The sequence below is a fragment of the Diceros bicornis genome, chromosome 18, assembly GCF_020826845.1.
Source record: "Diceros bicornis minor isolate mBicDic1 chromosome 18, mDicBic1.mat.cur, whole genome shotgun sequence".
Taxonomy (NCBI): Eukaryota; Metazoa; Chordata; class Mammalia; order Perissodactyla; family Rhinocerotidae; genus Diceros; species Diceros bicornis.
This window is the reverse complement of record NC_080757.1, coordinates 36,379,431-36,450,534: the sequence shown is the minus strand read 5'-3', so window position 1 is coordinate 36,450,534 and position 71,104 is coordinate 36,379,431. Positions and strand designations below refer to the sequence as shown.

Sequence of the window (71,104 nt, the reverse complement as noted above, 5' to 3'; positions counted from 1 at the left end):
TAAAACAGAAAATAAGATGACGCAGATGCACAGTGTCTCTTTCCGACCTACCTCCTTTCCTCAGCCTCTGTCTGAAATGTCAGGCCCGGCTCCTCGGGGAACGAGATCCTGAGGAAATGGGGTCAGAACTGAAGGAGCAGAGCAGCCTGAGAGGGATTGGGAAGGAGGGTTGAGGGAATGAATGAGGTTATGGGAACAGAGTAGGGAGGGGGTCCTCGCCCTCAACACCTCTCCCACCCTAGTGTCCTTCCTCTCCCTATATCCCTTCCCTCTTACTCCCATGTAACCAGATGGCCTGGATTTTGACCTTCGGTACTTTGTCTGACACATTTTGTCCCTTGCTACAGCCCACCACTTTCTGTCTTCTGACTTAGTTATCTCACTTGTTTGTTCTTCATTCAGACTGGATGACGTTCACACCTTAACTCTTCTTTTCCTCTCAGTGGGAACTGAATTTTCTTGCTAAACTGAAGCCTTTTTAAAATGAAGATTCCTCATCCTTAACAATAAAGGATATGGTAGGAAGCAGCTTGGCCTTGCTCCTTCCATGCTACTCTGATAATATCACACAAGTTGGCACTTTCCCTGGAAGTGTCATCCAGAAGCTCCATCCAATTCTCTGACCTCCTGGGTGTCAAGCCAGGGTTTAGATACCAACTCTGTCAATTTCTTGATCCTATACACCCAATTCTGAATTCTTCCCAAAACAGATTAGAAATCCTGGGATCCCTGAACTGGTAGTGAGTCTGCATTCCTCACAATGCCCAAGAAGCCTGCACCACCTGTGGAGACAGTAACATCAGGGCCCTGGGAAGGAAGTAACATAATCAGGATGCTACATGCTGTGTGTCCCTGCTACACAGCATAGAAGAAAACTTCCACTTACTGGGTGCTTACTGTAGGCTAAGCAGTTTGCATACATAATCTCATTTAATCCTCAGTCATAGTTATTTTACCCTATACAGAGGGTAGAATTATCCCCATTTCACAGGTAAGAAAACTGAGGCTCGGAGAGGTCAGGAAACATGTTGAAGTTTATAGAGCTAGAGGCGACAGGTTCACCTGCTTTCAAAGACTATGTGTATAACCACTGCTGGGGGGCTCAGTGGACTAGGTCAGAGGGATGCAGACCTACAGGTGCACTCCTTACCCAGAGGTTGAAGGTCAGGGTTAAGAATACAGGCCAGACCAGACATGCCATAACCCACTCCTCTGCCTCCCTGTCACCTCCCCCAGCCCTACACTCTCTAGAACTCTGACTTTGTTTATATTGCAGGGAAGCAGTGCTCAGAAATTATGGAGGTGAGTCTGGCAGGTTCCAGCTGTTCCTGGTGTGGGAGTTGAACAATTTTTGGAACTTGTCCTTGGCAAAAGCATGTCTCTCCTTCAGTGGACTAGCCTAGGACCAAATCCATTCCCTTTCTCCAAGCTTCCTACCTTGGGGGAGGACAGAGAGATGGGGAAGCTAGGGGATTTCCATTAAGAAGAAACTAGAGAAGATTCGAGGAGGCAGAAGGGTGGTGCTGCCCTTTAAGGAAGCCTGCCAGAGCTCCGGAGCTGCGACTCTTAAGACACTTCTGTAGAGTGCCAGGTAAAGTGAGAAACCTCTTCGTGGGGTCAAAAGAGAAGTTACAAGAGGAGGCCCTTGGGAAGACTTGGCAGAAGAAGGTGGGTAGGAGGTAAGAATCTATCCAGGACCAAAAGTATGTTTTAATTCTGAAACCACCAAAATCAAAAAATGAAGGGACTCACCCCTAGACTCTGTCTCCCCACCTCTGGGGTAGGGCAGCTAAATAAGGGGAACTCTTGCTGGACTGTGCTCTCCACTGCCAGAAAACACTGGCTGCACTGCCTGCCCAGCCTGTGAGAGTACGACTGGAAAGTGACCGCTGCGTTTGGTTGATAAATAATGGGCACCCCTGCCTGCTGCCCATTCTCTCTTTTCTCCCTGCTTAGTTTGCAGCCTTCTCACTGGCAGGGAGCCCCAGAGTAGGGGTTGGGGGAGAAGGGTCCTCCAGACAGTGTTTAATACTCAGTGATTTACAGGCTGCTGGAAGGGGAGGGGGAAGCCAGAGAGGGGAAGCCTCTGGGACTAGTTTCCATGACGTGTCAGCACACCATTGACAAAAGTCAAAGTATTTTCTTGATGTCTGTGCCTTCAGGCGCAGCTTTGGGACAAGATATCGCCCTCACCCCTCCTGGGGCCCAAGACTGCGAGACCATCTGGGATGAGACCAGTGGAGCTGGCTGGAATGAGGCTAGTGGACACACATCCCAATCCTCACCCTTTTCTTTAAGCACCACACTGCTGGGAGAGGGAAGAAATAAGTGAGGTTGAGCAGCTCCATAGCTGTTTTTGGAGGATTTATTTTTTTAATGTACAAGAATTCTTTTGAACGCTCCATGGCTCCAAGAAAAACTATTTGAAATGTCCCTGCTTAAGGGGCCAGGGGGTTAAGTGCCAGGGATGGAAGGCTAAATGCCAGGGATGCTGGTTGCAGGGATTCTTGGGACAGGGGCTAATGGCCTCCCTGCTGTGGGCTCAGGAATACCAGGTCCAGGCTCTGGTTGCCCTGAGAGATGCAGCCATTTTTACTTCTGATTGAAGGGCACCACCTTCTGGGATTTTCCCTTCTCTGGTAAAAACCAGAGTAGAATATGCCCAGGGGACCAACAGGGCATGTGCCCAAGAGTCTGGAGGGCGCTGAAGGAGATAACACTGTGAGTTAGTGTGAGACCAATGCTTTATATACGTCATTTAGAATTTGATCCCTGCTGGTAGAAAGAAGATGCACTTCGTGAGAGTGTGTGATAATTGCCCCTCATAAGGATGGTCTCAAAAGGTCAAGGGATGGGCCTTGAATAGCCCTAATGTCCCTGAAACAGTCTATTGTATAGCTATTGTCTCTACACGTAAGTAAAGGAACCCTCCTGGACTGATTCATACTTTTCTTTTTTTTGCCTCTGGGGTTTCCCAAGTGAATAATTACATACTATCGCATCCCCAGACCCAAGTCTACCTCCTTTAAGCTTCAACAACAAAAGAGTTCAACACACATTTCTTGAGCTCCTACTGTGTGCCAGGCATCAGGATAGGTGCTGGGGATACAGAGGTGAATAACACACGGTCTTTTCTCTGGGGAGTCCACAGTCTAGTTTTCAAAAGATTTTCCTTCACGCTGACCTTCTGGGATTTGATAAACAAATCTGCATCTCTCCTCTTGATATTTTCATATGCATGGATCGTATCCTCAGCCTCCATCTTTCCACAATCTTTTAAATTTTGCCTCATCTGGTAACCACCGCTTTTCCCTTGACCAATTTAGATGACTTTCTCTGGACTCTGATACGTCTTCTTTGGGAGCCGAGTGGCCAGAATGAGGCACTGTATTTCATATACAAATGCTGTATGAATGTGTGTACAAGAGTAACACTATGTTTTCTAACTTCATTTATTTGCTTGCCCTTCATTCATACATCCAGTAGTTACCAAGTAGTGCCTACTGACCACATGTATCATGCCAGGTGCTGAGGATACAGTGGTAAGTAAAATGGACACTTCTTTACAGAAGGTAAAGAATCCAAATAAATGTCACACAAATAAATGTATAGTTACAAACGGAGACAAGTGCTACGAAGAAAAGTACAGAGGTGCTATAAGAGTGTAGGAATGAGGGCCTTGATCTAGTCTAGAAGCCTCAGGGAACAGTTCCCTGAGGAAATGACATTTGACCTGAGATCTGAAGGATTACTGGAAATAAGTGAAGAAGAGTACAGGGGAAGGACATTCCAGGCAGAGTAAAGAGTACGTGCAAAGGTCTTGAGGCGGAAAGAACCAGTGCACTCCTGAGGAATTGCAGGAAGGCCAATGAGGCTGCAGCACAGAGAATGAGGTTGTGTGGGACAGGCTGGAGAGTTAGCCAGAGGACAGATCATGAAGGACACTGCAGGCCAGGTGAGGATTTCAGTCTTTATCCTACAGAAGCACATGGAATGAAAGTCTTTACAGAAGAGACAACAATGACTCTTTTTCCCAGATTACTAATGTTGCTTATACTTGTCTTGAAGGAGAACAGTAACAATGGTCTGAACTGCTAGGAACTTTCCCAGTGTCCTGGCGTGGTGTGGCTGTCTGGCTGGCACTGAGGAGGCCCCAAACTGATAAGCCAGCCCCAGCGTGGCAGCCCTCAGGTGAGGGACGGCCCCTGCCAGCATGGACAGAGGGGCAGGGGTGGAGGGTGGGTGGGGTGCTTTGCCTGAGGTATCAGTGCCACAGTGACGTTTGGAACAGCCCCAAGACGATGGCTCTTGTTCCTAGATAACTCTATCACGTGTACCCCTATTTAAATGGTCTACTCACCCTGCCGCCCTTCCTACAGCAGCTGTGCTCCCCACCCAATCTGGGGAAGGCCCCTGGATAAGAACTCTGACTCTGCCCAGAACCTGGGGTCTTGACCTGCTGAGTTGAGGCCTCAGTACTGCCTGGAACCATGTATATTTACATATCCTTGATAGTTTTCCAGGGGTATTAATGGAAGCCATGGGACAAGAGGGTCATGATGGTCAGACTCAGCCTTTCTGAAGCCCTCTCCTTCCTTCCAGGCCTATCTTTGGAGAATGTGGTTTGGTGCAGTGACATCTACTGGCAAGGCTAGGCAGGTAAGAAAATGACCAGATGCCCACTCATCCTCATGTAATTTCCAGTAAGAAAATCATCCTTAAGCCCTGAGACTGGGTTGGGGTCAGTAACCTCAAGTGGTTAGAGCAAGACTATGAAGTCCAAGGTTGTGGGTTTAGACCATGTATGTGCTGGTTTGCCTTAAACAGAGAAAGGTTTTTGCTGGTTGTAGCTTGCATCCTCCCCACCCCTCCGCCCTTGGTCAGTTGATTCACATTTGGGTACAGATAGTCACAAGGGAGATTGGGTCAACACATGTAAATGACTCAGAAAGACCTATTCCTAGCCCCCATTCCTGGGAAAGCATCTCCCCAAAAATAAAGTGACACACAGTTTACAAATGGCAGAATGCAGCACCATTTTTCATCCTCTTGAAGTTGATTTGGAAAACTTTTTTTCTGGAACTCAGTTTCTCCTACGTCACTAGGAAAATAGTGTCTACAGAACCATCTCAAGGTTTCTATAGTGGCAAGAGTGACTACAGCTTTTAAAGTGGCCCCTCAACTCTTGCTGAGGTAAGATACAACCTGTTCCCTCTCTGCTTTCATCCTTGTCATCTACACATTCTAGTCACAATCTCATTCTCTTTCTCAACAGCACGTATACTTGACAGTTTACCACTAGATCTAATTGGGAAGCCGGAGCGAAAGAGTGAGGAGAAAATACTAGAGAATAATTATGAAGCAAATATTCTGCCTTCTTAATAACACTGACTCTATAACTGAATGTGGCTCAGACAAAGCATCTATCTCTCACTTAAAAGAAAATCATCAAGACTCCAGTAGAGAAATGAGTAATGAACAGGATTTCACAGAAGAGGAAACAGAACTAGTAAATAAACACATGGAAGATTGAAGTATGTCCTAACTAGAAATAAAATCAAAAGCACATGTGAGGTATAGTTTTCATTTTTACTAAAATTGCAACATTTTATGAAGTGGTAATACTCAGTCCTGGGAACAATGTTTTAAAATTGGCACCATCATACAATGATGGTGACACTTTAAATTTGGTCAAGTCTCTTGGGGCCAGCCCGGTGGCATAGTGGTTAAGCGCACGTGCTCCACTTCTGCGGCCCGGAAGGTTCGGATCCCGGGCGTGGACGGATGCACCGCTTGTTGAGCCATGCTGTGGCGGCATCCCATATAAAGTAGAGGAAAATGGGCACAGATGTTAGCCGAGGGCCAATCGTCCTCAGCAAAAAGAGGAGGATTGGCAACAGATGTTCGCTCTGGGCTAATCTTCCTCACCAAAAAATAAATAAATAAATGAATAAATAAATAAATAAATAAATAAATTTGGTCAAGTCTTTGGGGAAAGAAATAAAGCAATATAGAAGCGGTAGAAATAAAGACAGGAGAGAGCTATGGATGCAGGCACTCAGTGCAGTATCATCTGACAAAAAAGACCCTCAATGATCCCACATAGGGGAATGAGAGCTCATTATGTCAGAGTACCACAATGCAATGTCACAGAGCGGTTATAATTATAATTATGAAGACTATAGAGAAACAGAGGAAATGTTGAGACTGTGAAAAATATGAAATTTCATGTCAACAATGACTGCATCTATACAAAATTGTACACATATAATAAAATGTATGCATGTGGAGAAAAATTGGAAGGCAATATGCAAAAAATAAAAATAGCTTTGCGGCAGCAGTGAGATTAAGGATGTCTCTTATTTTCTCAAAAACTTATTTAGTGTTATTACACTGGGTTAATAATTTTTGAAAAGGTGGAAGGGGTTGGGGCAGGTGAAAGTTACACTCCTTCAGCCCCCTCCGGTACACACTTATCCTAAATCATCAGCTCTAGGAAGGAAAGGACCACATCTGTTTACTCATAGTGTGCACTCGGCTCCCAGCCCGATGCCTAGCACTTATCAGATGCTCAATAAATATTTGTTGAATGAATAAATGAAAATGCCTGCAGTCTAAAAAGTCTCAACCCATGATCACTGGGTACATTCCATCCTGGGGAATAAAGAGGAATTTGGTTTTGCTGGAATAAAAAAATGAAAGCCCATCCATAATGGCAATTCCCTGGTCTTCTTGATAAGTGAATTTGGGCATGGAGAACCCAGGGAGACAGTCTGTTAAAGCAAACCCGATTACCACCCAGGAACATATGTTGCCCTGAGGCCTTTGCTGCCATAACAACATCGTGTAACTATAACTACAGCCCTGGAGGGCTTAGGCCCTGTCAAATATGGAAAAGGATGTCTTCATCATACGATGGCTTTGTGCTCAGATTGACTTCCCTAGGGAGCTTGGATCAGCGAGGGGAGGTAGATAAGGGGAGGAAGGGAGGAGATGAAGGGCAGGAGTGGGAGAAGAACTGCTATTAAATCAAGATCAGAGTAATTTTTTTTAGCAATTTTCAAAATGTGGTTATTTGTTTAGTTTTTGTGGTTATTTATAACCCCAGCTGCAGAGGCAGGGAGCTGTGCCTGAGCCTGCTGGGATCTGTCCAATACCTTCCCCCAATACCCTTCCTGCTGGGGGTGGGTGGTGGATAAGGGTGATACAAGAACCAAATTAACAAGTGGCTAAGGGCCGGCCCCGCGGCTTAGTGGTTAAGTGTGCGCGCTCCGCTGCTGGCGGCCCGGGTTCGGATCCCAGGCGTGCACCGACGCACCGCCTCTCCAGTCATGCTGAGGCTGCGTCCCAGATACAGCAACTAGAAGGATGTGCAGCTATGACATACAACTATCTACTGGGGCTTTGGGGGGAAAGTATATAAATAAATAAGATTTAAAAAAAAAAAAGTGGCTAAGAAGGTAAGAGAAGATCCAGGCTATCTCAGGCAAGAGTAAGAAAGGAGGGACCATTAGTGACTGTGCTGACTCTATATTTAAGGCGGATGTAAATGAAAAGATTTTAATACGAATTATGGTCTTATCAGCAACCTCTGAGATTCTCCCACAGGGATAGAGACTAGGCCTAAGCTTTTACCCGGAAGTTATGAGATTGGCCTGGCTACACTAGCATTGTTTTAAAAAGGTCAAGGCACACTTCCCCACCTTACAGGACAGGTATCTGGACACAGAGGAAACTGCTGTCCCTAATCCCTCCTAGGGACATCACTGGTCAAAAAGAGGCTTAGAGGAGAGAGGATGGCAGGTTCTGTGCACGTCTTTCCTAACTGAGCCAACACCTGGCGGTGGCCATCCCATTTACTGAGCCCCCCCCCCTTTTTTTTGAGGAAGCTTAGCCCTGAGCTAACATCTGTTGCAAATCTTCCCCTCTCTCTCTCTTTTTAAATCCCCCAACGCCCCAGTACATAGTTGTATATCCTAGTTGTAGGTCCTGCTAGTTCTTCTATGTGGGATGCCGCCTCAGCAAGGCTTGATGAGCGGTGAGTAGGTCCGCGCCCAGGATCCAAACTGGTGAACTCCGGGCCGCCAAAGTGGAACACGCGAACTAACTGCTGAGCCACCAGGCTGCCCCGCTACTGAGCCCTTTTAGATGCTAGGCAGCAAGGGAGAAGCTGGAGATGGTGTGGTCAGCCAGGCAAGGCTCCCAACCTCTAGGAGCTCTCAGGTCTTTGAAGCAAACAACAAAAAACTACACTTTGTATTTGAATATCTATCATTTTGCTGGCAAGGGGAGCATTTTAAAGGAAATGGAGGCATCTTTTAGTGAGCTTACAAATGTAACTGAGAAGACAAGATACAAATACAAGAAAGAAAATGCACAAGGACACACACAAAAGATTGCTCCCACTACCCCTCCCCTGTTCAGTTCCTCCTCAGCTCTGGGTGAGGTTATTACTGCAGTGTTCTAACCCATCTCCCTGCCACTCTGATCAGTCCCCCTCACAGCTTCCAGAAAGAAATCTCTAAAGTGCAAGTCCGATCATGGGACTCCTCTGCTTAAAGTCCCTCAGAGATTCCTCATCACCTCCAGCCCAGGCTCCTTAGCAGGGTATTCAAGTCTCAGCATGAACTGGTTCCCTAAACCATTCCTGTCTCTTCTTTTGGCAACCACCCGAACTCCACCATGCCATTAGTCACCCCCCATACACGATGCCGCTCCACATCTGTATGTGCTGTTCCCTTTGCGTGGAAAGCCCCTATCCTCCTTGTCCACCAGCAAACTTATTTGTCCTATGAAATTCCACTCTTATTTCACCTCTTCTATGAATCCTTCCCTAAACCTTCCAGACAAAACACTCCACTTCCTCCTCTGTATCACTTCTGAACCTTGCTCTTCCTTCTGTTTTCCCATTAATACTTTACAGCGTTTTACAACAACAAGCTTACTGGCCTGGGGAAACACGATGTTTTGTGCATACTAGTGTCACTCGATGCCTGGTATATAAGGCCTGGCTAATCACTCTGTGTCTCTTGAGCTGAAGTGAGGTTGAACACACAAAAGCAAACCACCATTGAGACTATGTAAAGATATATTCACAAACATTAAGATGTTATAGCCATGGCCAGGGGGATTGAAATTATAAATATCAATAACAACGGCCATTTACTGAACATTTACTCTGTCAGGAACTGTGCTAAGCGCTTTACAATGATCATCGCCTTTAATCCTGACAACAACACTGTGAGGGGGCTATTAGTGTCTCCACTTCACATATGAGAAAACTGAGGCCCAGATAAATTGAAAAACACATCCAAGAGCAATGCAGATAAAAAGTGGCAGAGCTGAAATTCAAATCGAGATCTGACATCAAAGCCCTGTACTTGACACTATTAGAGCTGATGAGTGAAATAAATAAGAGTTACGTTCCTATTATTCATTTGGGAAGGAGAGAGGGGAGCAGAACATCTACCAAATTATACAAGGAAAAGTATAAATACGGCAGGAAGTACAAAATAACATATCATTATGCCCTACTACCTTAGAAAGAATAAATCAGGAAAGATTTTCTGAAGAAAGTAAATTTTAACGAAGGTTGGGAGATGCACCCAGGCAGGAAGAAAAGCCTGTGTGAAAGCGTCAAGGCGGGAAGAACAGCGGAGCTACCTATGTGAAGTCTGGCGGGTGAGGATGGGCAGGGGGGCAACTGGTCAAAGGCTTTGACACCAACATCAATTTCTGCTTCCAGAGCTAATTGTGTTACGATGAATATGACACCCAAAGTAAAGGTTATGTTTGGTTCAAAAAAGAGAAAGGAATGGGGCCGGCCCGGTGGCATAGCAGTTAAATTCATGTGTTGTGCTTCAGCGGCCTGGGGTTTGCGGGTTCTGATCCCAGGCACAGACCTACTCACCGCTCAACTAAACCATGCTGAGGCAGCATCCCACATAGAAAAACTAGAAGGACCTACAACTACGTAGTGGGGCTTTGGGGAGAAAAAAAAAGGAGGAAGACTGGCAACAGATGTTAGCTCAGGGCCAATCTTGCTCAAAAAAAAGAAGAAAGAAAAAAGCTTTTAGGATTCCTCCTTCCCCATTCTAAATATACCTAGCTGTTTTACTTTCATCTTAAGTACACATTTTCCTTATGATCATATTTCTTTCCTATTGGTGTTAGTTTTTTCATCTTTCCGCCAGAGTGTACACTTTCCAAGGATAAGAACCACGTCTAAAAGAAACTGTAAACTCTTTTAGTGTTAGCTGCAGTGTTTGAAAATCCAATGTAAGAGATTAACCAATGTTGAACATTTGTAATGCTGGTATGTGTATGATGAATGGTTAAGTCAGGATAAGATCTTATTCTAAAATACTAATTTCCAGGGAGGGATACTTCACCATCTTTGAGTACTATACATTCAGAGACTGTGAACCCGTAAACATATTCTGATTAACAAGCAAGCATTTACTGTGGTTAGGGCATGGTCTGAGCACTATTAAGGATGGTATGAAAGAACTCATGTATGCTCTTAACACAAGAGCTCCTTCCCACTAGTCAGGGGGCCAGAACATCCAAGAGTGACCTCAGGAATACACCAGTAAGTGCAAAATAACAGTAATAGTGTGAAATTAAATGCTTAAGTGCTGAACGAATACAAAAGAAGAAATGTGAGCCCTTGTCAAATAAGTTCTTATGTGCAGTTCTACCTGAGTAGGTTATTCGAAGCTATTTATACTAAACACTAAAAGCTAAATACTAAATACTAAAAGCTGCTTGTGTTAACACCGGCCCAGAATATCCCCAAGGAGAGTGCTGGCGATGAGTCTGGAACTTTAACTCTTCAGAGTCCTCTGTTTAGCATATCAATCAGATGTTTACCTTCTGCTGCTTTGTTCTTTAGTTCTGCTCCAGGGGGAAATCTCCATCTTAGCGGGCCTCAGGTGAATCTGGGGTCCAGGATCCTAACTTAATGACTGGATCCTAACTTAATGACTGAGCTTGCCTGGATTCCACCCAGTCACTTTTGGCCAAGCTTTGGTCCTCTCAAGGCTTTTCCTGCAGCGAGACAAAATCCTCAACGCCTGCTCTCCACTTCCCAGCTTTTGCTTATGGCTCTTCTTCCAGTCTTGTTTCCTTGACCAACTTCTCCTTCCTAGGTCCTCTCAAAGCAGGCCCTATCCATGCCTGTTTTTTTTTTTTTTTTTTTTTTTTAGCTCCAGCTTCACTAAAAATACTCCTTCCTCTTCTTCCCTCCCCCAACTCCTAGTTCAAGCATCTGGATTTCCCGAGGTCACTTGGGCTAAACGGAGTTCAATGCTTCTCTAACTCTGGTACAACACCCACCCCCACCCCCGCGGGCCACCCAGGGCTCTCAAACCCATACCGCTTCTGGAGAAGGATCTTGCCTCCTCCTGCAACGTGAAAGACTAACTTACTCGCTGTTCGCTAATGGCAAGGACAATGTCTCCTCTACCAGGCAAGAAACTTCCTGATGATGGACGCTACCCCTTCGTTCCTTTTACGAGCCCCCATTCCCACCACTTTGAGACACAGGCCAGCTCTTAAAATACAGTTTCTTGAGCAAAGTATCCCTTCCCAAGTTTGAGTTTATATGCTAAACGGAGACGTCCTTTAGCCAATTAGGCAACGAATGGGTTAAATCTCAGCAACCTGATGGATTCTGGGGGTTTCCTTTCTCGACTTCAGAATTAAAACGACCGGGAAGGGGACTTTTGCCCAAGATAAAGATGAGAACCGTTAGCTTCAACTATCAGGCTTCTGCCCCAAACAAGAACGGCTACCCACGCCCACAAAGAGAGCCATTCCCCTAACTAAAAATGGCTGGCCCGGGTTTCTTCTATCGGTGCCACTTTTTGCCCCATTCCAAAATGGCGCTCACTGGCCTCAATGGAAGGAACTAAACCTCCCAGCACCCTCTCTAGCCAGTAACGTCAGGTGACGCGAGCCCCAACCGGAAGTGAAGGAAAAAGCGCCTCAGCCCGCGGCGCCTGCGCGGAAGGGTTTAGACGCTGTGAAGCAGGAGGCACTTGGGATCGTCCGCAGGATTGGGACTGCTACAGAGGCCGCCACGGAGCCCGCCGGAGCCACCGTTCCTACTGCTGCTGCCGCCGCTGCCCGAATCGGAACCGTCGGGCCGCAGCCGCCGGCAATGCCGCGAAGGAAGGTGAGAGGAACAGGACGGGAGGGATGGCGGGTTTCTAAGGACGGTCGATTGAGCAACGTGACGCAGTTAGCCACGCCTCACACTGGCTGGGCTCCAACTTCCCGCTCCCCGGAACCTAGCTCAGCAACCCTCTTTTCTGTCGGTACCCAACGGAAAAATGTGGGCCCGACCCTGGCCTCGGCCTATGCCTGCAACTATTCCCGCCCTCTGCTTGCCTGGCTCGGAGGCGTTCTTCTTGTTAATTGGTCGCTGCAACGTGTGGAAGAACATTGATTGGCTGATGACACCGCCCATTTGGGCCCAACGGTCACCTCCCCGCGTGCGGGGGCAGTGTCTGGCCCGGCCCTACCGCGCTCGGATTGGCTGTGGAGAACGATCCCTCCTCTCTTAATTGGCTGCCCTTGGCAATCTGTCCCGTGGGGGCGCGGTTTAGCGGGACCCCGATTGGTGGCGCGAATCCCGGCCCTTCCGGCTGGTGAAGCTAATCGGTGGAGAGGCGGGGTTTCGGAGCATCCTTCCTTTCCGGGCGGGGGGTACAACAAAGCGGAGGAGTGGGTGGTAGAGAACCAGCGCCCACTCCCAGGGGATCCCACTCTGGCCTGTTGCCTTTAAGCCATAATTTTTCCTTATTTGCCTAGTTGGACAGCGCCTAGAAAATGCAGTTCGTAAAATCAGAAACTTTCTAGAATTAGATGAGACTTACGAGATCACCTAGGGACACCCCCATCCCTTCTCTTTGCAGCTGAACAGAGGCCTAATGGATTACCTCAAGCCGCTCAATTAGGCAATGGCAGAGCCAGGACTACAGAACAAATCTAATTCAGTTCGACGAATGTTTATTGACTACTTGCTACGTGCTGGTTGCTGGGGATTCAAAAATTAATTCGATTTGATCCCTGGCTTAAGGAAATCACAGTCTGATGGAGAAAACAGACATATAAATGGCTGTAGAAGGATCTAGTAAATTTTCTATTTGGAAGTATATATACAAAGCGTTATGGGAGGGAAGTGAGGGAGCAATTGTCTGCTCTGGAGTAAGATGGGAAGTAGATTGGTGAAAGCCTGAGAGAAGAGCTGAGTTCCAGAGTCAGGCCTGGAAGGGATGGTCAGAGATGATCAGGGATTCAAATGTCTGGGTAATTGGACTAGACCACCTTTAAGACGTCTCCTTCATCCTATCAACTATCTGTGACTTTTTCTGGGGCCTCCACTCATTTCTGGGCAGATTACTCTTGCCATTTGGAAAGCTGGGTGGTATTCTCGCTCATTTTTGCAGAAATCTTTCTCTTCCCAGAGGTTTTCAAAAAAAATATTTACACTTTTTAATGTTTCTTAAAATGACTGCATCAGTAGGTGGTATTTATATTAAGGCTTACCAAATGCAGGAATAGTATTGGTGCCTTGGAATAGGTCCATAGTCCCCTTTCTGCAATTCCCAAATACAAAGAGCTCTTGAAGATGTAAGTTTTTTTAGTAATTTATTTGGTGGCAAAACCTGTTCTAAACTGTCCTGAGGCTACTTATAATTTTTGTGTGTCTCATTTAGTGTGATTGCTTTTATATCTTGCTGCAGAAATGTTAATAAGCTTGAGTTAATAAGTTAAGTAAGGGGGTGTTATTTGAAGGCTATATGCAAAGTGTTCCCTTTGAAAAATCTAAAAAATTATGAATTCTAAACACAACTGGCCCTAAGTGTTTTTGGATAAAGAATAGGGGACTTGTAGTTTGAAGCTTTGTATTGTTTTTTTAGCAAATACTCTTCCTATTCTGGTTTAGTAAAGAGTATAGTGTTAATGCTCAATTGATAAAAGTTATCTTTATGGCTAAATATGTCTCAGGAGGCTAATAATTAACAAATAATTATTAATTAAAAAGATAATAAAAGAACCCTCTGTTTTTGAATACCTATGAGTCTTCATGTGTAAGCTGCCTTTTTTTTTTTTTAAAGCATTCATATGGAGAAACTTAAAGGTAGATAACATAAGAAAGAATTTTACTCTTTTTCTGCTTAAGTTCTTTTGTGATCAGAATTGTGGACCGTGATATTTTGAGTTAGTGTATGGTTTTTTAAAATGTGATAGCTGTTTATGGAGATTTTGAACAAAAGCTACCCTAAAGTTAAATGGAGTCTAGCATTAACATTTGTGTCACTACCTTGGACTTTCTCTAAGTGCATGGTTATGCCAGCCAGACTATTTTGAGTTAGATAATTTTATTTCCAGTTTGTGGTACTGACCTTCAAATGGACTTGTTTCAGAGTTAGTGATAATATAGTAAGAATTAATTCTCTTTCTTCTAGTGATAATATAGTAAGAATTAATTCTCTTTCTTCATTTATTCAATAAAGGGGCATTATTTGTAGGTTTCTCCATTTAAGTGCTCTCAATAAAGGGAAGTTGGCTGTGGAGTCCTTTCTTAGGTTTGAACTTGGTGTTTTCAGCATCATGGTTGGTTTTATTTCCAGTGTTAATACAAACCCACAGAGTAAATGCTTCTGTGCTAATGTCTGGATCTATGGTGTTACAGAGGAATGCAGGCAGTAGTTCAGATGGAACCGAAGATTCCGATTTTTCTACAGATCTTGAGCACACAGATAGTTCAGAGAGCGATGGCACATCCCGGCGATCTGCCCGAGTCACCCGCTCCTCAGCCCGGCTGAGCCAGAGTTCCCAAGGTAAAAGCCTTCCTTCTTTTTGACTGTGCCTCACATCAACTCCCTGGTCATCATATCACTGTGCTAGTCAATGTGGAAACTGGTCTGTTGCCTGGTTGTAGATGACAGAATCTGGTAAAATGCAGAGTGACTGCAGAAGTGTCAGGTCTTTCAAAATGGTTCTTTTGGGGGTGCTGTCCAATTTGTAGACCCAAAGGAACCAAGTCTGTGTGACACAATTATGTCTTGAGTCATTTAATTTTTTTTAGATTACGCTTTTCCTATCAGTAAAATGGGAATGTTATCTTTTCAGTTTCTGTTAGAATGGGTTAAGTTTAGAGACTTAAAATAGTCTCTTGAACTTGTTATTGGAGGAGGCCCAACACTTCTAAAACTATGTTTAATTCTGTAATGTAGTCAGATACACAATTAATAGATAGAAATAGTTTACCCAACTATCAGTTGTAAATACCCAGAATTTTGCTTTGGTAGTAAAGGATAGAGAGTCGCAGTGTTGGAAGTTTCTCTAGTACAATTGACCATCTGGACTTAGATTGGAGGGTACGCCTGTCCCCTCCTTGCTCTGCTCTGGGATTCCCTGGGGAGGAAAGAAGGTTGCAGTTAATACAGAAAGATGATAAACAATAGATGATAAGGGGTTAAGGGGGAAAAAATGTAATATACTTTGAGCACTTAAATAGTGCTGATTTGGTTACTGCTGTATGTGCATGTTGCAAAATCAGAGAAGAACATCAGTTTTTCAGGCAAGAATGTGGAAACATTCTCTCTCAACAATGTTCCTGACTTTATTTTTGAATTTAACATTTCAGGTGAAGTATACCTGTTGTCTCTTGATTTCTCAACTTCTAAGTTTTTATTTTTTTAGCACAATGGGAATATTAAATGGCTGCTATAATTCAGGTGCTATGTTATGTACTGGCATGCCATGATAGAAAAATCATAGCTCCTGCCCTCAAGGAGCTCACAGTTTAGTGTGAGATATAGATATATAAACTGATCATGGTAGTGCGTTGTGGTAAGGCCTCTGAGAGAGGTTTGCATAGAATACTATGGGGCAGCCAACTTAGGCCAGATGGAAGTCTGAAAGAAGTTAGTAGCAATTTATAAGTTGAAAGATGGGAAAGTGTTATTATAGGCAAAGGAAACAGTATATGCAAAGGAAGAGGCATAATGTTCTTACAACCTGAAAGTTGTAAATATTCAAAATAGCTAGGAAATACATGAGCTCTGGGTCTCTTTCTAGTTATTATACTTCATGACCACAGAGTTACACAACTCCTGGGGGCACCATTCCTAGTGTGTTCTATGTAAGGTGGCCCTCTCTAAAGCAAAATGTAGACTGCATTGTAAATGGAGCCCCCTAAAGGCATGCATACTGATAACTTAGCTGTGTGCTACCTTTTACGCACAAGTTTGAGAATTTTAGTTTTTTTTTTTGGATAATCTATAAGATTTACATATTAGGATTTTTCATTGTTTAAAATATGCTTTAATTTCCGCTTTGAGTTTCTTTTATTCCTTGTTTAAGCGTCATCAGATTGGAGATGTAAAAAGGCTGCTGAGTGCTTCAGAATAGGTTTTGCCATCCAAAAGAACTGTAAAAGGTGTATTCTTGCCTTACCCCTTATGAATCTATTATGATTTTGCTTCGGGGTGTCAGGGTAATCAGGAAGGAAAAACGATCTCTGAGGAAAGGAACTATTTTTATGTTGTTACACCTTTAGTATTAGAATATCTGTTTTATGGTGGATTAGAATAAGGGAAGAAAGAAAGGATGCAGTTAATATTTATAAAGCATATTTATAGATCTACAGTAAGTGCTTTACATAAATTATCTCCCTTATTCCTCACAATAGTTGTATGAGGAATGTGCCCCTCGTATTTTCCTGTTTTTTTTTTTTTTTTTTTTTTTTTTTTTGTGAGGAGATCAGCCCTGAGCTAACATCCGCCAATCCTCCTCTTTTTTTTTTTGCTGAGGAAGACGGCCCTGGGCTAACATCGGTGCCCATCTTCCTCCACTTTATATGGGACGCCGCCACAGCATGGCTTACCAAGCAGTGCGTCGGTGCGCGCCCGGGATCCGAACCAGCGAACCCCGGGCCGCCGCAGCAGAGCATGTGCACGTAACTGCTTGCGCCACCGGGCCGGCCCCGTATTTTCCTGTTTTTATAGATCAAGAAACAGTCTTGGAGAGATGAACTTGCCCAAGATGCCACAGCTAGTTGGGAGTGGGATTGAATCCCATTCAGTTTTGATTCCAGAACCTAAGCTGTTGATTCTACACTATCTTGCATCTCTATACCTGATCTAGGTTCTTTTGCTTATATTTTATTTAATAAATAAATAGGATTTGTTCATTTTATTTAATTAATAGTAATTTAATTAATATTTTATTTAATAAATAAAAAGGATTTGTTGGATTTTGTGAAGTATGAAGAGGAGGGCCTACATGCCAATAAATCATATGGATGGGAAATAAAACAGATTTCTTTCTTTTTTCCTTAATTATTTTATTATCTTTTAAAATCGGCATCAGATTCTAGTCCTGTTCGAAATTTGCAGTCTTTTGGCACTGAGGAGCCTGCTTATTCTACCAGAAGAGTGACCCGTAGTCAGCAGCAGCCTACCCCAGTGACTCCGAAAAAATACCCACTTCGGCAGACTCGTTCGTCTGGCTCAGAAACTGAGCAAGTGGTTGACTTTTCAGATAGAGGTGAGTGGGTGTGGTGTGATTTGGACCCATTACAGAGAGTGTGGGCAGTTTCTCTTAAGGAAGGCATGGGGCCATGCAGATAGATGCCTAATACTGACATAATGCAACTAGGTGAAAGCTGTTTGCCTGATTCTTTTCTTATGTCTTGCTGAGGACAGTTTGGTACTAGAGTATTCTTGAAATTCAGAGTAGCTGGAGTGTATTGGATCAGACCGGCACTAGGCAAAGGGACTGGGGACCTCTTACCCACAGATGAAGAAGGCTTGAACTAGATTTTCTAAGGGCCATGAGCTTAATGAGCCATGCTTATCAGTTCATTTATCTCTGAATTTCTGAGGAGGAGTGACTTTCAGTAATGGGGAATGGTGAGCCCAAATTAGAGGCCTTAGAGCAGAGGTTACAGACTGGTGAGCTTCTAGCCTGCCAGCATGGTCAGTTGGTTTGCTTGCACAGTACTTACATTAAAAAAAAAATTTGTGTTGCCGATATTTGAAAATACAGAGATTTCATATAAAAACCTGGGTTACTAGTTTGTTTTGAAAATGGAAAGCTCTGGGAACAGTAGGTGGCCATTCACCCACAGTGATAATTGGCTGGAGCTGAATAGTGGTTGTCGTTGTGAGTTGGATAATCAGCTGTCTCTTTGGCCTTGCTCAGCCCCTGTAGGCATTTGGTTTGCAACCCCTGATTTAGAGTCAGAATTGTTAGATTACCAACAGCTAATTTAAGAGTCAAGTCCATTCACACTCTCACACCAAGTCTGTTCAATGTCACCCAGAAAGACAACCGTTTTCATTAGTCTTCCATCCGGTATATCTCCTGGAAGGAGAGTGGGATGGTAATGCTTTTTGAAAATTTATTTCTATCCAGTTTTGATTACCCGTGATTGGGGGCTTAGGAGAAACAGAAGTAAGTGAAATGTATTAGAGAAACCCCAAATTTAATTTTAGTCAGAAATTAAAGTTGCACAAAGGGAATGATGTTAGTTTCTCTTCATTTTCCGTTTAGCCTTAGAGCAGATAAATGGCTAAAAGTTACTGGTTAAAGCATAGAAGGAGGAACAGGGAAGCCTGTAAACTCTTCTGTATAGTAAACTTCTAGATAAATGAGCCCCATTTATGAGTTCTACCAATTGCTCTTACTTTAGAAACCAAAAATACAGCTGATCATGATGAGTCTCCACCTCGAACTCCAACTGGAAATGCACCTTCTTCCGAGTCTGACATAGACATCTCCAGCCCCAACGTGTCTCATGATGAGAGCATTGCCAAGGACATGTCCCTGAAAGACTCAGGCAGCGATCTCTCTCATCGCCCCAAGCGTCGTCGCTTCCATGAAAGCTACAATTTCAATATGAAGTGTCCTACCCCAGGCTGTAACTCTCTAGGTAAGTGTGCTCCAGCTTTATGACACCCTGTGTTCTGTGGTTCTCTCTCCCTCTGGAGTTAGGATCAACCAGAAATGTTGAGTGTTCTGTTGCAACCTAGCTTCTTAGGCACTTCAGTGATCACATGCTCAAAGTAACAATGAATTGCCCACTTGAATAAAAGTATTTCTGCTTCTTGGCCTGTTGTCCATAATAATAGATCTGGTTGCAAGAAAATTAACTGTGACTCACCGTTCAGTTTATTGAGAGCTTTTCCCAGTGAAAAATTCTTTCCTTTTTCCAGCAAAAACAAAACAGAAGACCAGTTACCTCCAAATACCTCATTGTATGGTGCATAGTTCAAGCTTAGAGAGGACTACAGAGGGTAAGCTGGTGCAGAACAGTGGTTGTATGGCCATACCTGTTAAGGAAATGAGAAAAACAGATTGCTGTGATGCTGAAAGAGTACAGATGAGACGCTGGCCTTTTGTGACTCCAGTAGTTTTAGGTCTTGTGGCTTTATGTACTTAGTAAGTATAAAGTAGATAACTTTTTTCTCAGGTAAATGAGTATATCATTATTTTCTTATGACTTTTACCCCTCACTGAGGGATTTTTGTAATGGTTTAAACCTTATCTGTGCTCCTTAGGTAAGCTTAGGTGCAAATATGGGGCTTAAGCTTTTGTCTAGAGTTGCAAGGCACTGATTGGGAGATAAGGGGCCTTTCACTACTGGGTTTGCATCTCAAATTTAGCCATAGAATGTGGTCATCAGATTCAGAAAAAAGGTAGAACAGAGTAAGTTGCTGTTATGCAGGGCACCAGTACGTTTTCCCTAGTATTTTATTTATTTGCATCCTTTCCTGGTCTTAGCAGCAGTTTCTCAGAGAATTTCAACCCATCAAAATGCATAAATAGAGGAGAAGTTCCCTTGAACACCATGCCAGTTGTCACTCAAGATAATTGTTTCAGGCCTAAATCAGTTTACTTGGGATAAATAATGAAAAACTAAGCATAGATGACATCATCATGTAAACACTAGTACCAAAGATAGCTAATATGCTTTAAGAGGGGAAGGGGATCTATTTGCCACACAGCAGGGAAAGGAACCTTATCCATGCATCCCTAAATTGTTACTTTTATTTTATGTACTGTGTTTAATCAGTTATTTAATTCTTTTTTTTTTTTTTTTTAAAGACACGTTTCTTTCTTTCTTTCTTTATTTTCCCCCCCAAAGCCCCAGTAGATAGTTGTATGTCATAGTTGCACAGCCTTCTAGTTGCTGTATGTGGGATGCGGCCTCGGCATGGCCGGAGAAGCGGTGTGTCGGTGCGCACCCGGGATCCGAACCCCGGCCGCCAGCAGCGGAGCGCGCGTACTTAACCGCTAAGCCACGGGGCCGGCCCCTCAGTTATTTAATTCTTATTGAATGTTTGCCATGTGCCAGATACTGTTTTAATTTCTGGTGATGTCATTGTGAACATGTCAGAGTCCCTACCCTGATGGAGCTTGCAGTCTAACCAGGGACGGCAAAACAGCTAGATAACATAGTACATCAACTAGACATATGTGCTATGAAGGAAAATAAAGTAGGGAGTACAGAGAGGGTAAGATATTATTACACACACACACACGAACACACATACACATGGTAGATTAGGGAAAGCCACTCTGATATGGTGACATTTGAGCAGAAACCTGAAAGAAGTGAGAAAGAGTGAACCATTTGAATATCTGGGGGATACGCATTATGGGTAGAGGGAACAGCAAGTGCAAAGGGTCTGGGGCAGGAGAATGCTTAACTAGTTTCAGGCATACTTAGGGCCAATATGCCTGGGGTAGGTAGACCAGAATGGAGAGGAGGAGGTGAGGTCAGAGTAGGGCCTGATTATGTGTTATTTGTGCCCAGGACTTAGCCCTCTTGTGATAGACTAGAGGGTAAGTGTAATCTATTGCATCAGAGGAAAGTTTACTTTGACTTTTGTTTTTAATGTACTGGTGAAGTTTGAAAAGTATGAACCTGAGCTTCCAAAATTATTCTTGATCCTGTTCCGCTCTTTATCTTAGGAAAAAGAATGTCATTAATTTTTTTGTTATAGTTTTGGTATGAAAGTATTATGTGCTTTTGAAAAATTAAAACCCTACAGGAGCGTTAGAAGTGCATAAGTAAAAGTTCTCCTTCACTCATATCCCCAGAATCATGCCCCAGATATAAAACTACTGTTGGTAGTTTTTTATGAATGCTTCTAGTAAGTTTCTATACATATATAAGCATGCATGTGTATGTATGTATATTTCTTTTTTGTTATTCATAAAAAGGAAAATAGACAATAGATGGTTTGACATTTTGGATATGTTACATTATTAGCACTGAGAGGTCTATCTGTTTAAAGGCTACAGAGAATTCCATTATATTGATAGTTCATAAATTATTTAAATTATCCCATATTCATTGACATTTTGATTGTTTCTCATTTTTAGTTATTTTGAACAATACTGTAATGGATAGCCTTGTATGTACGTATTTTGGTGTCTTTCTAGAAAATCTGTTGGATAAATTCGTAGCAGTGGAATTGCTAGGTCAGTAGATCAGCCATTATTTTTTTAAACTTTTAGTATAGACACATTAGATTCGGTTTTAACTTACATATAATAAAATAAGACATGACTGGAGTAACGTGCTCAGAAGTTGTAGGTGCCTGATACCTCAAAAGGTGTGCTGCAGTGGGGATTTTATGTTTTGTATGTGGTCTTTGATTACTGAGGTTAGTTTTTTGTGTCTAAGATCGATTGTATGGAAATCTGAAATTACGTTTCTAATAATACAGTCCCAGAGAAATGGCAGCCTGCATATCGCATATTAATTCCCCTCTCCCTCAATGCTTGGACAATTTTTGCCCTTTAAAACTTACTCTATAAGTCATGTTGTATAATTTTTAAATCGCAATGTCTCCTTTACCCAAAATTAAATGTCTTTTTTCCGTGAAGGAAAGGTGAAGATTTTTGTAAACTGGCAATTTAGCTTAGCTAATTTATCTTCTTATCTCATTAGCATTGTCTTATCATCCCTCTCAATCTTAGGTGTTTTATAAACCTTTTGGTTGAAGAGACATGTAAAAAGGAAATAATGTTTATGCAATTCCCTGTGTGTTTTCACAAACCACATGAAAAATAGAAAAATGAAGAGACACTCCTTTAGATAAAATGAGCTTTCTGTATTGTTATTCCTAACATTTTCCCCTCTTAAGAGGGCCTGGTGCAAACTGCCTGTTTAAAAGTTTGATTATAGAAAAAGCCTAAATCTTTAAACAAAACCAGCCCCCCCCCCCCCAAAATGAGTATATTTAATCTGGTCCAAAATTATCAAAATAGGTTTATTTATATGATAGAAAAGGCCATTTCCTTCTCTATTTTTCATAAGTTTCCTTTGGTTATTAAAAGAAGTTCAATTCAGGGACCAGTGGTTAAGTTCACATGCTCCGGTTCTGTGGCCTGGGGTTTGCAGGTTCAGGTCCTGGGTACAGACCTATGCACCACTCATCGAGCCATGCTGTGGCAGCATCCAGTATACAAAATAGAGGAAGATGGGCACAGATGTTAGTTCAGGGCTAATCTTCCTCAGCAAAGAGAGGAAGATTGTCAACGGATGTTAGCTCAGGGTTGATCTTCCTCACCAAAAAAAAAAAAAAAAGTTCAGATTGAATAGCATTGCATAATAGAAAGGAAAGTACACTTATTATACATATTACATATGACTTGATCAATTTAACATAGGAAAGTTAAATTCCACCAAAAGAAAATAATCCTGCTTGTAATTTTGTGCCTTTATTATAAACGTATGGTTTTATGACATTTTGGAATTTGAGAAATATGTCATCGGAACAGAAGGAATTAACAATTTATATTACAATTTATATATATATGTATATTAAATTATTGAGGTCATAATGGTTTATAACGTGTAATTTCAGATGTACATTATTATTTATCAGTTTCTATATAGACTGCATCGTGCTCACCACCAAGAGTCTAATTTTTATCTGTCACCATATATATGTTCCCCTTTACCCACTCCCCAACCCCTTTACCCTCTGGTAACCACTAATCTGTTCTCTTTATTCGTGTGTTTGTTTATGTTCCACGTATGAGTGAAATCATGTGGTGTTTGTCTTTCTCTGGCTTATTTTGCTTAACGTAACACCGTTAAGGTCCATCCATGTTGTTGCGGATGGGATGATTTTATCTTTTTTTTTATGGCTGAGTAGTATTCCATCGTGTGTGTGTGTGTGTGTGTGTGTGTGTGTGTGTGTGTGTACACACACCACATCTTCTTTATCCATTCATCAGTTTACAATTTATATTGAACATACACAAGTATATTCAAAGAGTGCCAGATCCAACTTGTGGAAGAAAAGAATTTATTGTGTGTGCAAGTTATGGCCCTAACAGCACTTACCTTTGATGGATTCAATCTGTGATCAGACATATATTTGATAAAAACGATAGAGCAAATAAACAAGTTTGTCATAGAGAAGAATATCACTTTCTAAGCTTAAGCTTATTCTATCTTGAGATTAAGTTTTTCCCTTCCTTAACAGGACACCTTACAGGAAAACACGAGAGACATTTCTCCATTTCAGGATGTCCGCTCTATCATAACCTCTCAGCCGACGAATGCAAGGTAATTGTATTCTCATTTATTCAACATACACTTATTGAGTGCTTACCATTTGCCAGGCACTTTGCTAAACAATGGGGATATAGTATGAACAAAATGAGCAAGGTCCTTCTTACATTCTAGTGGAGAAAACATCATAAAAAACAACTGTGTTTTTTAACAAAATAGACAAATAAAAGAATTATAGTATGTAATGGGTGCTTTGAAAGGAAATAACAAGGAGGTTATGTATGGAATATTTGGAACATCACCTTCTAGTGCTTTGATGTTTTCCATTGAAAGTTAACTTCAGAGACTGCTAGGAACCTTTTCTACTAAGGAATGATTTGCATAAATATGTGATCTCAATATTTATGCATTAAGTTCTGTTATAAATCTATGAAAACATTTTACTTTTAAAAAGTTGTTCATAGTTATTCTCTTTCTCCATCTATTTCTGCGGAATACTTTTCATTTTTTGTTGTTACTCTCTATGACACCTACTCTTGGCTTATTCTTGTTTTAAATTCTTGAAAAATATAGTCCTAAATAACCTTCGGGATTTTGGAATAATGGATTTAGGAGTAGAGCCTAAGATCTTAATTTGTATGTTCCTATATGGACTGCTACCGAGGATGGAACTAAAAACTAATTATGGGGAGGCAGGAGTTGAAAATGTTATTAATTAAATGGATTGCTTGGGTAGTATTTGGACAGGTTATCCAAGCTGGTTAGAGGAAAGTATTAATTGTTGTTTTTGTGGTTGTTATTTTACTAATAAGGCCGGGGTCATGGGTTTATTCCTGTCTGAGCCAGTTTCATCCTGTGAAGAATTAGATTCCCCAGCTAACATTAATTCTCCCTGATTCAGGAATTTGTTCTCTTGTTTACAAGTAGACCACACGATGGAAAGTTTCTTTGTGTGTTTAGTCTTTCAGCAAAGTAGTATATTTTCAGTGCTTGTATGCATTTTAAGGTTGAGGACACTTACTCTTATTTTTCTTCATTCCAAATCTCTTGTATAAGCAAGACAGTTTCTTCCATTCTGTTTAAGTAAGTGGTAGGTCTTCCAGTTATCTTCCCTTAGTCTGAGACCAGATCAAAACAGGAACAACTCTGCCAACGTCTGCGTCACAAGCTGACAAGGTATTAGGTGCTTCTTTCTCTGAAAATAACTGTGATCTCTCTTTTTTGAGAGTTGTTCTCTACCGCTTGTCTTTAAATATAATAATCTGATACTGTGGATGGTTTTACATAAAAGTCTTCCTAAGGTATAGCTTTAAAAATTGTTGGCTTGTAGCAATAGGAACATGTTACCTTAAGCAATTTATTTTTAAAAAAGAAAAAGAAAAATTTTAGTTTGGGAAACAAAATTCTGAAAAAAAGAAAGCATCTCCTGGATTTTTCCTCTTTTGTGCTCTCTTCTTGACAAGGGGAATCAAGTTCAGCGTAATCCATCTCTACTACTGGAACATGTGCTTGGAGGACCAGGAGAGTTTTTGAAAGATATTTATTTTTATTACATTTAGGATCCCAAATGGAAACATTAGACTAATTTCTCACATTTATTAAAAGCTCTAGCATTTTTAAAGTACTTGCACATACATGATTACTCTGAGTTTCCTGGTAAACAGTTACAATCAGTGATATTACCATTTTTATTCAGTCAGATTTCTGTGAGTGCATGTCCCAAGCACTGCACAGGTATCTGAGGGATGCTGTGAATGAGATGAAAGACTGCATTCAAGGAGCTTACATTCTCCTGGGGGAGGCAAAATCAACATATAAATTAATAAGTAAATAAGAATTTCATGTAGTGATAAATGCTGTGAGGAACAAATAGACTAAAGATACAGAGAGTGTTTAGGGCTGATGGGGGTATGGCACTGCTTTTGCTTGGGTCGTTTAGGAAGACCTGGAATTGGCATTTGATCTGAGTCATGACTGATGGTGAAGAGGCAGTTAGTTGTGTCAGGATCTAGGAGAAGAGATCTAAGTAGAATGAGCAAGTGCAAAGGCTATGAGGTGGGGATAAACTGTTGGGTTTGAGGAATCGAAAGTATGCCTGTGTGGCTGGAGCATCATGGGAAATGAAGAAGCAGGATCCAGGTCGTGAAGGACCTGTAGGCTTTGGCACAAGGAGTGTGTTGTTATTGTCACGGCAATGGGAAGCATTTGGAGGGCTTTAGCAGAGGTGTGATATAATTTCATAAGCACTTTTTAAAATCACAGCTTGCTTGTATGTGGAGAATGGACTGGAGGGGGCAAGAGTTGACCCAGAGTAGACTAGTTGGAAGGCTCCTCCAAGTTCAGGTAATAGATGGTAGCCTGGGCTGGTGTTGTATCAGTGGAGATAGTAAGAATTGGTTGCATTCAGGATATATTTTGGAGGGGAGCCGCGTAATAGATTTGATGTGAGGTGTGAGAGAAAGAGAAGAATCAAGGATGACATTCAAGTTTTTGACCTGATCAGTTGTTTAGAAAATACTGCTATTTATTGATACAGGGAAGAATTAGGGTTAAGCAGATTTGAGGGGGGACGTCAGTCGTTCTCTTTTGACCATGATGAGTTTTAGTGTTGAAGTTGAACAGGCAGCTGGATATGAGTTCTTCACTTCCCAGAAGATGAAACTGAAACTATTGGAGAGCTAATGTAATTTAAGATCACATAACTACAGATTTAAGTTTCTCTATAGCCTTGACCCCAGGTATCCAACCTTTTCTTTGTGCTCATCACTCTATTCTTGCGCTTCCTCATACTGTTTCTTATGCCTTGTACAGTGGAAAGAGTCCAGGCTCAGAGTCATCAGACTTAATTAAAATCTTAGCTTTACCACCGTTTAGTTGTACAGTCATGCGCCGCATAACGACGTTTCAGTCAACAATGGACTGCATATACAATGGTGGTCCCTTAAAACTAATACCATCTAGCCTAGGTGTGTGGTAGACAATCCCATCTAGGTTTGTGTAAGAACACTCTATGATGTTTGCACAATGACGAAATCGCATAACGCATTTTTTGGAATGTATTCCCGTTGTTAAGTGGCGCATGACTGTAATTATTTCACTTGTCTGATTCTCAGTTAATGGCTGAGAAAACAGAATGTGGAGTTTGCCTTATTTCTTTCTTATAGAGATTGTGATAATAAATGTGAAGACCCTTTAAAAGTAAAAGTACAGGGCCTTCCTGGTGGCGTAGCGGTTAAGTGCGCGGGCTCCGCTTCTGCTGCCCGAGGGTTCGAGGGCCGGATCCCAGGCGTGCACGATGCACCGCTTGTCAAGCCGTGCTGTGGTGGCGTCCTGTGTAAAGTAGAGGAAGATGGGTACGGATGTTACCCCAGGGCCAATCTTCCTCAGCAAAAAGAGGAGAATTGGCATTGGATGTTAGCTCAGGGCTAATCTTCCTCACACACACACACACACACACACAAAAAGTACAGCATAAATTCAAGGGATTACTATTGTATTCTTATGCTTTAAGTAAACATAGCCTTAGAAGCAGGTGGATTTATTGACGTTGTTGATGGTTACAGGTGAGAGCACAGAGCCGGGATAAGCAGATAGAAGAAAGGATGCTGTCCCACAGGCAAGATGACAACAACAGGCATGCAACCAGGCACCAGGTATGGGCCTTGTTAAAGCTCTGGCCGTTCACAGTTTAAGAGCCAAGTCTTGGATCTCCTCTGCCCCATAACTGTGTTTAGGTGTATCCATGCCTCTGGTTTCCTATGGTTTATCTAAATGACTGGTCTTCAGTCATAAACTCAGAATCATATTTGTCTTCCAAATAGTAAATTTTCATGAAACGAACACTTCTACCTTATAAATGAAGGAATCATGCTATCTCTAATAATAATAATAATAATAATAATAATAAGAGAATAATAGTAAAAGATAATCCTGATTATTTGGGAGATTACACTTGCTGCTCTATTTCCTCATTTTCCATCTACTTTTTAATCCATTGTAATTCACCTTCAGACCCCTCTGCTCTGCTGGCATGTTTCCAGGGTCATCAGTGGCTTTTCCTTAGCGTTTGACACTTGTTCATTATGTCATTTGTCTTCTACTTCTCTCTTCACTGGGCTTCCAAGATGCTGCTTTGCCCGAATCCTTCTTCCTCTCTGAACATTCATGCCTGTTGATTACACTTAATTCCTTGTTCCTCCCTGAATGCCTTTGGTCTTTGCTCTTGCTGTTTTTCTGCCTAAAACTCTATACCTATACCAAGAAGAGATTGTATTTATTCCTCAAGGTCTTGTGCAACTCTCCACTGTTGTAGGAGTTCTTCCCAAATCTTCTTCTACCATGAATGAATTCCTTGCTCATGTATTCCCATAGTAATGTTCTTAGAATGTTAGTTTAGCCCTTTTCACATTACATATACGTAGCTCATCATATGGATGTCTGTTGTTGTGGTTAGATTATGAGTCAGCACGAGAAGCATGGTGATGAGGGAGTTGGGCTTTGGAGCCAAACAGATCTGGATTTGAATACTGTGATTCTCTTATTCTAGCTGTGTGGTCTTGGGTAGATCAGCAGACCTCCCTAAACTTTATTTCTTTGTTAATAAAAAGGAGTGAATAATAGCTACCTGGCAGGATAAATTATGCATATAAAGTACCCATCCTCAGTGCGTGGAAGTAATAAGTGCTCTTTAAGTGGTAGCTACACTTTTTTTCGTTGTCTGTCTTGGGTTCTATTCTTATTCAGTTCTTAAATTTTTATTCATTTTTGTGTCAGTACTTGGAAAACAGTAAGCATACAATAAATACCTATTGAATTGAAATGATCCTTGTTTTATTCCTGTTGCTTTGGTGGGGACTTGCATCCTTAATTTATGTCCTGTTTGGGTTAATATTAAAATAAGTACATTCCTGAACTCATATTAACTGACAGGGAGGGTAATGGTCTAGGTGATGAGGGAACCTGATTTGGAACTTTAAAATTGCTGTAGGATTTACAGGATGGTTGTAACACATCTGGTGTCCCCCCTCCCACCTTTTTTGGTTACTTTGATTTTGAAACTTAATTACATAATGGGTTTTCTAGCCAGCTTCTCAGTTTTCTCCTTTTTCCTTTTAGGCACCAACAGAGAGGCAGCTGCGATATAAGGAAAAGGTGGCTGAACTCAGGAAGAAAAGGAATTCCGGGCTGAGCAAAGAACAGAAAGAGAAATACATGGTGAGAAAAAGTTAAATATTTAATTAGCATGAAGCCTTGCTCTCACATTTGATTCCTTTTGGTTTCTAAGCTTCTGCTTTTCAGGTTTGCCATTTGGTATTCGAAGGACTCTTCTCTGGCAGTTAGAGTTTACTATAATCCCCCAAAAGGGGGTTGTTAAGAGTGGAAACAGGAAGTCTTCGAGAAACAAAATACTGTTAGAATTTAGATGAAAAAAAATTCAATCGTTTAGTTGTTTGTAAACCTCACTTGAGCTTTAAAGGGTTAAATTCACCCACTCAAACAAATACCATGATATTGGAGATGTCTGTATAATGAAAAATATTCAAGCGAAGCAGTATCTACTTATTTTAAGGAAAAATAAAATGTCTACATGATAAAAGGTATTAATCGGATAATGTATTCTATAATAGATCTTTTTGTAGTTTTACTTTTTTTTTTAGTTTTAAAAGTAATGCACATTTGTAATAGAAAATATAGAATGGTTAAGAAAAGTGTATAGAAATAAACATTACCACAGTTAGCTTTTTGGGTTATATCCTTCTGGCTTTTTACGTAATGCCTTATTTACATAATTTGGATATTACTATAAGTAGTTTTGAATTCTGTGTTTTCTCTTAAATATTTTGAACTAATTTCCTCATTTCAATTAAAATTCTTCAAAAAATTTTTTGCATAAGACAATTTTTATGTAAAGATTCATTTTGTCATAAATGTATTAATAAATGCTTACTATTGAGAATACCAAAAATATAGAGAAGAAAAATTCCAAGGAAAATCACCCACCAAGATATAAACCACTGTTAACATATTGGCATGTGATCTCTTTTTATGATGTGTATTTTTACTTTATTTTTTCGTGGAGTTGGAATATTTGCTGATTTAGTCATTAGAATAATTATGAAAAGTATGTTTTGTGGATATTTAGATAGCATGGCTTCCCTAAGACAAAAATATGCCAAACTATGTAGTTACTTTTTTGGTAGTCATCACTGTCTTGAAAATGATAACCATATGAATAAAGGGAGATGGGCCAATATGAGATGACTGGTGGGCTGTGGGGTGAATTTGTTGAGTTTGTAGACGGAGGGCTCTAGTGGTGAGCTGTAGGGTGCAAGGTTGTATGCTTTTTCTGTCTTATTCAATGTTTTTATTTTCAGATTGGGTAGGGGGTAATAACACGATAGATAACACCATTTATTGAGTGCTTATGTGCTAGGCACTGTGGTTATGTTTCTCCCATAATCTTTGTAACAAAGTTGAATGGTGTTTCACCTGTTTTATAGATGGGAAACTGAGGTTTTGAGAGGTAATTTGCCTGCAATCATACATGTAGAGTGTCTGAGGTAAAAGTTCCTGAAATTTATCTCCCAATCATCTGCTTTCCAGTAGTTTGGGCTAGTTATTTGGACCCAGCCTTCCTGGTAAAATGCTGGATAGGATTTTTTTTTAAGCTTTTAAAAAAACAGGTTCGTGAAACTAGAAGAAATAACTAATGCTTAGAACCTAAATCTTAGATACAGAGTCCAAATTCAAAAAGATATCCATCAGATGGGTGCAGATTAACTCGAAGAAATTTTACTAGGGGTAAAGGTACTGATGAATGGTTCCTTCATATGCTAATATATGTGTGAAATCTGTAATGTTCTTCCTGGGATGAGCCATCCAATCCATTTAACAATCATTATCTCCTATTCTCTGGGTGAGAGGTGGAGTCTAGGAAGGAGTGGGAAGGGCTAGAATCAAAGGTTTAAAAGAAGTTTCCACGGTGCAGTTTCTTTCCTGTGAAGGGATACTTGTAGTGAACTGCAATGGTAAGATTTGATAATTATTTAAAACTGGATTATTTTTATGCTTCTAATTTTCTATGACTATTCCCTCTTTTGTTCTTGCTTGATATTTAGTAAAACATTTTTCAGAAAGGCCAGCCTGTTTTTTCTGTACACTTAGGCTGGAGTTCTGAAGTGGGAGCATTATAGTGCCTTTGGCGGAGAGCCTAACGGTGGGTGCAGCAATTCAAGTGAAAGACTTTACGAAAGACTGCTTAGTCCAACTGCCCCTTCCTGCCTGCCAAGTTTCCTTTAGATCTAAAATCTTAGACTTAAGTCTTAGAGATTCTGTGTTTTGTTTTTAAGTGGGGAAATATCCATCAAGGTTCCTTCCAGATCTTAAGGTTCTAGGAATTTGTAGTGCCTTTGGGTTTGTTGTATTTTATTTATTTGTACTGTCATGCATATTTTCAAAGAAAGAAAAGGAGGCATAGAGTTCTGGTCCTTGAGGTGCTCATTTAGAGATAGAAGAATGAAACTCCCTTTTGGAGAGGTTGTAAGAGCATTTCCTTGCAGATTCACTAGGGTAGGTAGTGGTGTCTTCTGGCATTAACCTGCCTGATTTGTCTTGTGCTCGATCCCTATTGCCTAGTATAATGTATAATGCCTGGCATATAGTTGACACTAAATAAATACCTTATGGTTCTGTTTGGCCCTTTGGTTGACATCGATTGAAATGAAATAGATAAGTTCTCAGAAGCAGAGGGTATCACGCTCTGGTTATTTCCCTAGGAACACAGGCAGACCTATGGGAACACTCGGGAACCTCTCTTGGAAAACCTGACTAGCGAGTACGACTTGGATCTTTTCCGAAGAGCACAAGCCCGGGCTTCAGAGGATTTGGTGAGTATTAAAACCTCCAAGCTGAGGACCACTTGTAAAGGACACTTAGAACTACCAAGAAAAATGATTAGCAGTCAGTTTGATGGGAATTGGATGTACCTTGCTGCTTGAATCTCTTTTCCCTTCCCCCAGCTATCCTTATTTGAGACTGTCTTTCTTCTCATTCATATTTAAAATTAATTACCCCTCCTCCCTTCCCTTGTCCCTTTCCTCTCCACCTCAACTCCTGGAAGGACCTGTTTGGTGGAGGTGGTAAGCTGGATAAAACAATAGGAGCCACTTTGTCTCAGTTGGGTAATTTGCAATTCTGAGAACCTCTAGACTAGGAGATACCTCTTTCTGTTGTCCTCTTAACCCAAACAAGAACTCCCCTTTGCAGGGTTGCCTCAGCACTGCAATACTGCTGTAAAAGAATAAAAAGAGCAGTGAAGAGGGATAATGGAAAAAGGTGGTTGTCAGATATTTTATTGTTTTTTGTTTTGTTGTGTTTTGTTTTTTTTGTGAGGAAGATCAGCTCTGAGCTAACATCTGATACCAATCCTCCTCCTCTTTTTGCTGAGGAAGATCGGCCCTGAGCTAACATACGTGCCCATCTTCCTCTACATTATATGGGACGCCGCCACAGCATGGCTCAACAAGCAGTGCGTCAGTGTGCGCCCGGGATCCAAACCTGCAAACCCTGGGCCGCTGCAGCGGAGCGCGTGCACTTAACCACTTGCGCCACCAGGCCAGCCCCTATTAGCTATATTAGAATTAATCTTTGACACAGCACAGCCAAGTTTTATATATTAAGATGGTTTTCTGTTAGTTAACATTTAGTTTTGATACCCTAGCAGAATTTTCAACAACTTTGCTTTAAGAAAATTGTGATTGAGTTGACCTCTGATTTTAATGGATTAAATGTGTTCCGGGAAACTTAGTTTGTAAAGCAAATCTCATCTTCCTTTTTTTTTTTTTTCAAAATAATATCGAATACTTAATTTAAAAATCCCGGAATAGACTTGTTGCAAGTTTTGTGGGAGGCAGGGTTTGATAGCTGCCCTTGGCTGGCATGGGCTGTTACTGCTGCTTTTCTCTGTCCTACTCTGGAACAGCCTTTCCTAGGCTAACCTGTCACAACTCTCCACCTGGTTATGTTAAAAATGATTTCTGTAGCTAACTTGCAGCAACGAGTGGGGATAGAGATCCAAAAATATTTTCTGCTTTCCAGACTTTAGACTCCAGAATTAAAGCGTCGTCTATGTTTCAAAAATATTTTTTCAAGGACCTGAGTTGAGAGGGTGGCCACTGTGGGTATGCATCACACAGATCCACACAGCTTTATAAAAGCTTCTGCAGATACGTAAAATACGTTTTAGATAATCTTTTCTGTTTAGTTTTAGAATGTTTTGTAAAGATGGGGAGTTTTTATTTGTAGTAGATTGTCTTTTATAATCAAGTTTGGTTCAGGCTGATAAAAACGAAATTTTAGCAAGGACTTGTTCTGATGTTCAAAAGATGAGGCCCAGAGTGTGGTAGGGAGCAGAGAAAAGCCACTCTGTATAGAGACCTGTGCTCTGGGCAGTGTGGATAGTAAGTTTTCCATAAGCCTTCCTGATTATCCATGCCCGTTGTAGCCCTCTTTAATGCAAGTTTTTCATGAGTTAGAAGCCAAATCTGTCTTCAGTTTTTTTCCCATAGCCTAGCATGGTAACATGCACGTAAGCTTACTACAGGCTTTTAAAAACAAAGGTGATCAATTGTAATCCTCCTTTGACTTGATTTCTTCTCTTCAATAGGAGAAGTTGAGGCTGCAAGGCCAAATCACAGAGGGGAGCAACATGATTAAAACAATTGCTTTTGGTCGCTATGAGCTTGATACTTGGTACCATTCTCCGTATCCTGAAGAATATGCACGACTGGGACGCCTCTACATGTGTGAATTCTGCTTAAAATACATGAAGAGCCAAACAATACTCCGCCGACACATGGTAAGTTGTCTGGGGTTCCATGACCATGATAGTGATAAGCTGTAGGATCTCTAGCTTTTGTTGTCTGTCTAGATGACATCAGTCCAAGCATCTCTCAGTGGTCCACAGCAATGGGAAGAAGGCGTAGGAAATTGAAAGCCACATTTGAGCAGGGGAGTATACAGCCTATGGCATGGCTGATGCTCACCTTAACGACATCCTGTCATACACATCTCCCTGTCTTTTTTCTTGCTGCCTGCTCTTCTCCATTTCTTCCTTGGGATATGAATTACCTCTGCCTATAGTTTTTCTGTGTCCCAAACTAGATGAAAATAAATAAACTTCATTAGACAGGCAGGGACAACGGGACTCACCTCTGTATCCCTAGCAACTAGCGTGGGCAATAATAAATGTGCAATAAGTGTGTGTTGAATGAACACTTATTTAAGGGAGACAAATTATGAAATTTTGGTTCCTTTCCCTCGTTTAGTGCTTTCTGGTTTCTGAGCGTTCTTCCTATTAAAATAGAAATAGAGACTTGCATCTGATTTTATTATTGACAAATAGGCTTACTAGGTATTTTGCAGCTTTAAGCCATTTTTCTTTCCCTAGTTGTGGAATGACGAGTCTTGTCTTAAAGGGAATTTCTGTCAGAGAGTAGGGATGGGAAAGGGTAAGGGGTAGAGATTAGTCTGTCAGACAGGGAAACCTTTTTTCTTGTTTCTATAGTCACAACATAAATTGACTTAGGCCTTTTAGGGTGTCTCTTCTTCCTTCCCGTTCTAGCTTCATTTCCCAGGATTTCCATATGCTGAGCATCTACAACCCAGGCTTCCTGTGCTTTTTGTCGTGAGGCTTTTCTCCCCAGTGTGGCCATGCTGCTTTTTTGTGTTCCCAGCTCTAGAGCGCACGGTCTATAGTCTTGTGGCCCAGAACCACCGCTGTGAATTAAGCACGCCAGACTCCAGCACACTTTACTTGGGCTGGGGAACGAGTGCTGGAGGGGAGGTGATGGCTGGGGACTGGTGAGAACACTAGAGCGTAGGGGATGATGGTGTCAAGGCTGTCTCCGTGATTGTAGACCATGGAGATAAACTAAAATACAGTTTGCTCTGTGAACGTGAGACTGGTGTTTTTATTGATGTGAACTGCTTACCATTTATGCCCTTTTTCTTCCTTTTTGTTTCTGATTATTTAGTGGCACTAACTGATGAAATAGCCAGAAAGGGTAAGAAATAGTAGTAGGGGGGAAAACAAAGGGTCTAGATAAATCTGAGAATCAAGTAAATATTCTGAATATTTGAGGATTTATTGTTATATGAGTTATAAAAATTGAGTTTCAGTAAATAAAAACCTGTTTTAATCCATACCTCTTCTGATTCCCGTTGCTACAGGCATAATCACTGAAATGGGCTTTCTTTGGCTGTCTGGCCAACAGTTTGGCTTCTGTTTCTAAATAAATAATTGTTGCATTAGTTTTTAATTTTGGAAAGAGCTAGCATGAAGAAAAGGGTGGAGTTAGGAACAAACTAGAGGTGGAGCTTTCTTGAAGCAATTCCAGTTAATAAATATTTGTATTTACATGTAACAAATTGGGGCATGATTCTTGATCAAAAGTCACAATAAAATTTAATAGTAAATGCTCTATATACATACGTATGTTTTTTAAATGATACTTGTAAATGTATTTACTTAAAACCTTTCAAGAATTCACCTATTTACAGAAATGCCTGACCAGCTGCACTGAATCTTGCTAGCAATAGAGGGTGAGGAAATGGGTATCTTGTGCCCCCTTGTGGCCAAGTGCCCCACCAGGCTGCCCCGTTGTTTTTTTTTTTTTTTAGCCACGGAAGGACTACTTCCCGTTCCCTTATATAACAAAGGGAACGCTTCGTGCAGGGGGTGGGGATGGTTTTTATCAGTGTGGATCTATTTTCTAATCTGAAAAAAAGAGGACCATAATGGTTAGGTGGTGACAGAAGTCACTGGTAAAGGTGAGCGTGAAGTACTCCTGCCTTTACTTAGCAACTCTAAGCTGCTCAAAGTAAGCTGCTTAAGAATTTCCTGTTGGCCCAAGGCATTTTATAATAAGCAAGGGTATTTTTTATTTATCTGGCATTTACGTAGAGATGATTTTAATCTCCTGGTTTGAGACGGTGCCAGAATATAATCCAGAAAACTTGTTCCAAACTGCTATAAAAATACCATAAATATATTACAGTGACTTTAGAAGCCTTTAATTGTTTTGCTGGGGGAAGAAAATCTGTTTTGCTGTATGTTCTCAAGTGTGTCCAACTGTCCATCATCTCAGCTAGTTAAATTTGACCTGTGATTCCTTCTCCCTTTTGAGCAGCAGTCTTGTTGGGAAGGTGTGTTTCCCTGATGTGGATTCCGTTCTCTTGCAGGCTAAGTGTGTGTGGAAACACCCACCCGGGGATGAGATATATCGCAAAGGCTCAATCTCCGTGTTTGAAGTGGATGGCAAGAAAAACAAGGTAAAAAGTGGTGACGGAAGAAAGAAGGGTGGTAGTGTTGTATATTCACAGGTTTCAGAAGGAGTTTGTTTTGTCTCCATTTCACCTTGTAAAGAAGATTGTAAAGATCTTCTATTGGCCAAAATACACAATTTCTGCTTTCTTAACAGTAATGGTATGATCTTTAATTTTAGGCCTTTGATAAGTTTAGGAATCTCTTGCCTACACACGAACTCTGTTTTCCTGCTTCCAGATCTACTGCCAAAATCTATGCCTATTGGCCAAGCTTTTTCTGGACCACAAGACATTATATTATGATGTGGAACCCTTCCTGTTCTATGTTATGACAGAAGCGGACAACACTGGCTGTCACCTGATTGGATATTTTTCAAAGGTCAGCAGGGTCTGGAGATCAAGAACTTAATGGCCAGAGCAGGGTGATTGATGTTGGCACAAGGGGACTCAAATCACTGACAGGAAGAGGCAGTACCCTGGGCAATGATGACAGCCCTTCCCTTTAAAAAAAAAAGAAAAAAGGGCAAATCCATGTATCAAAGATTATTTAATGAAAATGTGCAGTTCTTTATTAAAAGCTTCTAGTTTATTCATTTCTGGACTTGTGGGTTGGCGCTGCTTATTAATTACTGGCCAGGGCCCTGCCTGCTAACCCACAAGCTCACATCTTGTAGTCAAGCCAACTCTCCTGGCTTTGCCCTCCTCTGTGTTATTAACTCAAAACCAGGAATATATTCCTTTTGCCTGGTTTTCTGGCTGTGTTCCTTCAGTCATAACGCCACTGTGCCTTTAAAGACTCAGGCCAGATTTTGCTTATGACGTTTTAATATAGCAGCTTTATTAAAATATGATTCACATAATATACAGTTCACTGATTTAAACTGTACAATTCAGTAGTTTTTAGTGTAGTCACAGAATTGTGCAACCATTGTGCAATCACCACGGTCAATTTTTGTTATCCCAATAAGAAACCCCGTACCCATAAGCAACACTTCGCATTTTGACTCAATTCCTCCCAGCCCTTCTTTTTCTATGAATTCGCCTGTTCTGGGCGATTCACATAAATAGAATCATACAGTACGTGATTTGACTTTTTTGACCCCCCTCCCCTTCTAGAATGGGGCCTTAACTGTTTGGGATCCCTCCCTTCTCCAGTAGGCAGCCCCCTTTTGAAAAATTGCATTTAAAGAACTGCTCTAGACTGACTCAGCAGTCTAAACCTTCTTGCCCTGCTCTGTGACTGTAAAAGTACCTAGAGGCAGCCCCCTTAAAATGAGACTGGAGACCTGAGAGCTAGGTTAAATCTTGGGATTAATGGCTTTGGCCATCATAAAGAGTGTGGACGTAACAGCTGTGAGCCTGATAGCCACTCCCCAGGACTGGTTAGCCAGATATTTTACAAGCAGCCTTATTATGTATCTCTCTGTGACTGCTGACACCTTTGGTTCCAAACCCTCATGACCTGCTTATCTATTTGCTCTTGATTTTAGGAAAAGAATTCATTCCTCAACTACAATGTGTCCTGCATCCTTACCATGCCTCAGTACATGAGACAGGGCTATGGCAAGATGCTCATTGATTTCAGTAAGTGAAACTGCTGAGTTTCAAGCTCCACAAGGCAGGGACCATGTGAATATTGTTTGTCTTTTTGTCCTATGGTCTCTACAGTTCCTGGCATGTAGTGGATGTACAGATATTTGTTAAGTGAATGAGTAAGTGGGAAAAACCTGAACATGATCAGCTGACCTGATAATGCATTGAACACTCAATACAGGATCTTGAGTTGGTACCTGATAGTAGGAGATACAGAGAATGGTGAAGTAAGCTCTTTAGGATTATCCCAGTTTGAGACTTATAAACAGCACATACATGCTTAAGGCTTCAAATCTGTTCCTGGATGTTAGGGATTTCGGTTTTGTAAGGACTTGTCTAGAGGCAATCTGTATACCTGATAGAGGCTTTGGGCCTCATTAACCATGGATTCTGTATTTGGGAATTTGCCTACTCACTAGAATATTTGTAATCCCAAATCAATACTCTTGGCACTTTTGCGGTCATTTGCAGACATACGCACAGCAATAAAAAATGTCACCACACATTCCAGGCTGAGGTCAAACAAGGTGCCTTGTTTCAGCTCTCTTAGTATAAACAAGTGTCCTTTTCATGGTCCATTAGTGCCATGTTTTTCATATTTTTATGCTTTGTTGCTGATTTTAAATGGCCCCTGAGTGTAGTGTTGAAATGCTGTCCAGAAAGTCTGTGATGTGCCCTACAGAGAAAATATTTGTGTTACACAGGCTTCATTCAGACATAGGTTATTGTGCTGTGGGCCATGCCCATTGTTTAAATGTTAATGAGTCAACAATATATATTAAGATGTTAAACAGAAATGTATAAAACAAGATTACATATTGATTGGTTGATGAAAATGTGACCAGAGGCTCACAGGAACCTGACCCTCTATTTCCCCTAGGAGCACTGGTTCAGTGTTCAGTAATTCAGTGTTCACTTTATAGAACATAACTACTGTACCTACGGAGAATCAGCTGTATTTTATTCAGTGTCCACTGTCATATGACATACTTTAGTCAAAATTAGAATTCTTAGAATTAGTCTTCCAGTCCTGTGATTTTTAAGCCACCTGGGAAGAGATGAACCAGGAAGTGGCATAATCCACTAAGGGGAGCAGGAGACTGTATATCTTTGAATAGGTAATACCTATTTCATAAACTTGGTTTTATGGAAAATTTCAAACATGCATATATATATATATATATACACACACACACACACAAAAGTAGAATAATAGTATATAATAAAACCCCTTGTGATGATTACCATTTTATGGCCAGTCTTGTTTTATCTGTATTCCCACCCTCAATTATTTTGCTGTCTCTAAAAGATAAGGTCTATTACACCTAAAAAACACTAAAAAGCCAAAAAATTCCTTAAAATTCATAAATTACAGTATTCAGATTTCTCTGATTTTTTTTTTTTAAATAAAAATTATTTTTACTTAGATCCAGATAGAATTGATATGTTGGGATCAATAGATGTGGCTTGTAAATCACTTTTAATCTGAAAGTTCCCACTTTATATCTTTTTTTTCTTTGCTATTTATTTGTTGAAGAAAGCAAGTTAGTTTTCCAGTAGAGTTTCCCAGAGTATGAATTTTTCTGACTGCATCCCCACAGTATTGAATGTTAGATGTTTAGGTGTTAGAACTAGAGGCTTCATGAGAGTCGAGTTCCCCCTATTCCTTCATAGGTGGTACTGAGATAATCTGTTCTAAAGTTCAAACATTTGAAAAATATAAAAAGCTATGTATAACGAAATGGCTTCCATCTTAGTTCCCATCTATCCTGTTCCCAGCATACTCCTGCAGATAATCCTTGTTATTAAAGTTTCTAGTGAAGCCTTCCAGAGGTTTTGAATATCTGTTAGATGTACATGCAAATGGACATTCTTCTCCTTTTGTGTGTACAAAGGCAGCATGCTCTACAACAGCCACACAGTTATTCCATTGAATAACTGAACCCTGATGGATGTTGCAAAGGGGACTGTACTTCTTAAACCTTCTTCCGTGTTGGCACATTGTTCTTTGTTATTAGGAAGAGATGTAAAGTGTTGCTAGAAAACGTCTGTGTATTTGTCCCCTGGCAGGTTATTTGCTTTCCAAAGTGGAAGAAAAAGTTGGCTCCCCAGAACGTCCACTCTCAGATCTGGGGCTCATAAGCTATCGCAGTTACTGGAAAGAAGTGCTTCTCCGTTACCTGCATAATTTCCAAGGCAAAGAGATTTCTATCAAAGGTTGGTTTTTGACTCTTTAGAATGGTTCTTGCCCAATGTGTGAAGTCCACTGCATATCCTGACTTTTCTGCTTGGCGCCTTTCATGCTTTGCAACCTTCAAAGATAATATGCCTTTCTGTATTTCATCTAAATAAGAGAAATGAAGGCCTGCTGTATATGGGCCACTGCAGAGACCCTCACTAAAGATGCCTAAGGATTCCAGAGCATTTGGCTCTTGGGACTGGAAATGTGATTTAGTTTAGCAAATCTTGGGTCGCTAACACTTCAGTTTTTAACAAAAGTCAAGGAAGAAGAAAAACTTCTTCAAGTCTTTTGGCACATGCAGGAGCTTCTAATATAGCCCTGTATATTTAGCAAGGGTGGAAGAATTTAGTTTGGTCTGTCCTTAACCTTGATTTCTGTAGGGGCTAAGAGTGGTTTCTTGCTGTGATATCCCTGTTTTGTAGCTGTTTGGGCTGGTCAGATGAATGCTGGTCACACTTGCTGACCTGATTGGGTCGAGTATCGAAGATTCCAACCATATGGAGTATATTTGGATTTTCTCTAAGGGAAAAGGAAGCCTTGGTAGTGGGGTGAGGAGCTGTACTTGGGCCGTGTTCTCAGTAGCTCTTCTGTTTCAGAAATTAGCCAGGAGACAGCTGTGAATCCTGTGGACATTGTCAGCACTCTGCAAGCCCTTCAGATGCTCAAGTATTGGAAAGGAAAACACCTAGTTTTGAAGAGACAGGTAAAGTTTTTATCAGCTGCCTGCTCATTGCTGTGCCCCTCAAGACCTAGCGGAGCACAGTGAGGCCTTAACCACCCTAAAGGTAACCTTCCCTTCTTAAAGGAGTTTTACTCCATGCACCTTTTACTTGGTCTCACTTCTTTAGCATGCAGTGATGCCTTTGTTAGGATTATCTCCTACCTTGTCCTTATCAGAAGCTTTTGGTAAGCTCATGTCTCAAATTTGGATGACACAAGTTAAGCAGCTCTAGTTAAACAGCTTTATGTTGCACAGTACTTCTGTCATTTGATGCTCATCTGTAGAGGGGAATCTTCTAAACACCAGGGCTTGTGGAAGTGGTTTTAAATTCCTTTAACAGATACCATTTCAACTCATCCCCATTTTTACTTTTTTTAGTTGACTCATGTATATAATAAGGGAAGATGAATAATGATTTTCAGGTCTTATTGAGGGCATGGTAGGAAGAAATGGATTAGGTAGGAAAGCATTTTGTAAATCGAAAGATAATTTTCTCACACCTCTTTCACTCCTTAGCATGTTATTAAACTTTTGGCGATTTCTTCTTTGCTAACAGTCATTTTGGAATCCATATATAAAGACATTTTGGTTGAATGTATATAATAATTTTTCCCATTGTTCTCCCCCAGGACCTGATTGATGAGTGGATAGCCAAAGAGGCCAAAAGATCCAACTCCAATAAAACCATGGATCCAAGCTGTTTAAAATGGACCCCTCCCAAGGGCACTTAAAGTGACCTGTTACTCCGAGCCAGCGAACCCCAGCAGTAGGAATCCGTACCCTAGGGATCTGTTTGTCATTTCTGTTGCTCTTGTGATTGGCAAGTACAGTATCCTTTGGGAAGGCCATCCCCCTCAGGACTGTCCTGGCTCCGACCTTCATGTACACTGCAGACGCTGGTTCTGAGGAACTGTTGTTTCGGCCTCAGTGAGGTTGCCTGGATGGGATCTATATTAGACTTGAGTGCAGATCCCTCGTAGCACTGACCCAAGGTGTTCTGTTTGGTACTGTACCTGTCCAGTCACTGGTTCTCTCCTCATGTTCTCTAGCTCCATGAGGTTGTGTTGTGTCTTCTAAACTTTGTAATAGTGCTTCTTGCCGCCCGGTCACCAGACCTCCAAGTACGGTTGCCACCAACAGGACCTTTCCGGTTATTCCTTACCTGTGTTTTTTGGAGGGACAGGAAAGAGGTAACACTTCTGAGTGTGTGTGTACTGGGAGTGGTCTGTTCCCTTTGGATTTCATCTTGCTTTAAATTTTTTCCTCCATTTTTATTGAAAGACGTGTTTTTGATCAGTATCAGGCTGACCAGAGCCGAATACTTTTGAAGACTCTCCCAGGGATTAGTCTTGGTAACATCATATATCTGGATGAGATGGAGAGAAGAATTAAGAGGTGGTGATGCTGTGTTTTGGTTTGAGTTCACCTTGGGCAGTGGGCAGTGTCTTGGTGGAAGGGAATGAATACTTTTTTTGCCTCACCAGAAAGTGTCCAGCAGTAAATGTTTTCTCTCTCTTTACTCCCTGCCCCTTTTTACGTTTGCAGGTGCCAAAATAATTTCCAGTTCTCCCTTTCATGCTGCATATGTTAACTGGTTAATCATAACTGCAAAAACCTTTTCACCTGTACCAGTCTGATATAGCACACCTAGACTTCCACATAAGTTGCATTGATTTTGTCTGAACATCCTCGGAGAAGTAGAAAATGATTGAAAATGACTTCCGTATCTCAGCCCATGACTCAGCAAGGCAGAATGGCCACCCCTGCCAAGGTTTGCTTCTCTTTTTCAACAGTGCCTCACCCTCCCTCTAGGACTAAAGTACTTATGCCCTTCCAAGAACAACAACTCCATTTCCTTTTTGGGATTTCCCACCATCCCCCTATTCTCTGGTCTATTTTTGGTGTTGTTCAAGTGAAGGAAGAGATGCTCCCTCTAATTTCTCTGTAGCCCATTATAACCTGCTATCTTGGGGCAGCTTTTGATGTATGACATGTCACCCTTCCCAACTTGGTCTCCTATAACACTGTCGTCTTCATGTGGAGCCCTTACCACAATCCCGACTCTGGTCATTTGTGCCTTTCTCTTGTCATCTCTGTACACTACTTATATTCACTGTGGGTTAGGGGAGCTAATTTTAAGCATGTTCAATGGCCGCTCCCTGCCGTTTTCAGTGTCACTGTTAAAATTTATCCAAAAGCAACTTCACTGGGGGTTTTCTTAAGGGGTAAAGGCCTTTTACAGAAGCTGCCCTTCCCCTCATGTGGTAGAATGTGCTGTTCTATATCTACTCCTCAATAAAGCATGTTCTCTGCTCAAGTCTGTTTCACCCAGGGGCTCTCATTTATATATGAAAATGATGCAGCTGACCTGCTACTAATGGTAAATGCACTTGGGGTTTATTTTCCCTAGCAGTAAACTGACTGCTCAATTGAGGGATGTGGTTTGTGGCTGTGGAATTTTTTTGTCTGTGATGCAGGCTATCTATAGAGGTACTGCTTACTCTGAACTTGGCTAGTTGCTGGGATATGTTCTTTCTGCCTCACTTTGGTTCCAACTAATAGATATGCATAGCAATGATTAGTTAGTATTATTCATTCTTTCATTAAGTTCATTTTCCTCTGACTTCAAGGGCAAAGGAGCCAGCAGAAAGTTAGGATAGGTGGGTACAATTGATATTGTGGGAGGTGGGAACAGGTGTATCCCTTCTCATCTCCAAGCTCATTTGCCACTAGTGAGCAGTACTGCCTCTACGCATTGACTTTCCTGGGTTGAGATGATTTCTGAAAGTAGCTGATGTCTGAAAGTAATTTTCCTGTTGCATTTACCCAGTGCAGGAAAAGGAAGGCCGGACACATATTTGTATGGTGGAAAGAAGGAGGGTGGAAATCATATTTGCTGGGGTGGTTTTGCTCACTGTGGCTAGTAGTGATGTGAAGCTATCTCAGCAGACAAGCTAAGGGTCCTCCTTTGCAAGGTTAGAGTCCTGTGTGTCACTTATTGGGGGTGGAGGATGGGATGGAAAGAAGCTGAAGGTTATAAAAGGACCCCTGTTACACTCACTTAGAATGATGTGTGCCCAGATCTCCCTGTTCTAAATATTTATATCAAAGGGAAAGTCTGCTCTCACATTTTAAAAAGATTGAAGTAGGTAATAAGGATCATGAGAATGGAGTGCTGAGAGGTCAAGGCACCTGAAATTTTGTGCACAGTCTGAGTCCCGAGCCTCCACTGACTGCCGCCCCCTGTCCTCACCTGAAAATGAAAGGAAGATTTCTCTGGTTTAAATCCCTTACAGGTATGGGAACAGAGTGTTCACTTCCTTGGCAGCTTCTAGTGAGACAGATTCTCTGTCCCCTCTGACTCCGTTTTACCTACACAAAAGCAGCTCAGCTGCTTAGGCTCCTTCATTAGAGGAGCAAAAGTCGAGTTATTCCTGGATCTAGCTCCTGAGACCCTCTAAACAGAAGCACCTACTCTATTTGTGGAGCAAGAAGAGAGCTCTAGCATGTGCTGGTTGCTTCCTGTATGCTCAATACTGTGCTGGATACCTTCATCCTGCCCTGTTTGACCCTCCTCTTAGCCCTGTGCAGTAGGAATTCACACTGGTTTTGCAGAAGGAAACTTGGAGCCCAAGGTGACACAGTAGGCAACGAAGCCAGAAATCTCATTTTGGTCTGTCCAACTTGAGAACCTGCACCCTCCCCTCTACCATTTGCTTCCTCAGCTTTTTTGATAACTTAATGATTAATCATCCTCTCCCTTCTAGTTCGATTTCCTTGCTTCATCCACAGGCCCCCGTCATTCTAGTGGCTTCCATTGCAAGAAAAGTAAATTGGTGAAAACTTTCAGACAAAAGGATTGAGTATAGTTGATCCTATAAGCAGCATTTGGGGGCCAGAGATCTAAACCAGAAAGCAGAAGATGTGCCTCATTCTGGCTCTGCGTCTGGTTTAGGAATAAGCTGTTTAGTAAGCACTGTCCCTTCACTTGCGCGTTTCCTTCAGTCCTCGCCAAAATGCCCTGTCAGGTGGGTATCATATCCCTTCCCACAGGAGGAAGTTTGAGGCTCAGAGCTCTTGCTGCTGGGTTATAGAAACAGAATGAGCAAATTCTCTGGTGCTAAATCCCACACTTTTGACAATGCTGTCGTGAGTCATCTGATGCCTCTGGGCCTGTTTTCCCATTTCTCACAAGGGAATAGTGAGTCATGTTAAGTAATTTTTAACAGTACGGTATACCCTTTATATGGCAAGACGGTGCTTTTGACTTGTCCTCAGCTTTGGTTTGTCCCTGTAGTTCTGGGCGGATTGCCCTGGCTAGGGTTAGGAATGGCCTCGAATGGAGTTCATGTGAAGCCAGTTGGTTGAGATCAAGGTGGAGGCTATACGGGAAAAGCCACTATAGAAAAATAGACCACAGCCTGCTTATAGTACACATTTTCTGGAATATGAAACAAATGAAAAGCAGCTTCTTGGATGTATATTAGTAACTTTTCTAGGGTAGTCGTAACCATGCCTGCCTTTGCCTCCTTTGAAGAGCAGTTGATAAGCCTTTGAGGAAGTGAGGTTTTTATGAGGTGCTGGGATCAAGCAGCATAGCTGTCACAGTGTCCTTATCCTTTTTTTTCTTCTGACCTTTTGAGTTATTCAAAGTGTTGAGTCTTTTTTTTTTTAATGCACATAGTGCAAATATGCACACATTTGTGTACAGTTCAGGAAATTGAGCCTTTGAAGTCCATTCTTGGACTGGGGTTATGAAATGGTTTGAGAAAGCTCCAGTGAGAAGGCAGAAACGCTGCCTTCCGCCTGCCTTCACCATCACCCAAGGCCCTAAGCTAGTTTGTGTGTTCAGGCTCAAGTAACAGGTCCCGTCAAGTGATGTCACATGACAGCTGCGGGAGAAGGCCTGGCCCACTGTGGCCTCTGGTGCACATATGTACAAAATGCTGTCCAGGGCTTTGCATGTTATAAGGATAAAATGAAAACTCCTCTGCTAAATAATATGTGTGCTAGAAATTCTAGAAACTACCTTTTGCTATTCATTGGGACCATGGAATTAAGCATTGGACCTCCACTGGTTTTGCCCCAGCACTTTCTGCTACAAACTTGTATGACTGCCTATTCCAGACTGTTTCCTGCTGATGGGGGCAATATAATTGCCCACTTCCTTTGTGGTATCTTCAACAAAATGCCGATGGATGTCACTAAGAAGGAAACAAAGGACTGCCCAGTGGTGAAAAATGTCCCTGGGGCTGAAATATCAGTTTGTCCCTTCTGTCTTGTGCAATACCTGTAGATGCAGGTCATGCTGCCACCATTCTGGGGTTTGGGGCTTTGTTTATTTGTGCCCAAGAGTGGAGAAAATAACCTGTGCTGTTGCACAACTTGGGCTCCGTTGCTCCTCCCAGATGTTCTATGTGAGATGTAAACACCTTTATCCTTGAAAAGTCATGTTCATTCCAGGAAACCAGTCTTTCTTCTTCACTGGTTGGTTGTTTCTGGAAACAGCTCACCTTATGTTTACTCTATTCCAAGTTATTAGAAACCTACATTATCATCTCACAAAAAAAGAGGTGTGGTAGATCATCTCCAGAGATGGCCACCAGCAATTTCTCTCACCTCTGGATGTGTGCTGCTCTTTCCAATAGGAGATCTATTTTTCCCTCAAGTGTGGGCTGGACTTTTGTTTTGACTAATTGAATGTGGCAGAAGTGGTATTCTGGCAGCTTCCACTTTTGCTCTTGGAAACCAGCCGACATGTTTCCAAACCAGAATCTTGAGCTAAACTGAATAGTGAGGGGCAGGAGTCCTGCCCGCCTAAAGAATCATGAAAAATATTGTTTTCAGCCATTAATTGTTTTGGGATGGTTTGATACACAGCAATGGGTAAGTGAAACAAGAAGCTTTGCAACTCAAGGGCTAGAATTCAGTTTGGCCTTGTAGGTTCCATCAACTGCCTGTGATGGGAAGCCATTGAGCCCAGAGGAGGGCCACCACCTTGTGTGACTCCAGGGAGTAGTATCGTATAATATGTAATGGCGCCCTCAGAGCCAGTTCGTCACCTGTTTGGTCATTCATCGTATCTCAACTGTCAGTCAAATTGCTTCTGAGGTCCCTGCCTGGCCTTGGAATTCTTAGCCACCTCCTTATGGAAGTGTATCAGGGAAAGTGAAGAATATCCTATCAAGACAACGCTCATCACTTCCCTGCTCAAGAATTCACGTGGCTTTCGTTTTTTCATTGGATTAAGTTCAAGTGTCCATAAGCTAACTTAACCTACATAGCTTTCATCATTCCCTGACACAGCTTCAACATGCGACTGGATTAGTCTCTATTCCTTTTCCTGTTTGTATTGGGAAAGCCTCCCCTTCAGCGTTCCTCGAAGTGTGTCCCATTAAACACAAAGCGGTGTGGGCTGAAAGGGTACTGTAGTCAGACTTGAAAAATACCAAGTTAAAGTGAAAGATCAGTATGTTTCTTGACTTCAGGACTTCTCAAAACCTCCCTCTTGGGATTTTTCCAAGAGGGAGACACAGAATGTAGCACTCCCTAAAATGGTTTGATCTGGAAGGAGCCTCTTGAGAGACCAGTATGCTGGAGGGGGGGAAAGGCATTTGGAAGTTTCTTTCCTACCTGTTGAAATGGCCCGGCTAAAAAGGAATTCCTCTTGAAATCTTTATAATTCCACCTGACACCTGTCTGTATGATTATGGCATAGACCAACTAAGTGTAGGGGTTGAGTCTGTGGAGTGAAGGTACCTTGCCTCGAATCCTGGCTCTGCCATTTTTGTGTAACATCAAGCATGTGGCTTATCTTCATCTGCAGAATGAGGATGGTTGTGAAGGTAAGTGGTCTTGCAAAATGCTGATATATGCACAAATAATCATTTGTACACAAAAGATGTGGAATTGCAATCTCCTGGATGAGACATTAAATGCATGATTTCTAATTGTGATCAGTGCTATGAATGGAAAAGGACAAGGTGTGTAAGCATAACTGGAGGGAACTAGTTGAGTCCAGTTTTCAAGGAAGCCCTGTCTGAGGAAAGACCTTTATCCTGGGACGTGAACAGTGAGGAATTGGCCAAGGGAGGAGTGAGGGGACTGGGGCAGCGTTCAGAAGGGAAGAGCCTGACAAGAGACCCTGAGGCAGGCAAGCACTTGGTGAGGGCCTGAGAGAGCCTGGTAAGGAGCGAGGCAGTTGAGGGGGAAGGATCAGAGAGCACAGGGCCTTGGAGGCCTCAACAAGAATGTTGGGTATATCCTAGGAAACTGAACTGTGGCCAGTAGGGGATGGACATGATCTGATTTCCCATTTTAAAAGGTCATGCTCGCAGAGGAGAATGGATGGGGATGGGTCTGGCAGTAAGGTGGGAAACAAGTCTTTCAGGAGGCTGCTGCCCTTCTGGCAAGGGAAGACGATAGCTTGTATTAACAGTGGTAGTGAAGGCAGCAAGAAGATGAATTGGAGATAGATTTTGGAAGAACCAACAACCAGGGGATGTATTAGGTATGGGGAGTGAGGACTGGAGGGTAACTCCAGGTTTCTAGCTTGGGCAGCTGGGTACATGGAAGTGCTGTTTGTAGAGATGCTGATGACAGGAGTAGCGTTGGGGCAGTAGGTCAAGAGTTCAGTGTTTGGACATGTTGAGTTTGAGAAGTACGGGATATGCATTCAGTAAGTGGTAGCTGCTATTTATTGCAGTAACTAGTATTGCGCTTGGCCCCTTCATGGCTCTCTACAGACAGACATCTTGAGGACAGGAAGTGTGAGTCCATCAAAACTCCAAGGACCTCTTGTGTGCTGAGCACTATTGTTGGCACTGGGGTAAAGATAAATGAGGTCTGTGTACTTGAGAAACCCTGTTGAGGAAATAAACTATTATAACAACATATATTAAGTGCTGTAATGGAAGAATGTGGAAGGTGCTTCAGGAACTCAGGAGGGGGTGAATGGGTAGTTGCCAGGTTGTAAAAGCTTTAGAGACATTGACCTCTGAGTAAGAATTCACCAAAATGGGAAGAGAATGGTGTGTGCAGAAACCAGAAGCTTGAGTGGACATGGTGGGTTTGAAAAGGCTCATTGGAGAGCAGGGTGTGGCCTTTGCACAGAGTGAGTACATCTTGACTCCCCTGTAAGGTCCTTAGGTCTTTAAGAACAAATTCCAGTCTCATACTTCTTTCATACTCCCAGTCCCATCTGAGTTCCTAGCGAAGTTCCAGCACACAGAGGAAACTCTGGAAATATTTGGTGACGTCTATTTTTCTTAAGTGTCCCAAACTTCAAACATAAGAATAAAATCTTCAGACCTCTTTGCTGATCCTTCAAGTTGGGTTATTACAGTGAACCACCTCTTGGGACCACAGCACTGGTTGGGGTGAAGTGGGGAAGACACTGAGGATGCTAGTGGGTTAGAAACTAGGAGTGGATGGAATGAGAAATACATTAACTGGGAAATTATGCAGTAGTGTCAGGAGAAGGCGTGTACTGTCTCCCACCCTCATATTTCTCACTGGACATGGATAAGGTGTGAGAATGGAGAAGAGAGGCCTCAGGTTTGTTCAGGGCTCATGATAAACGGTCTTGGGACAGAGCCTGTTTCAGTGCAGGTCAAGTAGAATCCTGCTGGTTGTGCTGACACCATTTGGCCTCTCCTTAGAGTCCTCTGCTAAAACCTTCCCCAGCACCCAGATGAAGGGCCTGCCCTCTCCACCAGTGCCTTCTTCCCTTCCTTTTAAAAAGTTTAGCCACTTCCCACCCCAAAGAATCAAATGCCCCAAAAAACTTAATACATTTCCTCCTTTTTGGAGAGAGAGACACAGGGAAGCTACGTGTTATGTAGCCTAGTGAATTAATGAACCCACACAATTCCCAACTCATTCCTTTGTTGAGCACCTCGATGCTTATTACTAAGTTTGCCGTCTAGGATTTCATTCTGGCTGATGTGCCTCTTTCTAATCATCTGGGGTTCCTCTGTCCCACCTGCCTATAAACCACTGGGACAGGGACAGTGGTCTCCCTATCAGACTGGGGACTCCCTGAGAGTGAGAACTGTTTCATCCCATTGCAGCTCCTGCCAGTGCTCAGGGCAAGTGATGCTCCGGGAATGACTGCCTGCCCATGTCCCAAAAGCAAAGCAGTTAATTGAAGGGCCACCTTATACATGAGAATTAATCAAGGAGCGGGGACTCAATTGTTCTCCAAGTCAAGACACTGGATTTGGGTCCTTGAGATCATGACTGGGTAGGGAGAGGGTGTCTGTTTTCAAGCCAGGGCCATCGTCCTTACCTGTGTCCCAAGCCTGTTTTTCCCACCTGAGGGTGGAGACCAGGGCTGTTTAGTATTTCCCTTTGCAATTCTGGAAAAGGTCTCCTGTCCTACTGACATGCCAGGCCACATTCCTGCCCTCTACCCTGTACCACAGAAGAAGCCATTCACTGTTCATTCGTTTATTGAGCCCCTACTGTGTTCTGGGCACAGGGGATAGAGAAGTGGGTGCGACTCAATCCTGTTATGCAGTGAAAAGCTCAGTGCTGAGGGAGGGCAAGGTCCCTGCAGCTTGTGATTGTGACGCAGTGCATTTATGCACGATCATTTGATCATTGAGACCGAGAGTCCTGGAAGCAACCCCGGAGAGTTAAGAGGGCCTGGTTGGACACACCAGTGTTGAGCACAGGAGACACATGGAGAAGAAAGTTGGCCTGGCTGGCTTGTCAGCTGTAACGTCCAGGTGGGGAGAGAAGGGGTTTCGTCCTCTGGGAAGCATGCGATGGGGGCTCTCACTCTGACCCGTGGTCCTCGTCCTCTCTTCCTGGGAAGGGTTCTGTACCTGGATGGTGGTTAGGGGAGTCTTGTCTGTCTCCACCTTGGAGGCCTTCCCTTGTCACTGCACCCGAGGCCCTCCATGTCCCTAACTCATATTTCTCTGGCTTTAGATATCTAGGGCAATCAAATTACAGGTTCATCTGCCTTATCTTCCATTATTCAATTGTAAACGCCTCCAGAGCAGAACCGAGCCAACCCTCAGTTATCCTCTCTAAAGGAAGGGAAGTGGTAATCCGTATTCAGAATCCCAAATGCCCTCCTGCGGATGTGGAGAGTGCCATGGGTTAGGAAACGGTAAACACAGCTTTTAGTCCCGGCTCTGTTATTAGCTCACTGTGTGACTTTGGGCAAGTTGCTTTCCATCCCTGAAAAATGATGACTTTAAGGTTCCTGCCCACACTGCATGGAGGACATTCATTTCTATTTGGTATTGTGGTGATTTCCACGGCTCTAGGAATGGAATGGCTCAAACACTTAGAAAAAAATCTTGGGGGAAAATAGAAGACTTTCCCATCTTTATTCCCAAGAGCCTGTGTTGGAAGGAGCAGGTGTTCTGTCAGGGAAGCTAGAGAGGGGTCCATAAGTCTGCAGCTCTGGGGGAAGAGGTCAGGCATTAGAGAAGGCAAACTGGAGCTCAGCATCTTTGACCAGCTGGGACGTCCCCTACCCTTCCTCTTCTGCTGGCTAGTTTGAGCTGTTGATCTTTCTCCCAGCCTGATTCACTTATCTACTTTCATGCCTGTCCATCCATTTATTGAACATATAGTTGGACCCATTTGGGGTTGTGGCCCCTGCCAGAAGGTGTTAACTGATAACTGCTTAGGTTGTTACCCTCCCAGGGTGATTTGCACTAATTTACAGTTGTTAAAGACAGAAAATGTCTGAAGACTAAAGGCATGACTCTCTAACGATCAATGATTATTAGTGAGGGAATAAGGAGCATGTACCAGGGTCTGAGAAACTACACACCATTCTCTGTGGCTTCACCTGGCCCTGAGAGGGGGCAGCAGAATGTACCTGGATGTGTTAGGGGTGGAGAGGGTGCAGCTTCAGGGCTTTGGCAGCCTGGATCAGGCCTGGATCATCAAAGGGATCACTCCCCTGTACCCCAGTTGCTCTCTTCTATGGGGCCTCTGCCTAATGGCTTGTGGGGAGCCTGTTCTGTCTGTCCAGCTGCCTGGCCCCGCTAGGGAGACTGGCAGCAAAGTATCTGGCCACTTTCCCATGATACCTTGCAATCCACTAGAGGCTCTCACCTACCTTCTGTAGGTGATCCTCTCCTGCCCGGGAGGTCCAGGACCATTTGTCCTTGCTGATCCCCTGGTGATGGAGAGAAAAGAGACAGAGAAAAAGAAAGTGCAGCAAAGGAAGGCTGTCTTGGGCAGGGAGGGAGGGCAGGGACAGGGCCAGAGCTGGGGCCTCGTAAGTGGTGTCATTTCTCAATCATCCTGAGAGTTGAGGAAAAACCATGGATTGGTTTATTCATTCACCCATTAATTCATTAATTCCTTCCTCTTTCTCTTCCATTCTCCCTCCCTTCTACTCTTCGTTTCACAAACACCTAGCGGGCTCCTCTAACAGACGGAGACTGCTGGGTGTTGGGGATACAGAGGAGATCGCAGACCTGGTACCTGCCCATGGCAGGGGTTCCAGTCTAGGGACACGAGCCGTGTGACCCAGGAGGACAGTGCAGTACACCAAGGAGAGCATTATGCCCAGGCCGTGGAGACAAGCTCCATCGGGATAGGGCAGGCAGGCAGGGAAGGAGAGATGGGTCTGGGAGTCAAGTAAGTGCGAGTGGTCCTGGAGGATGTGGTGAGTTATGTTAGGGCATTGGACTTGATCCTGAGGGCGCTGAGGGAGTGATGGGTAAAGGTTCATTTGTTTTCTTCTGATTTTGCTTTTATCTTTTCACTGAAGGGTTTTGGGCAAGGTACTAGCTGTTTAGATTTGCACTTTTAAGATCTTTCCAGGTGCAGAGTGGGAAATGGATTGATTAGTTTTTCTAAAACCAGGCTTTAGACCCAAGGTAATTTTGAACCTTTGGCAGAAGCAGATTCATTCCCATCTCCTGCTTATTCCTGCAACTACTCCCTTGGCATCATAGACCACTGCTGTACGGAAACAACCAGGAAGCCTAATGTGTGGCCAAACCACACTGGCTCCACCCTCTGCAGTGCCAGCCTGGTGTGCCCCTGGCCAGAGTGTCTTCCCCCACTTCCCTGACTTGTTAGTGGCCAGGACAACTTGGCCCTCCCCAGGGAGCATGCTGAGGGGAAGGTCTGGACAACACTTACCTGTTCTTCCCCCTGACTGGATGGGAGGTATTCCTGGGGGATGGAGAAAGAAGGAATGAGGACTGTACCGCTTCCTGCTTCCCTGGGTCTTGGTGAGGTGGGAAGAGCTCATGGCTCTTGGGGATTTGGTGCCTTTGGTGGGTCTTCAGTGAAACTCCAGTCACTGCCCATTGTCCTCGTGTGGCTGAGCCGCTTGGGTGCTCCTGCTGGGAGGCGGTGTGGAGTAGTGGAAAGTGCACAGACTTTGGAGGCATTGGCTCCTGGCACCAGCTGGGCATCCCTGGAAAAGGACTTAACCTATCTGAACCTTCGTTTCCCCGCTGGTGGTAAATGGGATGTTGTTGTGAGATTTAATCACCTGTCAGCATAGTACGAGCTCAAGAAAGATTTCTTTTATACCCCATCCTCTGCTTCTCATGGGTTGTTGGATTTGGAAGAGAGCTCTGCAATGGCCCAGTGCAAAACTCATTTTGTAGAGGAGGAAACTAAGGCCAAAAGTGTTTGGTCACAAGTTGGTTTTCTTTATTTTTATTGGAAATTTTTTTATTACAAAAGCAGTCTTTGAATACATGCACACTATAAAAAGAATCAAGTAATGTAGAGGTTTGTATAGTAAAAATTAAAATCCCTCATCACTCTCTCTCCCTTACTTCCGCTTCCTATCCTAAATGTAACCACTGTTGACAGTTTGATATTTATACTTCTAGAACTTTCCCTATGCATTTGCATATATATGTGTGTAAGTATGTAGGTTTTTTTTACAAAAACAAGTAGGCTCCATTCATACATATTGTTATATAAGTTGCTTTTTCCACTTAACCAAAATCTTGGAAATCTTTCCATATCTTTCCACAGATCTGCCTCATCCTTAATGGTCACAAAGGCTACGGACGTGCCTAATATATTTTGATTATTCCTGTATTGATGATGTTTATGTTATTTCCAAATTCTTGCTATTACAAGAAAGTTGGCGATGAACACTCTGGTCCAAATATCTCAGGGCTTATGTATCAATAGCATTTCTGTCTGACAGATTCCCTGAAGTGAGACTGTTGTCAAAAGGTATGCATATGTCCAACTGTGATGGATATTACCAAAGTGTCCGCCGAATAGACAGTGTATTCAAGTGCCAGTTTCTTGGTACCCTCACCAACACCACTTAAAAATATATATGATGTTGACAATAAGAAAAGAGAAAACTGTTCTCTGCCCAAAACTGCTGTCTCCTTGTTCCCCCAGGACATGACTCCCACATTGCGAGTGCCGTCAGGGAACAGACGTTCATTTTAATAATTCTGTGTGAGCCAAAGAGAATTGACTAGGCAGCTTGGCCCCTGGCTTTGCTCACATCTAGATGCTGATCTCCAGCTTCACCACCACTCTTCAAAGTCATCCACAGTATTGAAGGCAAGGGCACCAGCGGGGGTGCGAAGCACTGGCCACCACCCTTACGGTGACTGTACTCCCCGTGTGCTGGAGACAGCCCAATTTACACCTGTTGCCTGGTGTAATTAACACTTTCCAAGTGTGCCGGTCTGGATGATAATTTATATGGACACTCTACCCCACCGCATTGCGTGGGCGACCCCCACCAGACTGGAGTAATGGACCCTGGGTCCTGGGCTTTAAGCTAGGGCTTCTGCTTGGTGTGACGGAACCCACTCAGAACCACTTGCTGCTGGGCCCGCCCCTTTGTTACTCACCTCCTACCCACTTCCCCATCAGCCCAAAGAACTGCCTGGCTTTGCCCCTCTTCACCTCTTGCAGCTGGAGCAGAATGCTGGGGAGGATGCCTTCCTGAAGAAGCAGAGAGTCCATTAGAGTTAGAGTTGGGGGGAGGTTGGCAAGGAGACGGGGAGGGCAGTATTCTAAGCACTTTTATGTATTAACTCATTTAATCCTTACCAAAACCCCATGAAGTAAATACTATTAGTGTAACCATTTTACAGATGAAACACTGAGGCACAGAGAGATTAAATAAGTTGTCGGAGCTCACCAGCTGTGAAGTGACAGACGGAGCCAGAACCTGAAGCCAGGTCATCAGGCTCAAAGGCTCAAACACTGTGTCATAATCTCACTGACTCTTCACAACCACCTTATGTAGTAGGGATTATGATTTGTCACCGTTTTACAGATGGGGAAACTGAGACTTATGGAGGTTAAATGACTTGTCCGTGGTCACACAGAAACTGATAGAGCCAAGATTCAAACTGAGGAAGTCTGGCTCCAGAGCACGGGTTCTGCTCCATCTTGGGAAATATCTCCAACATAGACAAGGAGGGGGCAGCTGATGGACTCTGGGTGGGCACTCAGTAGGCAAGGTGAGACTGCTTCCTCTCCAACCCCACTCTGACTCTGCTCTCTTCTCTTCCCTCACACGCCCCTCATTGTCCCAGATTTACCCTGCCCTAGAGCCTGGGCCTCCCATGGGGAACATGGCATGTGGCCTGGGGTGGAGGCCTCTACCCTGGGCAAAGACATTCTCATCCTTCAGCTGATGGGGCAAAAGTTCTGGACCAAGGGCTATGAGTTTAAGTTCTCATGCCTCCATTAGCCTTTGTGACTTTGGCCAGAGTCCTCTCCCTCTCTGGCCTTAACCGGAGCCCCTGAAGAAGTGCGTGCTCAGCTCAGCTGAGAGGGAAGAAGGCTCGATAGTGGAGAGAATGACAGTGGGTGACATTCATTAGACTGTGTTCACATCTCTGTATCCCCAGTGCCTGGCACAGTGCCTAGTACATGTGTGGGATACAGAATGCTGGACGACGGCTCTTTGTCTGACAGTCTGGGAATAGGGAAGAGGATGGGGTCTCCTTTTCCAGGAAGGCTGAGGACAGGGGAACAGAGCCCTAGAATAATGCGAGCCGCCTGCCCGGAGGCTGCAAGCTGGGGTTGGCTCAGGGGCCCTTGCATCCATCCCCGCTGTCCCCGGGGCAGTGCTGGAGCTCCGGGGACCAGCAGAGGCCGGGCTGGGCTGCAGTGGAAACCCCTTTGCCTCTCATAGCTTGTTTTTTCCCAACTTTCAAGATCAGGAGTGGGTTGTTTTCTATGCCTTGGACTAATTCAGTCACTTCCAATCTGTCTCCTCTCCAGGACCTCAATGGCGGGGCAGCCATCTTGGGCTGGAGTCACCCAGCCTGGCCAGGAACCGGAAAGTCTCTTTGGAGATTTGGACCCATTTCTGAAAAGCTCATGAAAACCACTTTGCCTTGGTAAAAGGCAGCCTTCAAATGCAAGCTGGAGAGAATGGTTATTTATGAAATAAGACTCACCTTTTCCTCCACCCACCGGGTTTCTGGGGGGCCCTCCAGCAGGCCGTCCTCTCGGGCTCTTTTCGTGTGGGTGCGGGAAGCTCCGCTGTGCTCTATCCTTCCAGCTGTCCTGCTGCTTCCTTCACTGCCGCCCCCCAGCACTTGATCCCAGGGCTTAGCTCTCTGATTTAACACCCACCTCACTTTTGGCTGCGTTCCCTCCGGTGGCAGGTGCACAATGGGGCAGTGTGTGCCCTGCCCCTACCTGAAGCCCTCCTTATCATTGAACCCCAATCCCCAGCTCCAGGGGTGACTGCAGGGGAGGAGCCCTGAGAGCTTAGGAGGTAATCAGATCATCCCTGAAGGTGCCAACATTCCTTCTGTCACCTCACTCGTATTAATGGTTCCTGTATTCCAAGCCCTGTGTCTTGGGAAGCAGAGGGATGTTGAATGAGTGTGAAAGGAGACTAAGCATTAGACCCAGCTGCATGGTGCGGTGCTTGCGGGTGGAAAGTCCAGCAGCTCTAGCTGAAATCGATGATGATGTTTCCCGTGTGGCTGCGTAGAAAGCACCCCGTCACACAGGTTGGCTTCCCTGTACCTGGGCCAGGTCCCCTGATGCTTGGCACAGACTCTGTAAATCATGTCAAAGCTTGAAAAAAACGTTGGGGATCATCTTCCCTCTCCCCCCATTTTACAGGTGAGGAAACTGATGTCCAGAGAGCAGCGATGATCTTCCCACGGTCGTGTGGAGTCAGTGGAGAAGCTGAGACTTGAACCTGGGTCTCCCCAGCCTGCCGTCTTCTCGACTGCACACACCTCCACGTTCAGACAAACCAGGAAGGAAACCCACCCCGAATGGTCGTTCCCTCGACGGCTCTCCCTCTGGCTCCAGTATTCTCATCTCCCAAGATCAGAAGGAGTCAGGCTCAGCCTTGTCCCACTGCCTTCTTGGAAGCCTTCCCTGAGCGCTGGTCCTGTTTAGTCTCTTGGCCTCTGCCCCCTGTCTGATTGGGAGCTCCCTGCGGTCAGGATCTTTTCTCCCCCATCAGGTGGGGTGGGGCACAGATGCCGTGTCTCTAACTTGTAGATTTCTCCCCAGTGACAACACTCAGGTCTGTTTAGTAGAAAAGATCAGCTATCAAACCAGTACTTGTCAGGAAATAAAAGCTTCTACATGTGAGATAAAACAGTGATCCTGCCCCAAGTTGATCCCCTTGAAAGGAAATTCTGGAAAATCTCTTCTGATGTATAGAAACACAGAATCAGCTTGAGCAAGGTGTGAGGTTGTGCTTTTGAAGCTGTGTAACCTTGGACAAACTACTTGACTTCTCTGTGCCTCAGTTTCCTCATCTGTGAAATGGGAATAATAATCGTACCTTCCCCATAAGGTTGATATGAAGATTAAATGGGTTAATATTTATGAAGCATTTAGGACAGTGCCAGAAACATAGCATATGTTAAATAAGTGTTCACACACACACACACTCACTCACTCTCTCTCTCTCTCTCTCTCTCTCTCTCTCTCTCTCTCTGTCTCTCTCTGTCTCTGTCTCTGTCTCTGTGTCTGTCTCTCGCGTGCATGTGCCCCTTTGGAGGTAGGCCAGGCCAGGGGCCATGGCCGTGTATCTACCCACCCATGGAGAGGATCTTCTGCCCCCTCCACCATGGATCATCCCCTGCTCTGGGCAGAGCCTCTCCCCAAAGGTACCTCCAGGGTCAAGGTTAGCCAGGGCCCTGCTTCAGCGCTGATTTCCAACTCCTCGTCACCTGCCACAGCACACGCAGACAGCCCCATCAGGAGAAGCAGGGTGCGGCAGAGCAGCATGGTGGGCGCTGCTCTGTCCTGGGGCCCTCTGGGAGCCCCTCTCAGCCTGAAGACGCCCGCCTCCAGCAGGCTGTCCTCTCGGGCTCCTTTTGTGTGGGTGCGGGAAGCTCCGCTGTGCTCTGTCCTTCCAGCTGTCTTGCTGCTTCGTTCACCGCCGCCCCCCAGCACTTATCCCAGGGCTTAGCTCTCTGATGCAACACCCGCCTCAATTTTGGCTGCGTTCCCTCTGGTGACAGGTGCACAATGGGGCAGTGTGCGCCCTGGCCAGGGCCCCGAGGGGGCCTTGTCATTTTGGAAATGGGGAAGTGGACTGACTGTATGGGTCCTCCTTTCCTGGGGCTCTGCTCCCCAAAACTTAGCTGGTGTTCCACCACTTGTCTCCCCTTCCCTCTCTGGGCCCCCTTTTCTCAGTGTTCCCCTCTGTCAGTAGTCCTCACGTGTGCCCTAAGAGGAATAACACACTGCTTAAAGAAATGAGGCTCTTCACAAGTGGGGATTGGGATTTGTCAGAAAAATGGCTTCCTGCTCAAGTGTCATCGGCTCTAAGCTCTCTTCCCACTGTGGTCAAAGTGATCTTGCTAAAGCCCTAACCTGGCCTGGCTGTTCCTGCTTGACAACCTTCCAGTGTCTCCCCACTGTCCTTGGAATAAAGTTCAAGCTCCTTAGCATGGCATTCAAGGCCCTTCTTCACTTAGTTCCTCCCTCTCTTCCACCCATTCATCCATCTGTCCATCTGTCAGTGTAGAACAAGGGCCTGTGGTCAGAGAGACTTGAATTCCAATCCTCGCTCCATCACTAAGTAGCTGTGTGACCTGAGGCGCATTACTTAACGCCTCTAAACCCTAGAATCCTCATCTGTAAAACGGGAGTAATAATAGCACTTATTTCCAAAGTTGTTTGAGGATGAAATGAGGTAGTGCCTGTGGAGCACTTAGCACAGTACGTGATGGTAGATATTTAATACCCGTTAACTGTTATTGCTGTTACTACTAACACCACTGAGTGAGACAAATAAGACGCCATCCCTGTCCTACAGCGTCTCCCAGTCTCTAGGAGAGGATACCTCTGGTTGGCAGATAAGCTATATCCAGTTAGGTATGTGCCGGCATAGAGATGGGGGCAAGGGAACGGTGTGCCCCCTTCCCTGTCTGCCCTGCAGCCATTCCCTGCTCCCGGACACACTGCACCACCTGCTCCCAGGACAGAGACTTCTTGCCCGCTGCTTTGGCCTTGGCTGTTGCCTCTGCGTGGACTTCCCTTTCTACCTGGTGAACTCCCACCAATCCGTAAAGGCCCAGCTTAATGTTCACCTCCTCGGTAGTTTTTTGATCTCTATTCCTGTCTCCAGCAAGAATTAATGGGCCCCTTTCCTGGCTTTTCCGCTGTCTCCCACTTACCTCTCTTGCAGATCTGCGCAGGCTGTGGTGAGAGGCTGTGCGGGTTACATCCTGCACGGAGGCGGCTGCCGAGAGGGAGAGTGGAGGTGAAACCCAGCTCTCATTCTGCTCACTGAGCTGCACAGCCTGCCGTGAGGCCGTGCCCCCCTGGAAGAAGATGCTTTGCTCCATTTCTCCCAAAGGGGCCAGCTGGGCTCAGGGCAGCCCTGCCAGTCTGCCTTATGGTGGTTGATTATGCCATGAGCTCTCTGGGAGTGGGGCTGTCATATATGTGTGCATAGCACACAGTAGGTCCTTAAGAAATGTGCCATCACTCTGAGTCCAGGCCAGCAAAGGCAGAGATGAATGCGAAAAGTATGGAAGTCTGGGGGAGGATACCTGCCCCACACATACCACCTCCACCGCCTTCCAGGAATCTTTTTGGTGGATCGCAAACCTGATGACTTCAGAATCCCTGCCGTTGCTAAAATGCAGATTCCGCATCTCAGCCCAATTCTGACACAGCCAGCCCTGGTCTGTGGGTTTGTCTCAACACTGCAGGAGGTGGTCACTCAGCCTCCCACTGAACTTGCCCACTTAATACTTCACGTTCTGTTTTATGTTTTCCATTGTTAACAAGTTCTTCCTTACGGGAACTGAGTTTTGCTTTTCATCCCTTTCATTTTACAGATGTGGAAACTGAGGCCAGTTGGATTTTCTCTAGGTGACACTGAGAATTGGTGGCAGACTAGCATTCTGGACCCCCAGTCAGCTGCTTCCCACCTCCCCCTGCAGCCTCAGCCCACAAGGGCAAGCAACACAGGGCTGGAGGAGAGCAACAGCATGGGCCTCTGGGCCCGGGAGATGGTTTCCCATTCTGCAGGTCCAAACGGGGTGACCTTAGGACCTGAGGAGTCTCTCTGAGCCTCAATTTCTCCATCTGCAAATTGGAGCTGACCGTCATCCGGTGTTGGTAAAGATTTCAGGAATTCCCACCCTTAAAGTGCTCAGCACAGTGCCTGGCAACTAGTATGTGCTCAATTAATCCTAAATTAAATTTTGTGATTATTGGACCTCTGAAACCCTGGACCTCGGCGCTGGTCTCCCGGCCCTGGCTGGGCTCCCCGCGCCCCAGCGCAGGAACCATCTTGCGTGGGACAGGATGTGGTGGGTGCACGGCGGGGAGGAGGCAGGAGGAGAGGGCAGCGGGAAGAAGGAAGAGAGAATCCCCAAGGTCCGGAAGGCTTGGAGGGAGGCCGGGCACCGGCTGGAAACCGCGGCTATTTGCAGCGGTGCCCTCGGGCTGCGGTCGGGCTGGCGCTCGCAGCCCTGGCGGCCGAGCCTGTCGCCCCGCCCGGTGCCCTCGGCCACCCGGGCACGGCCCTGGCCCGCGCGCCCCGCCTCGCCCGTCCTCGCGGTCCTGGTGGCAGATGGGTTGGGGCTCCGCAGCCAGAGGAAGGACGAGGCCAGGCCGACGGGAGCGGGGCAGGGTGCGACCCTCTGCTGGCTGCGCGCGGGCGCGGGACTTGCTGGGCCGGGTGCGACCCCCGGGTGGGCTGGGCCGGGGGCGGCGCGGGGAGGCGGTCTGGCCGCGGCCTTGGCGAGGCTCCCCGGGCGCCGGGTGGGCGCGCAGGATTGCTAAAAACTGCGGTTTGGCTAAGATTGCGGAGCCGAGAAGAGAAAGAGCGCAGAAGGGAGGGAGTTAAAAAAAAAAGGAAAAGAAAGCGGAGGGAGAACAGAGAAGAGGGAAACACGAGACGAGGGTGGATGCGGGCAGGAAGCTGACGTTTCCTGAGCGCCTACTCCGTCCAAAGTAGGTGGGCTGACTGCCCCCTGTCACCGGCCGGCTGGGGGAGGCTGAGTGCCTGGGACAAGGCCGCCCAGCTATGATGCGGCAGAGGCGGGATTCGAACCTGCTCTGCCTCCCCCCCCCCCGCCCCCCCCGCGCGCTCTTTCGCCTTGACTGAGAACGCATACGGGAGCGGGAGGGGAATGGCTGGGCAGGCGGGAGAAAGAAGGGGAGCTGGGAGGGGAGGCAGGAGCGGGGGCTTCGGTGAGGGGTCGCCGCTGGCCGGCTGGCGATCTGGGTTCCACCACCCCAGAGGACGCCGCGGGGCCCTGTTCAGGCTTTCCCGCGCCCTTTCAGCGCCCCCCTGTGGAAGCTTCTCCTGAAGCCTGATCTCCCGTCCTAGAACGCTGAGTTGGCGGATTCAGGCGGGGCAAGAGCTGGGTCCTCGACTCGGTGGCCTGTCCCCTGGATAGAGGGACAGGAGGTAAAGGAGGCTGGCCGCCAGAGGGAGAGGGGGGAGTCTCCTCGAGGAGGGCAGCGCGATCCTTCCAACGGAGGGGGAGGGTAGTGGGTAGAAGCCGCCTGGCGGACATGATTGGGACAGTAGTCTGCACGCTACGCTTGTAGTTGCAATGGCTCACGACCTCTGAAAAAGGCAACTCTTCCCCACGTCTTTGAGGTTACATTCCTGCATTCATCCATTGACTGCGGATTTACGGAGCACCTTACAACATGGGAGCTGCCCCAGAACAGAGACAAGCATCTAACAATTTCACCGTGGCGTGGAAAGCGCCATGACAGGGGCATTTGGGGAGAAACGAAGAATCCTGGACCCCCTGTATCACATTTATAGGATGGGTACACTTCCAACACTTGTCCTAGACAGAACACTTCCAGTTTGGAAAAGGGGGTCTCTACACCCACAGTGCAGATGGAGCAAACAGAGTGTGGCCCTCTGTGTCCAGAAGTTGTGTGGGCAGACAACCGGGCCCAAGTCTGCCTTGCTTTTGGCTTTTCTAGCCCCTCAGTTGTGCCCAGAGTGTCTCTGGAAGGGCCTGAAGGTATTGCCCAGTTTCAGAAAGAAATTCTCAAAGTCCTGAGAAGGATTCAAACCAGTCCCTGACCTGGCCCTTGTCCTCAGGCACCTCCCGCCGCCACCAACAGCAGGTCTTGGCCAGGGGCCCAGGGCCCTGGGAGCTGATCAGCCTGTCTCCCTTCCTTCTCCATCACGTTTCTCCAAAGTGCCCTGGCACCCACTCGCCCACATCTTTTTTGCAATTAGGCTCTATAAGGAAAGACAAGCATGCCCAGGGCGGGGGGTGGGGTGGGTGGTGTCCACAAGAAGGATTTCAATCAAGAGTAGAAGCAGTGCATAGCAGAGTGGTTAAGAATAAGACTCCGGGTTTTACTTCTGACCCCAGCACTCACCAGCTGTGTGACCTCGGGCAAGTTATATAACTTTTCTGAACTTCAGTTATCTTATCCATAAGATGGGGATAATAATATACTCACTTCAAAAGGTCGTTGAGACATTTAGATGAGATAAAGCATAAAAGAACTTCATGCAGCCTCTTGCACATTGTAGGCCTTGATAAATGGCGGCAATTATTATTGCTATTAATAGTGTAATTAAACAATAGCACTCATGCATATTTTACGGGAAAGGCCAGATTAAGGAAAGTCATTTTAGGCATTCCCTGATATTTGTCTCACCGCAGGGTGAGAGTCCCCTGAGGACAGGAACTCGGTCTCTCCTGTCAGACTAGGAGCTCCCTGCGGCCAGGTGTTTTAGACAAGGTTCAGTGAACCAGACCTCAGTGGGGGGCAGAGGCTTCAGGCCTGAGGGCTGAGGGAGGCGTGTGAAGCTCCCTTGTTGGGGGATGTGGGGTCTGGTCTCTGCTGCCTCAAATGTGGCGGTGAAGAAGTCTCTCTTCTGAGTGCTTGCTTCTCTCAGAGCCTACGTGCAATAAAGGTACCCAGAGTCTGACCCCATTAGTGGGAGAAGTAAAGCTCTTGATTCAGATGGGCCTTTCCTTCCTGGATCTTGGTTAGCGAGTGTGGGAGAAAAGCGAGCGGCTAATTGAAAATATAATTATAATGCACTGTCCTTTGTCTACCGAGTGGAGCCTCCAGACCCCACTGTCTGCAGAACAGTTTGTTTCTTGTGTCGGGGAAGACTCCAGAGCCAGCCGCTCGGAGACAGCACCCACGGGTTGGGTAACTTGGCTGGCTGGGGCTCGGCGTGCGGCTCAGGGTTGAGCCCCCGTCTGCTCTCCCTGACCACTGTCTGGAACACCTGAGCTGACGGAGCTCCCAGAGGAATGCTGAGTTCAGTGAGACCCTGCTCAGGCTGCCTGGGAACTGGGGAGGGAGAGATGAGCCTTGAATGCTGGGCTGGGGAGTGTGGATTTTATCCAGCAGACACGGGGGAGTTCACTGAAGGTTTCAGAACAAAGAAGTTATGTGGGATTTTGTTTTTTCTCTTCATGGGTTCCCAAACTCTCCTCCCTTCAACAAGCTGATGAAGGGGAGGGGCTGGCAGTGGGGAGGAGCTGGAGACAGGGAAGGCTTTTAGGAGGTCATTGTGATAGTCTAGAGGAGACCTGGCGGGCCTGAGCCTGGGCAGAAGAGGGCTGGGTCAGTGTCACTACAGAGGGTGTCAGCAGGTCTGAGATCAGGAGGGACGGAGAGATGAGGCATTGGGATGATGAAGAGGAATGAGAGCAGGCTCTGGGAGGGTGGGGAGCAGCTGGTGAGTGTCAATTTGCACAATCAGACAGTTTGAAATGTCGGTTACTGTCCAAGAGCTGGACCAGGAGATGCTCGGAGCTCAGGGGACAAGGTGGTGGAGCTTTAAGGAGGTCAGTGTGCCGGGCTGGGGAATCTAGGGGAGACAAGACAGCCCAGGGAAACTAGAATAAAAGGGCTGAAGCTGGAGATCTGAGCAGCCTCAGTATTTAAGAAACAGGTGATGGACAAGGGAGTTGGGGCGAGAGAGACTGAAAAGGAGAAACTGAAAGGATGGGCACATCAGGAGAAAAGGGAGGTGCAGACATCGAGATGAGAGGAGCTTATAAAAGATACATGTGTATATGAACAAACGTGTACGTGTTAATGCCTAGAAAAAGGACTGCAGAATACACATAGGTTACTTCTGAGATGGCAATAGGTCAAGGGAGGTTTCCATCATCTAGTCAATATTCTATATTATTTAAAAATTTTACCATGAGAATATGTGCATGTATTACTTTCACAGTTTAAAACAAGATAAGAAGTAACCTAAATGTCCTTTAACAGAAGAATGGATACATCAGTTGTGGCAGTGCAATACTACACAGCAGTGAAAATGAATGAATTAGAGTGTGTGCATCAATTCGGATAAAACTCATACAATGTTGAGCAAAAAAAGCAAGTCACAGCAGGATACCTACAGTATGATTCCATCTCTGTAGAACTGAAGACCATGAACAACATATATCCATATTATAAATGGATACATTCACATGTAGTGAACGTATACAATACTCACGGGAATAATTGATAAACTGAAGAGAGAGCTTACCCATGAGGGGAGGGGACACAGGTCGCTTCAGTTTTCTCTGTCATGATTCCTTTCCTAAGCTGGGGAGTGAGCACTCAGGCTTGCTCTACTATTAGCTGTACATTTTTATGTGCCTGATATAATTAATACATTTTGAAAAAGGACTAGAAGAGAAATCTGAAAAACCACGGGGCAGAGGGGTTTTAAGAAAGAGGGAAGAGGGCCGGCCCCGTGGCTTGGTGGTCAAGTGCGCGCGCTCCGATGCTGGTGGCCCGGGTTCGGATCCCGGGCGCGCACCGAGGCACCACTTCTCCGTCCATCCTGAGGCCGAGTCCCACATACAGCAACTAGAAGGATGTGCAGCTATGACAGACAATTATCTACTGGGGCTTTGGGGGGAAAAAATAAATAAATAAAATCTTAAAAAAAAAAAAAAAAAAAAGAAAGAAAGAGGGAAGAGCCAGCAGTATGAAATGAGGCAGCGAGTGCTGCAGAGGAGTGGGGGTCGGGGCAGAGCTGGGTTGCTTTGGGGTAGGAGAGCGCCTGCCAGTATTTTGGGCCCACAGGCAGAGGGTCTGCTTTCAGTTTTCTTGCTAAGAGTCCTGACAAGTGGCCTCTGAAACCCCACTATCAGCCAGCGGCCCAGCTGGGGATTTCCCACTGAGGGCTGGGCCCCTGCCGCCTCTGGGACTCATGAGGGAGCGCTGCGGGTCCTTGCTGCTGCTAGTGAGAATACAGTGAAGCTGTCCTCATCTCTCACCAAAGAGTGGATAGAGTTGTCACCCTGGGAGAGCCTCGCTTAAGGGTGACAGTGGCCCCGCCATCAGTGCTGCTGAGGCGTCAATTGGCCCTGAGGCAGGGGGATGACCATGCTGACTTTGGCAGGAGTCAGCAAGTCTCTGGCGCCCAGGGGGCGGGTGGGCGAGGGCAGTGTTGAGGCTTGAAGGTTTGGGGGGGCAAAAGCCAAACCCCAGTGCCCAGGCATGGAGAGTGGGCGATGCCCAGGCTTGGCAGACAGCGGCTGAAAGATGCGGTGCCAGCCGGGGAGGGGGGGCGGCCAGGGCTAGAGATCAGAGGAGCGGATGGGGGAGGGCCAGGGCACTGTCAGGGCTTGAAGCCGGAGGCCGCCAGGGGCAGGATGGCGGTGGGGCAGAGTGTGGGGCATCAGTGAAGCCAGGGGGTGGCCGAAAGGAAGTGGGCCGTGCCAAAGGAGCAATGGGGAAGAGTCAGTGCCAGCTTGGGACTGGGGGGCACGGGGGGGGGAGCCCAGCTCTTGTGCTTATTCTTTCCCCAGGTCTCATTCTGTTTTGCAACAAGAACAGTCGCCTCCGTTGGTGAGCTGTAAAACCCTAGAGTTTCAGGGTTCAGAGGGCCCTTTAGGGTCATCTTTTCCAGTCCCCTCCATTGTCCCCCCCAATGGGGACGATGATGCCCACAGTGGGGGACTGGCCTTTCCAAGGCCACCCAGCAAGTCTAGTGACAGGACCTGGACTGAACCTGCCTGTGTGTCCAGGTCTGCGCCACACCTGTGGGGTGCAGGGTGGGGAGCTGGGACATGAGCGCGTGCCAAGAGCAAAGGGCTCCAGTCCTGACAAAGGGAGCCAGCGGTCCTGCTGGGGAGACGAGGGCAAACACATCCAAGCCCAGCCAGCAGTACGCCACTGGGGAAATGTTCTGGGGCAACAGTGGAGCGGACCTCCTGTGAGTTGGAGCCTATGGGAGAGGGGGTCCCACAGGAGCTGTAGCTTTGGCAGAGCTCCAAAAAATGAGGAGGCATTTAAGTCCATTAAGAATTTATTTCCAATGGGAATCAAATGTCCCGCAGTACTAGAAAAGACTTTGAAAGAACAAAAATACATCACGAAGGTGAGATTGTTGCTGAGTGTCTGGAGCCGACCTGGGTTACTCACTGTCTGAGAGGGTCAGAGCATGGATCTTCTGATCAGCAGATAATGCCAAGGCCTGTGAGTCTGTTGGGGGACAGAGCTGAGGGCTTTCTCTTAGCTTGCATCAGCCTGCCATGTGCTGCAGGCCCAGGGCAGAGGTCAGCTGGGAAGTGCCCTTAGAGAACAGGGATCCCTCCTCGTCTTACAGTGGCACAGACTGAGCCCGGGGAGAAGTCACATAATCTCCAACACAACCATTTTTTCAACTCTTCATTTATTTCCAAGATATGTTTGGGGCCTTGCATGAGACTGAAGGATGCTTGGCATTCTGGGAGGGCGTTGGCCTGAACTAGGATGCCCCAGAGGGCAGGGAATGCTCCTAGATGGGTGCTCAGGGGAGTGGGCCTAGCTGGGCAGAGATGGAGGGGTGAGGATCTGCCTTGTTGTCCTCTGGTCACAGGAGGGGCCAGTGGTGGCCTGAACCTTGGGACCCTCCCCACGCCCTGTTTGCCTGGGAGTGCCCAACTGCTTTGGAAGGGTGGCCCACCGTCTGGGGGAAGGGTGGGGTGTCTGGCAGCTCCTGGGGGCTGCAAGATGGGACCCATTTAGCCTTCACAGTCATCTGACCCCCATGACTCAGGCCTGGCCCTGCCCGTGGAGGGCAATGGGCCAGTCTGAGCTCATCACCACTGCCCAGAGCAGAAGTGGTAAACAAGCTCACCCTCTGCCTCCCGCCCCAGAGCAAGCAGGCAGGAGGGTGAGGTGGGGGCCCCCAAACACTCCCCCCGGCCCAAGCCATCTGCGTGACACAGGTGCACATCATGGGTGTCCACCGGGCCTGCCGGGTATGTGCTGGACTCTTGCTGGGGAGAGGGGTGGCCAGGGCTGAGTCATGAGGCTGATCAACATGTGCAGAAGAGTGTTTACCTTCACATACGTCTTGTGGGGGAGCTGTGGCCAACCTTTTCCAGGGACCGGTTTGGCCAGGGCTCATGGGGACCATTTCACCCCATCCTTGGTGTCTGGGAGCCAACAGTCGGAGGCTGGGCCTGGGTAACACCTGGTTTGACCTGCTGGATCTCAGCCTCCTGGCCTTCAGACCTCGTGGCTCACACCAGTGTGCTGGAGGGTCCCTTATGGCCTCTGGGAGGCTGCAGACAAATGTTCTCAGGCTACTGCCCTGGCCTGCCGGGCCCAGGCTTCAGCATCTCCCCTCTTGCTGTGGGCCTCTGGCCCCTTCTCCTCTCCTCCCACTCTCCCCCATGCTTGTCTCTGTCTCCCTCCTTCCCTTTTGCAACCAATTTCCCCATCTTTCCTCCTTCTCTCCTCTCACCCCAGGTAACCAGCACTGCTATTTGTAGCCACCAGATGGCACCAGCACATCACGCGTCCCCTTTTTGCTCAGGGTATCACGCCCCCCTCCCCCAGCCCAGGATGATTAACTGCCCTTAACCCTTCACAACACCCACACCCTGCCCCACGCCTTCCTGGGACTTTAAACACGGAGGAAAACAGAAGCAGCAAAATATGAGCAGGGCCACGGTTGGGGCCAGTAGCTCCCGCTCCCTGGAGACGCTCTAATATCCCCTCAGCGCAAAAGGTCACACGGCGCAGAGGGTGTACGCTCACATTACAGCGTTTACCCCCCGAAACCGGTGAGGTCCTGGTGAGCACCCCCACTTCATACACAAGAGGACGAGACCCAGAGAAATGATGTCACTTGCCCAAGTTGGGACAGCAAATGTGTAGGGGGAGGGAACTCACACCCAAGCTTTGTAGGTTCCAAAACCCTGGGTCCCCGGGCGGCAAGGGCGGGGTAGGAGCAGGGTGGTGCAAGGGTCCCGGGGCAGGTGGGCACTTGCGCACTTTCTCCCATGCGAGGGCCCCACCAATGTCCCTGGGATGTCGCTTGGTTTGTTTCTTTCGAACCAGACTCAAAATGCTCCTTTGCCAGGGATAGGCCAACGATTACCTTAGCGCCTGGGTCTTCTCCGAGTTTAGGTATCTTTACACTAACCAGTTTCTATTTTTCCCTTAGGTCTTTCTGTGTATCTTTGTGCTCTGTCTCTTCTAATGAGGCTGAAATGTAGAAGAGACAGCCCCTCTCTGCCCTATGGGAGCCCCCAGGCTGATGGCGAAACACAACCCTGCCCCAGGAACCAACTGAATGGGAGAGACAGAGGCATGGCCTTCTGGGAGCCCCTACTGGTGCTGAGCCAGATCGAGGTGAAGGTAGTCAAGGAAGGCTTCCCGGAGGAGGCAGGGGCCACGACTAGGGGAAGGTAGGCTGAATGAGGGCCATGTCAGCTGTGGCAGCTATCAGGCCAGGAGCTACTCAGTGATCCTTGTGTATGGGGGGGGGCGGGTCGTGTCTCAGCCCTGGAGTCGGGGGAGGGGACCTTGTTGGCCCTAACTTGGGCTAAGCTCTCCTACTGGCCCATCCCCCGCCCCACCTCCTCACTCTCTGTCCCACTGGGAGGCCGCCTGTGGGCTGGGGACAGGAGGCCCAGGGTGGGGTCCCTTCCCCAGGGCCTGAGCAGGATCCTGAGCCGGCTGTGGCAGTGCCCAGGAGCCAGAGAGGAGCCGCCACCCCCCACCCCCTTGGGCCCCTCTGTAATTAGGGCTATTTTTAGGCCCCTCTTCCTTCCTATTTCAGGCCTCTGGACTGGGCTGGAGAGTGGGCTGTCCTGGGGCCTGAGGGCTGGAGCCGCTAAACCGGGCCACAGCGTGGGAGCTGCAGCCACAGCGCAGACCACAGCCCGAGGCGGAGTCCTGGGGGGAGGGGAGCCCAGGACGTGGCCAGGCCTGGGGCAGCGCTGTGGGGGCATGTCTTGGCTCCTCTGACCCCTCCCTGGGCCCCTCACTGATCAGCCCCACGCAAGCCCATCCCTCTGCCCCGGGCCCCGAGCCCTGCTGATTTGAGGCAGTTAGCCCTGCCCATGAATCCCTCTGTGTGTCCAAGATGGTGCAACCCCAGCACCTTCAGGACGGTGTCACCCCAGAGGGGTACCCATAATGTTCATAACAATGACCAGCATTTATTGAGCACTTACTGTGTGCCAGGTACTGTCTCAGCACTTTACCTGTATTAATTCATTTACTGTCTACGACACTATGAGGTCAGGGCTCTTTTATCCCTATTTTACAGATAGGAAAACTGAGGCTCAGAGTAGCCCACTTTTCATGTGCCAGACTCAGCCTCTTGTGGCCTGCTTTCAGGGGGCATCCTTGTCACTTTGATGGAGCGTTGGGGAGAAGGGTGCTGAGACACATGGCTTTCTGCTCCATCTGCTTCCAGGCTCCACTCAGCGATCCCACTGCTCTGTCAGGCATGGCTCTCAGGCAGCCGCCTGCTGACGATCTGCCTGTGCATCGTCCGGCGGTCCACGGCCTGTCCTGCAGGCGGAAGGGTGGGTCTTGCCCAGCTGGTTCCAGTTAGGCACAAGAAAGCTGGCGAGGGGTATATTTAGCCCTGGTTTCTGGAGGAGCCAGAGGTCTTTCATCCTTGGAGGCGCTGGCCGCAGTGGGACTCGGCTTGCCAATGCTGGGCTCTTGTGCTCTAGGATGACAGGCAGGGAGTGGGGTCAGGGAGAAGGGGCAAATGTGAGCCTGCCCATCTCTGGGGCTGGGGGGAAAAGTGGCGATGCCAACCAGGGCAACTGAGGTCTGCCTGCCACACTCAGGGTGTGTCTCTGTAGGCTTGAGGGCTCCTACAGGTATTGGAAGGCAGACCCTGGGGAGACTGGCTGCCTGCCCCTCCAGCCCAGGCCCAGCCTAAGCCGAACATGTCCGTGGCGTGGGCCTTATTCTCGGGGGCTTAGCAATGGCCTGGGAGTCTGGGGGCCTCTTCTTAGCCAGGAGAGGTGGGCAGGGGGCAGAATTCAAGGAATAGGAAGGGGGTGGCCTTTCCATTCTCTCTAAGGAGACTGACATGTTTGGGCGTCGATGTTTGAAGAAAGTGGGAGGGTTAGGGGGCAGGTATATGCGTGCAAGAGAAAAAGAAACAGGAGGACAGAGAGGCAACCACGTGGTGCCAAGTGGTGCTACGTGATATGTTCGGGTGAGCTGAGGGTGTCCACGGGTTTGACCCAGCGCCATGTGCTCCTGGGCAGTGGGCACTCACGGAGCACTCTGTGATGGGGCCAGTGGGCTGGGGTCCTGTGCAGTGTGGGTGATGTGTTGGTGGGTTCTGGTGGTCTGCGGGTGTGAGGTGACCCACGGGTGACTGTGGCATTGCTCCATGTGGGTGACTAGGACAGCGTGTGACCCCATCATGATGTCTCTGGGGGGTGGCCTATGAGTATGGTGGTAGATGAGGGACAGGAGCTGTTTTAAACTGTACAGCTGTGATCTTGTGGGGTTGTGTAATTACCCCCCTGGAGGTTGGTCTCTGTGTGTGAGATTGCGAGTAAACACACATGTGGATGCAGAGTTTGGGCTGTGTGTGTGTGTGTAGATTGTCATTCTGGGTGTGACCAGGTACGTGAATGTGCAGCTGGGCTATCAGCCACCCGCCAGCTTCCCGCTGCAAACAGGGCCTGCTCCCGCTGAGGGTCACGCCCCATTGCCCTTCCGGGGACCCCCACGCCAAAGCCACAGGCCCTCTGGGCCTGAGGGAGGGAACCCTACAAGTTGTTAGTGCCTGTCTCTCCCCTAATCCTCCCCCCACTCTCTCCGACCATCCCCACAGACGGCAGGCTTCTACCTGCCCTGGGGCGGGAGGCGGGGGAAAGAAAGAGGAGCCCGCCCGCCCGCCCGCCCGCCCCTCTGTCGTCTCAGTGCTCAGACAAAGAGCTCACCCTGGTCTCTGTGGGCGTCTGGGAGACGCTGGGGGGATTAGCTGCCCGCGCCGCCCTCTCCCCACCCCGTGCCAGCC

General features: G+C 45.6%; 1 protein-coding gene across 5 annotated transcripts; it reads left to right on the top strand.

Moving 5' to 3' along the window:
- Positions 1 to 11,993: 11,993 nt before the first annotated feature.
- Positions 11,994 to 57,236, top strand: KAT7 (lysine acetyltransferase 7). 5 transcript variants are annotated; one of them, XR_009222712.1, is made up of 18 exons: positions 11,994 to 12,178; positions 14,705 to 14,852; positions 17,389 to 17,565; positions 18,713 to 18,952; positions 19,236 to 19,316; positions 23,529 to 23,611; positions 27,121 to 27,210; positions 28,673 to 28,771; positions 31,333 to 31,443; positions 33,222 to 33,413; positions 35,798 to 35,887; positions 36,120 to 36,260; positions 37,372 to 37,465; positions 39,545 to 39,691; positions 40,313 to 40,419; positions 41,067 to 42,208; positions 55,651 to 55,806; positions 56,509 to 57,236. XR_009222712.1 is itself a non-coding variant. In XM_058560719.1 (16 exons), the coding sequence occupies exons 1-16, from the start codon at positions 12,164 to 12,166 to the stop codon at positions 41,166 to 41,168; spliced, it is 1,917 nt and encodes a 638-aa protein (XP_058416702.1). In that variant the 5' UTR covers positions 11,994 to 12,163; the 3' UTR covers positions 41,169 to 42,754. The 5 variants fall into 5 exon arrangements, 4 of the variants coding, with proteins under 4 accessions (XP_058416702.1, XP_058416704.1, XP_058416703.1 ...); XM_058560719.1 differs by lacking the exons at positions 55,651 to 55,806; positions 56,509 to 57,236 and having other exon boundaries at positions 41,067 to 42,754; XM_058560721.1 differs by lacking the exons at positions 27,121 to 27,210; positions 55,651 to 55,806; positions 56,509 to 57,236 and having other exon boundaries at positions 11,995 to 12,178; positions 41,067 to 42,754.
- Positions 57,237 to 71,104: the final 13,868 nt, after the last annotated feature.

Coding starts and splice junctions, on each gene's coding strand:
- KAT7 (XM_058560719.1), top strand. Junction 19,317..23,528: donor CTTAGAGAGGACTACAGAGG/GTAAGCTGGTGC, acceptor CTTCCTTAACAG/GACACCTTACAGGAAAACAC. Junction 37,466..39,544: donor CAAGATGCTCATTGATTTCA/GTAAGTGAAACT, acceptor GTCCCCTGGCAG/GTTATTTGCTTTCCAAAGTG.